The sequence below is a fragment of the Gymnoscopelus braueri genome (assembly GCF_963280865.1).
Source record: "Gymnoscopelus braueri genome assembly, chromosome: 5".
Classification (NCBI taxonomy): domain Eukaryota; kingdom Metazoa; phylum Chordata; class Actinopteri; order Myctophiformes; family Myctophidae; genus Gymnoscopelus; species Gymnoscopelus braueri.
The window spans coordinates 55,671,734-55,743,822 of NC_137606.1; the positions used below are offsets into that span (position 1 = coordinate 55,671,734).

At 41.5% G+C, this 72,089-nt stretch overlaps 1 protein-coding gene across 1 annotated transcript; it reads left to right on the forward strand.

Annotated features, from left to right (window-relative positions):
• The first annotated feature begins 8,121 nt into the window (after positions 1 to 8,121).
• On the forward strand, positions 8,122 to 43,151 carry LOC308085683 (NACHT, LRR and PYD domains-containing protein 3-like). The gene is made up of 12 exons (XM_080428937.1): positions 8,122 to 8,150; positions 9,780 to 9,893; positions 10,925 to 11,038; positions 11,990 to 12,103; positions 13,269 to 13,382; positions 14,526 to 14,639; positions 29,906 to 30,141; positions 30,379 to 32,266; positions 34,650 to 34,814; positions 35,453 to 35,602; positions 38,191 to 38,243; positions 42,115 to 43,151. The coding sequence occupies exons 2-12, from the start codon at positions 9,826 to 9,828 to the stop codon at positions 42,657 to 42,659; spliced, it is 3,561 nt and encodes a 1,186-aa protein (XP_080285063.1). The 5' UTR covers positions 8,122 to 8,150; positions 9,780 to 9,825; the 3' UTR covers positions 42,660 to 43,151.
• Positions 43,152 to 72,089: the final 28,938 nt, after the last annotated feature.

The window sequence follows — 72,089 nt, forward strand, 5'->3', positions numbered from 1 at the left end:
GAACTGAAATACGGACCGCTCCGTACCTTTAAAATTGGAATATGGACCGGTTTGAAGTTGAACCTTTACAACTGAAATACGGACCGCTCCGTACCTCTCTGGAATACGGACCGGTTTGTTCCTTTACAACTGAAATACGGATCGGTTTGAACCTTTAAAATAACGACCTTTCAACAGAGACTAATAATAGCTCTTTCTCTGCGGCAAGAACTAAGCGGACAGAACCGGTTCTTGATGTGTTTCCATTGGCTACGGCTCTGTATCTGGGCCCTGGGTCTATATCTGGGCCCTGGCTCTGTATCTGGGCCCTGGGTGTATATCTGGGCCCTGGGTGTGTATCTAGGACCTGCTCAGGAGTTGTGTGTGTGTTTTGTTTTAATGACGTAGCCCGCTCCCCCTTCATGGGGTGGATGTGTTTATGATGGAAACGGAACCATAAAACCATCACAGAACGTCACGTGTTCTGTAAAGTTTCAGGTTCTGGGAGGTTCTGGGTGAACCCCCCTCGTAGCCGAAAAAGAGACTCAGTGAGCGGTTCGGCTGCGGTTTTGAACCGCCGTCTGGTCTGACTGACCAACCTGCTTCTCTTTACAATGCTCTCTCTCTCTCTCTCTCTCTCTCTCTCTCTCTCTCTCTCTCTCTCTCTCTCTCTCTCTCTCTCTCTCTCTCTCTCTTCCCCCCCATCTCGCCAAATTCCAACGCTATCTTTCTGACTCATCTTGTCCTCTGTCCTCCAGCGGTGTTACGGTGGAACTGGTGACCTGCAGAATTATGTGACCATCTCGTGGGACTTCACAAAACGCCAAACTCCGAACGTAAATCACTGACGTTTGTTTATTAACAGAGTTAATACCTATAGCGGTATTTCGGCCACCGTAGAGGGTTTATCGATTTACATTCGGACATCCATCCATCCGTCTTCAACCGCTTATCCGGAGTCGGTCGCGGGGGGAAACAGTTTCAGCTTCAGAGACTAGATGCCCAAACCACCTTAGCTGGCTCCTTTCCAAGTGAAGGAGCGGCGGCTCTACTCCGATTCTCTCGTGGGTGGCTGAACTTATCACCCTATCTCTACGTTTTTTTTGTCTTTATCCCGTGATTTTTTTAACCCTCATTTTTCACCCGGTGCCAATTCTCGAAGTGATCCTGGGCGCTACACTCCCCTCACCAGCCTTATCTCTAAGGGAGAGGCCGGCCACCCGTCATTCCGGCCACTTGTATTCAAAATCTTATTATTTCGGTCATGATCCACACTTCATGACCATTGATTGATTGATTGATTGATTGAATACTTTATACAATAATGCTAAAAGTATAACACAAAAAGCCCTGAGGGCTTGTTTCCATTGTGGTCCTATTGATTGATTGATTGATTGAATATCGTATTAGGCAGAAATGTTAAAAACAGCACAAGCTACAGTTGAAACACTTTGTCTAAAAAAGTCTTGTTTCCATTGAAGTCCTTGTATTCAATTCTTTAAAAAAATTAACGTAACGCCACAGATTTCGCAGTAACACCGCCAAGCTGGAGAACAGAGCAGGGGAGGAAGCAGAAATAGTATTGGAATTTGTCTCTCCCGTCTGTCCTCGTGCCATGTCTCTCTGTCTGTCTCTACGCCGACGACTCTTTTGTCCTTTTCTACGTCACAGTGAAGTGGATCTTTCACCACAGAGATCATGTCAATGCCAACGTTTTTGCAAACAAGCATCATCTGGTTATAATCGATCAACCTCGTCTCTTCTCTTAATTGGATTTGTATTGGTGGGCGTGGCACTGTAGGACTTTTATTTTTCAGCCAATCAGAATGATGTCACACAAGCTCAACAGGAAGTAACGGGGAGAAGAACCTCGACGATGTTCAGCGACGCCGTTTCATTGTTGTTTCATTGATAGTCAAGTGTTTTCTGGAATCCACACACAAAGCTTATTCTTTTTATTTTCGTCTCAACACAGCTGAATACGCATGTTTACCTTTAAGAATACCCCATCATTTCACCATTGTTTGTATAATTAGTTTTCGTTCTCAGTTATAACTTTGATTATGGCGATAATGATGACGAATGGAACAAATGTGAATGTTGTAATTTTGTAAAAAGGCTTTTCAGACGGGAAGCGGCACAACGCCTGCCTGCGTTCTGGCTTGGATCGTCGAGGTCGCGTTGCGCTCCTCGAGAGAATAGACAGAAATTGAAACGGATTAGAAACAAATGGCTCAAGAAAGACATTTCAACTCGTCGCGGGCGGGCGGGCCTGTCAGCAGGGAGTGTTGGTTGGGCGGGAGGGAGGAGCAGGACGGAGGCTCTACATCCTCCCGCTGGGGGCTCCTCACTGGCATTTGGGCCAGTATGGAAAAACAGTACGTTTTTAACACATTGATTGCCAAGATCGCATTGATGCGTTCTTTCATTTTTTGGGGGGAAATTCCACAACGGGCGACCTAACACGGCTTTGGAATGAGCGATCGTGTCTCAAAGAGTTAAAATGTGGATGTGACGTCGTTCCAAAAAAACGTCACTTCCACCCGCCGCAACGATGGGGTTTTCAGAAAAAACAGCTGTAACTCAGTTTATTTTTTTTTCCATTGAAAACCATCCGTTTTCAGCGGACCAATGCTCCAAAATGGCGGATCGCGGTTGGAAACTTGTTGTTCCCATGGATACACAGATCCTTCTGCCTGCTCGCAAGGACGTTTTCCGGGGGGGTTTTTTTTACTCGAAGTCGTTTCCACAACGTTTCAAAAATCATCGGATTTAGGTAATTATACGCTGGCAAGGGTTAAAGAAAACTATGTTTAATATCTTGGCAGTCAATGTGTTAAAACATTTATTAAATTGTATTTCTAGGCGCGTCAGTTGTTTCCCGTGTGAAAAGCCCTTACAGCCCATCTGGTGTAAAACAACAACAACAACTTTGTCTTTGTTTAAAATGGCCTTTAGAAGCTTCAGCGAGAGAATCTGAGGGTCTGCAATACAATGCTTCAACTCCTCCATAGGCTCTGCTGTACAGCAGGACACACTTTTCTTTTGCTGTAATCAGACACACTTTCATTTAGTTCTTTTTCTTTGCACTTTCTGGAGCGTTTTCTAACATCAAACCTGCTGTCTTAGAAATAACATGTAAGTCTTACTGCTGAAGGACAGAGTGGTAGGTAGGTAGGTAGGTAGGTAGGAGCATTTTGGGGGTCCTAGAGGGGACCCCCAAAATCGGGAAAAAAAAGTCTTATGAAATAATACTGTTGACGACTGGACTGACCAGTAATTACACTGGACCTTATGACGACCTTGCACAACAATATGAACTATTTTAACCCTCGTTTATTTTGTTTTAAACCAGAAGCTGCAGACAGCGTTTTCTTTGTAGTACGTACTATATGTGCATCCTAAAGTAATACGTCTGATGGCTGTAGTACGTACTATATGTGCATCCTACAGTAATACGTCTGATGGCTGTAGTACGTACTATATGTGCATCCTAAACAGTGTTGGAAAAGTTACTAAAACACAGTAATATATTACTTATTACATATTAATTGTTTTAAAAAGTAATATAGATACTTTACTTATTACTCCCTGCCAAAAGTAATTAGTTACTTTACTAGTTACTGGAAAAAATGTATAATATTACTTTAAGTTACATATTACTTTAGTTACTTTCCAACACTGTGTTGGAAAAGTCACTAAAACATTACTTTCCAACACTGTGTTGGAAAAGTTACTAAAACATAGTAATATATTACTTATTACATATTACTTGTTTAAAAAAGTAATATAGTTACTTTACTTATTACTCCCTGTCAAAAGTAATTAGTTACTTTACTAGTTACTGGAAAAAAAGTAATAATATTACTTTAAGTTACATATTACTTTAGTTACTTTCCAACACTGATCCTAAAGTAATACGTCTGATAGCTGCGCTGCGCCACAAACTCCTGTCTTCATTCTAAGAAGTTGGATTTGTTTTTGTTTTTGTTTCAGGAGACACAAAGCTGGCTTTTAAAAGTCGGTGTTCTTGGCGGTTTTTTTTTTGGATGGAGGACCTTTTGGGGTGTTTAACTAAATTGTTTTTTAATAACGACAGGTTTCCACGTCAAAGCCATTTCTAGAGGTATGATATGTTGAGACAGTTAGAGAGGACATGACGTCTTTCTACCGGTATATGAACTTAAAGTCATAATATAAAGTACTAATTTGGGTTAAACGTCTCATGTTTAATCGTTTTAACCAAAACCCAACAGTGAATGCCAAGGCATTTTGGACATCTCTACACTGTAAAAAAAACTACTTAGGGTCTACTAGGGTCTTAACCAAATCTCATCACTGAAATAGTGGTCCTGACTAAGCCATTATAGAGCACCGAAGTCTGACGTCACTGCCGCCAGAGGGCGCTGTTCCGCTGGTTCGTGGCTTTATTTTTTTGTTTTGAAATCCCCATTGGGGAATCTAAGATCACGTCATATAAGAACTGTGTTCCAAACATAAACGGCATTTCTGAATTAATTCTGCCTTAAAAGTTCTTAAGAACTACCATGTCCGGGTCTGAAATCACTGTCCCTACAGCAGCCGCGTTCATGGGAAATGTCTTTGGGTCGTTTGACTCGTTTCTAGCGTTTATTGAGTTACTCTTTGGGTAAATGTGTACATTTACACCTTCAGTCGATGCTTCATATCCATGTGAGTCAAATCGCCAGGGTGGTGTGTTTATGTTTGGAACACAGTTCTTATATGAGGCGATCTAAGATTCCCCTATGGGGATTTCAACACAAAAAATAAAGCCACGAACCAGCGGAACAGCGCCCTCTAGCGGCAGTGACGTCAGGACTTCAGTGCTTTCTACACCATCAGTCCCATATAATAATAACTCATATTTTTAATAGTACTTGTCTTCCAGCAGTTCTGCAATATTTTGAAAAAAAAGCAATTTTGTTTTGTTTTTTGTGTGTTGGATGTATGTACATTTTAGAAGCCTTTGTGTATCTTATATCAGAAAGTCAAAATGTTTTTATTTTTTATGAATTGTATATTTCCTGTCATCTGAAAGTCTTAGTCCTTGACCCACCGCTCATATATTTATGTACTAACAATTTATAACGTACTCTCCCCGATGATCACACAAGCAACAATGCAGTAAAATATACATTTTGATATCATTATTATTATTATTATTATTATAATTATAATTATTACCCTTATTATTACCCTTATTATTATAATTCCCTCCAGGTGTGCTCACTAATTAGAGTTGTGCTATATGAGATATTATTAACCCATTAAGACCGGGAACGCATTTGTGTGTCATTTTTAGATTATTTTGGCTATTACAAAATAGCAGATCTACAAGCTCTACTATGAGCTTTTTTTTTTTAAATCATGAAGATCTGTGACTCAATGCTTATTACTGATTCAAACATTTGAGTACAAAATATATTTAAAAAATGTGCACACATTTTCAAGATTTTTTTTTCTTTTTTGAAAAATAGCAGATCTACAAGCTCATAGCGCGGCACTCGGTGCCAAGCTATGAGCTTGTATATCTGCTATTTTTGAATAGCCAAATAAATCTTAAAATGACAGATGCATTCAGTGGGTTAAAATATTTCTCTGTTTTTTTATGACATTTTCCATGAAATGATGTTAGATTGCTCTCTAATAAACAGTGTTATGGAACTTAACGGAACGTCAGGACCTGTTGGGAGACACGGTAGACTTAAATATAAATGTAACGTTATTAACACAGGAAAGCAATGTGAATGATGAATATTCAGATCATATAGTAGCAATAAATGCCAGCCAAGGAGATGTACATTACTTTCCCCAATTGATTCATGGTGTCATTCTTTTCTTCTTCTTCTTCTGTTCTTGCTGTTCTTTTCCTGCCTTAATCAATAGTGATACGACAATTAGGGGTATTCAATTCATAAACACATAAAATAGCACCAAACAGTTCAAAATCATCATTGCACAAATACAGAGTAGGAAAAACAACGTATCACAAAAAAAAATAAAAAAATAATATATCGATATTTTTCGGCAGTATATCGATTAGTTATCGCAGGAGAAAGTATCGCGATATATCGCGATATCGATATATCGTCCCACCCCTAACGACAAACTGGGAGAGAAGGGGAGTGTCACGCAGCAACTGTTCCGGGAGGCCTGGGAATTGAACCGAAGACTCACTTGTCAGGCATATTAGAGTCTGTGTGGTACACACCCTAACCATTTGACCATCGGGTCACCCTTTTATTTACTTTAAATGCCAGAGTAATAGTGTAATAGTGTGACGCTACTGCCAGCGAAAACGAGCGATTTTACAGACCTTTTAAAAAATCATGGAATATTATCCGTGATCGCCGTCCGACTCCTCACGGAGATCGCGGGTCTGTCGTCATCATGCAGTGAAAGCATCATTCATATGGTAGCGAACAGCGCCTACTGGTGGGAAACCACTGGAAACACAAATCTGGTCGTTCTCGTCAGTGGCTTGGCAGAATAAGAGTTGAAGGAGCCCTTCACCCCATGTTTAACCTTATCTTTACTCACTGATGCTCATTATCAGACGGCACCATTTCTGTCTACTCACTCCCTCTGCGTTTCATTGGAGGGCTGTGGACGGTTCAGAAACCTGCCCACCAGTGACATCATCGGTAGGCAGGTTTGGTCATTTCAAACAAGTTTTTAAACTTTTATTCTAATCGTCTTACAATGAATGTAAATGTCTCAGGTCTTTATACTACGTCTGTTATTAACGTGTTCCAGAGAACCGTCCGACCTGCCGACTTCAAACTCGACGCTACTCGCCGAGCGCACGGCGTAGAGTCGATGGGATAGGAGGTGTTACATATCTATGTATTTAAGAAGGGGTCTGTTTATTATTATAGTATTTATTGCACAGTTTTCTGGTCGTCCCACTGACTCATGCATTCAACTCAGGTCCTGTGTGGGAGGAGACCTGGCTGGGAGGAGACCGTCCATCACAGGGGAACCAAGGGGGACACGTGGTGCCCTGAGCGTGCGCGCGCACATGCGTGCCCTGAGCACACGCGCACCAAAATGTACGTTTTTTTTAAACTTTTTCCCCTTTTATTTGGGTTTTTTCTAACTTTAATTCGGTATCAAAAGAACCTCTCCATTCAGAAATGGAAAACAAGAACCGTCGTCCTAAAACACCCTCGCCCCGGGTCTAATCCGGCGGCCTCGGACCGCGAACAAAAATGGGGCAGTGTGTTTTAGGACGAGCTTTCCGTTTTCCCACCCGTGAAAAACCTTCCGTCGGAGGTTTTCTATTTTTCTTCGTCCCCCCCCCCCCCATGGAACTGGATACGTCTGAACCCCCAAGAAACAGTATGACTGCAGATTACTGCTCACTCACTGGGTTACTTGCAGTGGTGTAAAGTAACTAAGTACTCTTGCTGAACTACTATACGTAAGTACAATTTTGAGATATTTATTTGACTTTACGGGAGCATTTCCGATTTTCAATACTTTCACTTTTACTCTCACATCTCAGAGGCAAACATCGTACTTTTTTACTCCATTACAATTACTTGAAAACTTTAGTTACTACTTACTTTGTAGATTGTGATTACCATTACAAAACTTGACCACTTCTGCCTTATATACATCTCTGCAATTTGAAAATAGCAGATTTACAAGCTCACAATGTGTTGCATCGTGACGCATTGTGAGCTTGTAGATCTGCTATTTTCAAAAGATTTTTTATACATTTGAAACTTGTGAAACAGGACATTCTGCAAAATGAGTACTTTCTACTTTTGGTACTTTAAATGCATTTTGATACCAATACTTTTGTACTTTTACTCAAGTAAATGTTTAATTCTGGACTTTTACTTGTAACAGAGTAGGCTTATTTCTACATTGCGATAGGCTATTGATACTTTTACTCAAGTTTTTACTCTGCAGCAAATCTAGAAAAGTGGTTGTGATTAAACAAACAGAGCACATAGGCTGCTGTAGTACCACACAGTAACCACTAGATGGCAGCATGAGACCAGGATTGTTCCATACTGTTGTAGGAAGTGATATTAAAGGTTCCTCCCTTTATAAGAAACAGTATGACTGTAAACACTCTGTGTTCAGCCTCCATTTTGACACAGACAGCAACGTAGAAGAACCAACACATACAGTTTAATGTAAGGTAAGTGTTTTAATAACATATACTAGTGTTATTCCCTCTATGATGTCAAAGTTAATGTAGAGTCATTATTCTCAAACTAAAACTAATCTAATCTGGTATTATAAACTTTAACCTCCTAGCTTCACTATTCTGGGGTGGACTTTCTGTGAAAATAGCAGATCGACAAGCTCACAACGTGTTGCAGCGTGACACGTTGTGTGCTTGTAGATCTGTGAGGCCTTGGACTGTTTAAAGGAAGTTAAAGATGTTAATCATTGTTGTGTGAAATCATAAGAGATTGTCCTAAATGTTTATAAAGTCCTTATAAACTCCTTGACAGTTAGTTTTTACTTTAGTAGCAAATATACCACAATGTAAAAATACCTGGATTAAAAATTGTACTTGAGTAAAAGTACAAATGTATTGGCATCAAATTATACTTAAATATACAGTGCTAAAGTAAAAGTACTAAGATCTTTCAAAATGTGTCAAGCCCTTTTTTGAAAACAGCAGATCTACAAGCTCGAGAGAGAGAGAGAGAGAGAGAGAGAGAGAGAGAGAGAGAGAGAGAGAGAGAGAGAGAGAGAGAGAGAGAGAGAGAGAGAGAGAGAGAGAGAACTTGCTTCGCCGCTCTCTGGTTTTACGGTAGCGCTGTCGCCTCACAGCTAGAAGGTCCTGGGTTCGATTCCCGCCGGGGACGCTATGGGTGCTGGGGGTGTGTCTTCTCCTCCGCGCCCAGGTGGGGTTGGCGAAAGGGCCTACTCTGTGTGGAGTTTGCATGTTCTCCCCGTGTCTCCTAGGGTAGTTAATACCCTCACAAAAACATGTAGTAATCCTGGTCACTATACTGCCTCCCCCTGGTCAGCCGGGGCGCCTGATGGAGGGGAAGGGAACTCGTTGGAATAACGTGTTCCTTCCACGCGCTACGTCCAACCAGGGAAACTCCCCCTGTCAGGTGAAAAGAAGGTCAGTTGGCTCTCATGCATTGAAGGAGGCATGAGCTCGGCCCTGGCCTCCCTTGGCTGGTGGGGGGAGTGTAGTGCCCAGGATCACTTAGCAAATTGGCACCGTGTGAAAAAAAAATGGTTACAAAATCAAGGGATAAAAAAAAAAAAAAAGAAAAAAAAAAATAGCAGATCTACAAGCTCAAAATACCTTGCATCACAATGCTTTGTGAGCTTGTATCTGCTATTTTCTTTTAAATGTCACACCTATAATTAGGGATGCACGATTATATCGGTAAAGTATGGAAATCGTAAAATGCCATATCGGTATCGAACCGATCTAAAAATAAACCCGATTATTTTCACCCATACTGATGACCCAATAATAATGTACTTACTTCTTGCAGAGCAGCCTGCCTGCCTGTCTCTGTCTCTTTAAGAGAGTCAGCTGTGGCCCCTCCCTCCACCCTCCTTCACACACACTATGCCTACCGTCTCTCACAGACAGAGCAGCAGGCTGCAGCATCGGTGGAGAGAGAGAGAAGCATAATAGCATATAGTAGTCTATTTACAATGCATCAACACAACTAGTCTATTATAAAAGAATGATGTGCTATTGTCAACCCTACAGTAATGTATCAACACACATCATGGTCAGTGTATGATAATTGAATCAACTTTTTTCTTAATTATGATTCCAGAAGTGTTTACCACAGACCAGAGTCTCCAACACCCAGCTGTGTGTCTATGCAGAGTGACCGGTCTAAAGGAGGAAATCCTAACTTCAGTAATGATCCTGGACCTCCAGACACAAAGTAAGATCACTGATCTCTGTGAACTTCATCTGGAAAGACACAAAGAATGTCTTGTATCTGCTCACAGATGTAAACAGTAGTAGAGTATCTCACTGTCAGCTGTAGTGATCTTTGATTCAGTCATTCTTAGGTTTTCTTGGACATAGAGTAGACCTAAACTGTACTCAAGAAAAATAATTATTACTTTAAAATAATAATTACTTAAGTAGAAGTAAAAGTATCTAGTGAAAATACTACTCAAGTAATGACTTCCTTTATTCAAACCTGATTTATTGTGTAATATAAACTCTATATACTTTCCCCTCTACACCAAATCGCTTTGCCAAAAATAGCCGATCTACAAGCTCACAATGTGTCATGGCGTGAGCTTGTAGATCTGTTACTTTTGCTGAATGTTCACCCAGATGTTATTAAATAATCAGAATATAATAGAAGCCACTGTTTTTGCATCAATTAAACATTTGAAACCTGCCTACCGATGATGTCACTGGTAGGCACGTTTCTGAACTGTCCACAGCCCTGTTATACAGAAATGGCGTCATCTTATAATGATCATTAGTGAGGACCAGTTATATGAAGAGACACTACAGTGTAGTGTCTCAGTAAACTATAGGATCATAGAATACAGAGAGACAGTGTAGTGTCTCAGTAAACTATAGGATCATATAGAATACAGAGAGACAGTGTAGTGTCTCAGTAAACTATAGGATCATAGCATACAGAGACAGTGTAGTGTCTCAGTAAACGATAGGATCATAGAATACAGAGACAGTGTAGTGTCTCAGTAAACTATAGGATCATAGAATACAGAGAGACAGTGTAGTGTGTCAGTAAACTATAGGATCATAGAATACAGAGACAGTGTAGTGTCTCAGTAAACTATAGGATCATAGAATACAGAGACTGTGTAGTGTCTCAGTAAACTATAGGTGTTGCAGTCCAGTCCGTCAATAGAGACTGATGGATTCCACATGGATTGTAATGACTGAATATAAATAAAGTAAATAATGTTCATCCTCTCTTTCTATCAGGGTTGATCATCAGAGATCTGGGTCTCCTGTACCCAGCTGTGTCTCCATGAAGAGTGACTGGTCCATGGACAGACCTATTAACTTCAAAGATGAACAGTACTCTACTGATCACAGGTCAGAATGTAAAACCCACAGAAAACAACACATGATTTACTTGTTATCAAACTCTACTGAGCACAGATCATGAGGTATATAATGTTCTGTCTCTTAATACTTTAGTTTTGTAGTATGAACAGGTTATGATGGTTTTAATAGAGTTTATTTTCAGTTATTAATAAACTCATCACACTGTCCAAAGTACATGAGATAGATTTATTTTTGATTCAAGGTTTATAGACTGATTCATTGAAAGATAACTAATATACTTTTAGCCTATTATTCTCTCTAATGTTGTCTCAATGTGACCTCAAAGGTCATAGTTCAAGTTTAGACAGAAGTGAAATATGTGAGAAGTTGTGAGAGACAATATGTTGACTATTTGACCAATGACAACATCCTTCAATATTTTAAACATAAATCCACAGAATACATTATCTGTGTATGTTAACTTTGATAATTATGAGTCCGGCTCCACTAGATGCAACTGTGTAATAATGAACTGCATGCATTGTGGTGCACCAAAGTAGCAAAATCAGCAGAGCAGATCTACAAGCTCACAATACCTTGCATCACCATGCTATATGAGCTAGTAGATCTGCAATTTTCTTTTAAAATGTCACACCTATTGACAGGTTAAAAGTGGTGGTGTCTGTCTCTAGGTTATATACATATTTAACTAATACAAAGAGCAAATCAAGCAAGATAGATACTGTATTGACAAACACACAGATGTATCTTTATTATATTAAGTCCTCCTGTGAGAGTGTTTATGTTACCACTGCTCAGTGTGTCTGGTGCCAGATGCATTCTGGGAAGTAGGCTATCAGCAGAAAGCCCACTAGTTGCACCTAGTCTATTATAACATAATAATAATGTTCTATTGTCAACCCTACAGTAATGTATCAACACACATCATGGTCAGTGTATGATAATTGAATACATTTTTTTTAAAAATTATGATTCCAGAAGTGTTTACCACAGACCAGAGTCTCCAACACCCAGCTGTGTGTCTATGCAGAGTGACCGGTCTAAAGGAGGAAATCCTAACTTCAGTAATGATCCTGGACCTCCAGACACAAAGTAAGATCACTGATCTCTGTGAACTTCATCTGGAAAGACACAAAGAATGTCTTGTATCTGCTCACAGATGTAAACAGTAGTAGAGTATCTCACTGTCAGCTGTAGTGATCTTTGATTCAGTCATTCTTAGGTTTTCTTGGACATAGAGTAGACCTAAACTGTACTCAAGAAAAATAATTATTACTTTAAAATAATAATTACTTAAGTAGAAGTAAAAGTATCTAGTGAAAATACTACTCAAGTAATGACTTCCTTTATTCAAACCTGATTTATTGTGTAATATAAACTCTATATACTTTCCCCTCTACACTAAATCGCTTTGCCAAAAATAGCCGATCTACAAGCTCACAATGTGTCATGGCGTGAGCTTGTAGATCTGTTACTTTTGCTGAATGTTCACCCAGATGTTATTAAATAATCAGAATATAATAGAAGCCACTGTTTTTGCATCAATTAAACATTTGAAACCTGCCTACCGATGATGTCACTGGTAGGCACGTTTCTGAACTGTCCACAGCCCTGTTATACAGAAATGGCGTCATCTTATAATGATCATTAGTGAGGACCAGTTATATGAAGAGACACTACGGTGTAGTGTCTCAGTAAACTATAGGATCATAGAATACAGAGAGACAGTATAGTGTCTCAGTAAACTATAGGATCAAAGAATACAGAGAGACAGTGTAGTGTCTCAGTAAACTATAGGATCATAGAATACAGAGAGACAGTGTAGTGTCTCAGTAAACTATAGGATCATAGATTACAGAGACAGTGTAGTGTCTCAGTAAACTATAGGATCATAGCATACAGAGACAGTGTAGTGTCTCAGTAAACGATAGGATCATAGAATACAGAGACAGTGTAGTGTCTCAGTAAACTATAGGATCATAGAATACAGAGAGACAGTGTAGTGTGTCAGTAAACTATAGGATCATAGAATACAGAGACAGTGTAGTGTCTCAGTAAACTATAGGATCATAGAATACAGAGAGACAGTGTAGTGTCTCAGTAAACTATAGGATCATAGAATACAGAGACTGTGTAGTGTCTCAGTAAACTATATGTGTTGCAGTCCAGTCCATCAATAGAGACTGATGGATTCCACATGGATTGTAATGACTGAATATAAATAAAGTAAATAATGTTCATCCTCTCTTTCTATCAGGGTTGATCATCAGAGATCAGGGTCTCCTGTACCCAGCTGTGTCTCCATGAAGAGTGACTGGTCCATGGACAGACCTATTAACTTCAAAGATGAACAGCACTCTACTGATCACAGGTCAGAATGTAAAACACACAGAAAACAACACATGATTTACTTGTTATCAAACTCTACTGAGCACAGATCATGAGGTATATAATGTTCTGTCTCTTAATACTTTAGTTTTGTAGTATGAACAGATTATGATGGTTTTAATAGAGTTTATTTTCAGTTATTAATAAACTCATCACACTGTCCAAAGTACATGAGATAGATTTATTTTTGATTCAAGGTTTATAGACTGATTCATTGAAAGATAACTAATATACTTTTAGCCTATTATTCTCTCTAATGTTGTCTCAATGTGACCTCAAAGGTCATAGTTCAAGTTTAGACAGAAGTGAAATATGTGAGAAGTTGTGAGAGACAATATGTTGACTTTTTGACCAATGACAACATCCTTCAATATTTTAAACATAAATCCACAGAATACATTGTCTGTGTCTGTTAACTTTGATAATTATGAGTCCGGCTCCACTAGATGCAACTGTGTAATAATGAACTGCATGCATTGTGGTGCACCAAAGTAGCAAAATCAGCAGAGCAGATCTACAAGCTCACAATACCTTGCATCACCGTGCTATATGAGCTAGTAGATCTGCAATTTTCTTTTAAAATGTCACACCTATTGACAGGTTAAAAGTGGTGGTGTCTGTCTCTAGGTTATATACATATTTAACTAATACAAAGAGCAAATCAAGCAAGATAGATACTGTATTGACAAACACACAGATGTGTCTTTTATTATATTAAGTCCTCCTGTGAGAGTGTTTATGTCCACCACTGCTCAGTGTGTCTGGTGCCAGATGCATTCTGGGAAGTAGGCTATCAGCAGAAAGCCCACTAGTTGCACTTAGTCTATTATAACATAATAATGATGTTCTATTGTCAACCCTACAGTAATGTATCAACACACCTAGTCTATTATAAAATAATAATGATGTTCTATTGTCAACCCTACAGTAATGTATCAACACACCTAGTCTATTATACAAATAATAATTATGTTCTATTGTCAACCCTACAGTAATGTATCAACACACCTAGTCTATTATAACATAATAATGATGTTCTATTGTCAACCCTACAGTAATGTATCAACACACATCATGGTCAGTGTATGATAATTGAATACATTTTTTTTTTAAATTATGATTCCAGAAGTGTTTACCACAGACCAGAGTCTCCAACACCCAGCTGTGTGTCTATGCAGAGTGACCGGTCTAAAGGAGGAAATCCTAACTTCAGTAATGATCCTGGACCTCCAGACACAAAGTAAGATCACTGATCTCTGTGAACTTCATCTGGAAAGACACAAAGAATGTCTTGTATCTGCTCACAGATGTAAACAGTAGTAGAGTATCTCACTGTCAGCTGTAGTGATCTTTGATTCAGTCATTCTTAGGTTTTCTTGGACATAGAGTAGACCTAAACTGTACTCAAGAAAAATAATTGTTACTTTAAAATAATAATTACTTAAGTAGAAGTAAAAGTATCAAGTGAAAATACTACTCAAGTAATGACTTCCTTTATTCAAACCTGATTTATTGTGTAATATAAACTCTATATACTTTCCCCTCTACACCAAATCGCTTTGCCAAAAATAGCCGATCTACAAGCTCACAATGTGTCATGGCGTGAGCTTGTAGATCTGTTACTTTTGTTGAATGTTCACCCAGATGTTATTAAATAATCAGAATATAATAGAAGCCACTGTTTTTGCAACAATTAAACATTTGAAACCTGCCTAACGATGATATCACTGGTAGGCACGTTTCTGAACTCTCCACAGCCCTGATATACAGAAATGGCGTCATCTTATAATGATCATTAGTGAGGACCAGTTATATGAAGAGACACTACAGTGTAGTGTCTCAGTAAACTATAGGATCATAGAATACAGAGAGACAGTGTAGTGTCTCAGTAAACTATAGGATCATAGAATACAGAGAGACAGTGTAGTGTCTCAGTAAATATAGGATCATAGAATACAGAGAGACAGTGTAGTGTCTCAGTAAACTATAGGATCATAGAATACAGAGAGACAGTGTAGTGTCTCAGTAAACTATAGGATCATAGAATACAGAGACAGTGTAGTGTCTCAGTAAACTATAGGATCATAAAATACAGAGACAGTGTAGTATCTCAGTAAACTATAGGATCATATAGAATACAGAGACAGTGTAGTGTCTCAGTAAACTATAGGATCATAGAATACAGAGACAGTGTAGTGTCTAAGTAAACTATAGGATCATAGCATACATAGAGACAGTGTAGTGTGTCAGTAAACTATAGGATCATAGAATACATAGAGACAGTGTAGTGTCTCAGTAAACTATAGGATCATAGAATACAGAGAGACAGTGTAGTGTCTCAGTAAACTATAGGATCATAAAATACAGAGACAGTGTAGTATCTGAGTAAACTATAGGATCATATAGAATACAGAGAGACAGTGTAGTGTCTCAGTAAACTATAGGATCATAGAATACAGAGAGACAGTGTAGTATCTCAGTAAACTATAGGATCATAGAATACAGAGACAGTGTAGTGTCTCAGTAAACTATAGGATAATATAGAATACAGAGAGACAGTGTAGTATCTCAGTAAACTATAGGATCATAAAATACAGAGACAGTGTAGTATCTGAGTAAACTATAGGATCATATAGAATACAGAGAGACAGTGTAGTGTCTCAGTAAACTATAGGATCATAGAATACAGAGACAGTGTAGTGTCTCAGTAAACTATAGGATCATAGAATACAGAGAGACAGTGTAGTGTCTCAGTAAACTATAGGATCATAGAATACAGAGACAGTGTAGTGTCTCAGTAAACTATAGGATAATAGAATACAGAGAGACAGTGTAGTGTTTCAGTAAACTATAGGATAATAGAATACAGAGACAGTGTAGTGTCTCAGTAAACTATAGGATCATATAGAATACAGAGACAGTGTAGTGTCTCAGTAAACTATAGGATCATAGAATACAGAGACAGTGCAGTGTCTCAGTAAACTATAGGATCATAGAATACAGAGAGACAGTGTAGTGTCTCAGTAAACTATAGGATCATAGAATACAGAGAGACAGTGTAGTGTCTCAGTAAATATAGGATCATAGAATACAGAGAGACAGTGTAGTGTCTCAGTAAACTATAGGATCATAGAATACAGAGAGACAGTGTAGTGTCTCAGTAAACTATAGGATCATAGAATACAGAGACAGTGTAGTGTCTCAGTAAACTATAGGATCATAGAATACAGAGACAGTGTAGTGTCTCAGTAAACTATAGGATCATAGCATACAGAGACAGTGTAGTGTCTCAGTAAACTATAGGATCATAGAATACTGAGACAGTGTAGTGTCTCAGTAAACTATAGGATCATAGAATACAGAGAGACAGTGTAGTGTCTCAGTAAACTATAGGATCATAGAATACAGAGACAGTGTAGTGTCTCAGTAAACTATAGGATCATAGAATGCAGAGACAATAGTGTCTCAGTAAACTATAGGATCATAGAATACAGAGAGACAGTGTAGTGTCTCAGTAAACTATAGGATCATAGAATACAGAGACAGTGTAGTGTCTCAGTAAACTATAGGATCATAGAATACAGAGAGACAGTGTAGTGTCTCAGTAAACTATAGGATCATAGAATACAGAGAGACAGTGTTGTGTCTCAGTAAACTATTGGATCATAGAATACAGCGAGACAGTGTAGTGTCTCAGTAAACTATATAATCATAGAATACAGAGAGACAGTGTAGTGTCTCAGTAAACTATAGGATCATAGAATACAGAGAGACAGTGTAGTCTCTCATTGAACTATAGGATCATAGAATAATGTCTCAGTTAACTATAGGATCATAGAATGCAGAGAGACAGTGTAGTGTCTCAGTAAACTATAGGATCATAGAATACACAGAGACAGTGTAGTGTCTCAGTAAACTATAGGATCATAGAATACAGAGACAGTGTAGTGTCTCAGTAAACTATAGGATCATAGAATACAGAGAGACGGTGTAGTGTCTCAGTAAACTATAGGATCATAGAATACAGAGAGACAGTGTAGTGTCTCAGTAAACTATAGAATCATAGAATACAGAGAGACGGTGTAGTGTCTCAGTAAACTATAGGATCATAGAATACAGAGAGACAGTGTAGTATCTCAGTAAACTATAGGTGTTCGGATCTTTCAAATCTTAAGCCCTCCGAATAGGCTGACAGGAATCACACGTCTTTGTCACAACTCGTGTTTGTCTTTTGTAGTTTTATTTTTAACCAAAATCCACAGATGACCACTGTACGCAGTACACAGGTCAGACCACAGGTTATAAACCTGGAAATATAGAAAATAAACAGCATTACCATATATTCATAGCATATATGATGCACAAATAAGCAGCATGTAGTGGAACACAGTATGCAGTAGGCTCAACACAGTAGGACCGAAATAAGCACAAATGACTGAATGGTTACCAACGCGTAACGGTTACCAACGCGTCCCCCAGCTACCATTAAGTTACAGTGTCCAATTTACAAGACACAAAATACACCAACACACAACTCTTCAATGTACTAATTGGGTAGCATTTGATGACATTAACCACAGTAAGGTTCATAAAGTTTGTTGATGAGACATTTACATTGTTGGTTCAGTCACGGCGACGACGTTAGCATTAGCCGCATGCTAACGATCACTCGGCCGTTAGCTTAGCTACACGCTAACGGCTCATATTAAGTTGGTTTGGCTAATAATCATTAAACCCAACTAACGTCAACCCAGAAATGGATGTAAACATTCACATACATGCTTTAGACATTATTATCAGATTGCATTATGAACCAGCAGCAACAGAATACAAGTAGCAGGCTATGCTAGCAGCTAATACTGTCAACAACATACCAACTGGCTGTGTGATCCTGTCGCAGGCAGATTAGGAATGAACGTCTCCACCATTGTGAAGACGATTAGTAGCATCTGCACATGCGCACAAGTATACCAGTCTCACTTAACCACAACATTACTGTTACAATTATTTTAAAGACATAGAAACATGTATAAATGTATGAACTATATCAATGAAATGTAAATATAATGTAAACATATGAAATGTATTTTTACAAGTCACATTTTTTAGATGCATTAATACTTTTACAATACTTTCACCAATACTTTTAACTTAGTGACCTAAAAGTCTTGACACCTCCCACTTAACCGACTGATCATTATCCAAGGAGGTTACAATAAACACAACTGTCACTTAGTGAGCATTTCAAACTTAAAGTCCAACCTTTGTAGGCATTACAAAATAAAGTGCTTTTCAAACGAAAGTGTCTTTCACAGTTTAATGCGGAACATCATGCGTGCAAAACTAACTCAGGAGGTAGGTCCCACCACCAGACCTCCTACTGAGTGTAGGTGTGCCCTTGAACCACTCAGTTGCCTCCCTGGGTTACCCGCTAACTAAACAAAGTTCACTTAGAGTCACAGAGTCTTTTGGGTACCCATGGTAAGGACTTTTCTCACCTCCTGTTGATCTTCAACTGGAATCAGAACGACCAGCCGCCGCACATCTCTGCAAAGACGTGATGACGATTCGGCCGAGTCTGAACTGTCCTCTCAGGGCGTTCTGGTCTGCGATCCAGACCACGTCTCCAACCTTGACACTCCTCTCTGCTCGGTGCCACTTGTGTCGGATGAACAAGTTCGGGCCCGCCAGCTCGCTCAACTTCGACCAGAACTTGTCCACTCCAGCCTGCACAGCTCTCAGCCTGCGCCAAGGATGAGTTTCCACGTCGATCCCGTGCATGTCTCCTCCTTGTCTGGTGCGCCCAAGGATAAGGGAGTTAGGAGTCAGGTACTCCACTGAGTCCTCTTGCTCCTGCGCCTTGGCGTCGATAGGTCGCTCGCTGCCGAGTAGAGAAGGGTCTGGAACTCCCCCCAGGTGTAGCAGCCGGTGGTTCCGCTGAGGCTGTTGAGTGCTCTTTTGATGAGTTTAACAGCTGCCTCTGCTGCTCCGTTCCTGTGGGGCGAGTCCGCAGGATGGAAGTCCCACTGCCACTCAGTGCCATTTCTGGCGGCAGTGTTCTCAACTGATGCCTTCTGTACACAGGCTAGATGCCTGTGCAGCTCTCTCAGGAGACAGGCTTGGCGCCCACGAAGTTTGAACCTCTGTCCGACCATAACTTCCTGGGATGCCCCCTTAACACTCGCATGACTGAAGTTTCATTCTCCTCCACCAAGCCTGAAAAAATATCATTTTGATCCCCTAATCAGGCTATCCTATTGGCCACTGTCTCCCCTCTCTGCTCCAGACTAGTTCACACTTTCTCCCCCAAACAGTGGGGGGTTCCATTGTCTTCTAAAAAGCTGAGAGTTGAAAATGGGTTGCCAAATTTTGAGAGAGAAATAAGCAGGCAGGTCTATGAAAGTGTTACTGCATGCGTTGTGCACACTCACACACACCCCCTTTTAAAGTTGCAGCCGCGCACGCACACACACACAGAGTCACACCACCGTCAAATGAATGGCAGGAGGATTTAGATTTCAGAGCGAAACTTTACAAAATAAAACGGTAAAATGCTTTGCACGGGGCTCGGGAGAAAGAGAAGAGGTGATATGGACACATTTTCGCTACATCGATGTGGAGAACAAAACACAATGCTTGATTTTATCCTAAGGCAAGCAATGTGGGAAAAACACAACAACTTGAAGAGACACAAGCGTTCACCACAAAGAGATCGAGTTATAAGTTAACAAAAGGTTTGGTGGTGGTTGTTTACACGTAATTAAACGTGGTGTTGCGTGTCGGCTTAATGTTCCAACAAAAACACTAATCCGACCCCAAAGTGCCCAAACTAATGCTGACGAACTTACATTAGCTTCTTAGCATGTAGCGATCAACTTACACCTGGTGTTTGCACTTTCTCCATTTACAGCCCGTACATCTACACAAACGTTCAGATTTCAAATATAAAGTGCTTGCCTCATGGCCAGGGATGTTACAATTATATTCGGGTAACCCATAAGTACCCATATTTTCCGTATTGTCCAATAAAAAACATTTTAATCCGATCGGTGGCCATTTTCTCCGTATTTTCTCCATGCTTTCAACTACGTGACCCTATCGGTTGGGAGGTGTAATTGCACTCTGATACACTATAACTCTATGAGAAAATGACCGCCAATCGGATTAAAATGCTTTTTATTGAACAATACAGAAGTTACGGTTACTTATACCCACCCGAAGTCAATTGTAACATCCGTGGCCACGGAATAAAAACTTTATATTTGAAATCCGAACGTTTATGTAGATGTACGGGCTGTAAATGGAGAAAGTGCAAAAAACAGGTTGAAGTTTCGTCATGACTGTCATAATATGACCGTCATGTGATGCTGCTTTAAATTTAGTAGCAGCAAGCGAACTATAGTAACTTGTAAACAACCCAGTGACAAACCTATATTATTATTCATAATAATAATATTCACATTATTGTCTGAGCGTAAAGCTCTCATTCTATCAGCTGTCCACGTCGCTGACAAACACGTCTCCTCTCCTCCTCCCTCAGTGCAACAAGTGAACACAATGCTATGTTCCACAAATGTGCTCAATCCTGCGCAAAATATCTGATCTTCAAGCATAAAACAGTTGCTGCGTGACAAGCTGTATGCTTGTAGATCCTATCTTTTTCCACCGCTTTGCAGTGAAAGGGAAAGTGGAAAATGGGTCGCCAAATTTTGCGAGAGAAATAAGCAGGTCTATGAAAATGTTACTGCATACTGCATGCCGAGGCTAATTTGCAACACCAGTCCCTGGTTAGACCTTTCTATATAAATATATACCTAATAAAAATGCATGAAGCTCTAATCTGAACAAGTATGAAAAGATATTTATATCTGAAAAGTAACTAGTAACTAAAGTTTTCAAATAATTGTAGTGAAGTAAAAGTATAAGATTTGCCTCTGAGCTGTAGTGGAGTAGAAAAGTATTACCATTATAATGTAATTATATATATAATTATAATATTAATAATAATAGAAAGACGTGAAAAACAAGCCCAAAGTCGCTTATAATAAGCAGACATGGCAACACAGACTCGCATAGACTCGCTTCGCAGCTCGTCTACGGGCCGCTCTGCGGGGGGTCTAGAGGTGTCAACTGCTCTTGCCTGGGGGAGAGAGGGGGAGAGCGGTCAATTTAGCCGAAATATAACGGTTGGGATGGTATATATGGTATATATTTCATATTTATAATACGTTTCAGAAGAAAAAAAAAACGGAGATGATTTGAAACAAATATCTAGGAAAAGTCATGAAAGGGGAACTTTCTCAGAGCTTCATGAGAGAAGATAATCCACTTTAAATTCTCAAAATCGGTCATATTGATAGCTTAGTCATGCAAGTGTTAAAGCAGTGAATCGGGTGTAGGCCTGAAGAAAGCTCTCGGAAGACTGGTCATCGACGAGGTCAGCGTGGACGGCCCTGGAAGCCATGCAGCAATACACGTCTCCCCAGACCTTTTTCTTGGTTCTTTTCTTCACGGCGTCCCTCACCTCGAATGGGCCGAAAAGGTCCAGTGTTGTATATTCAAAAGGGTTTGCTCTGCTGGTACGCTCCAGAGGTAGGTTGCTCATCACTTGACGGCATAGTCTGGCTCTTTGCTTCTTGCAAGAGATGCACTTGTTGACCACCTTCTTGACGGTCCTCCGACCTTGTACCACCCAGGCCTTTCTTCTTGTGCGCAGCAGTGTGGCCGCAACGCCTTCATGATTTGCCTCGTGAGCTTCTCTAGCTAGCAAGGTTCCCAGCCATGACTGGAAAGGTATTAACGGTACAGCTGCTCCGTCTTCGTTCCAAGATTGGACTCTACCGCCGCAAAGCAAGAGTCCTGTCTTGTGATCTTTGGTCACAACTAGACGATTCAGGGTTGTGTCCTGAAAGTCCACGCCGTTTTGAGCCGCTAGGGCCAGGTCTTGGAAGGCCACAGTTCTCTCCTCTGCAGACAGCTTAGAGCTCCTTGCCTCCCACTTTGCTGACTCTGAGGCTTGGTATTTTGCATTCAGCCAGGAGTCCGCAGCTCGTCGAACCCAGGCGACAGTTTCACATAGTTTTGACATGCTACTGAACCGTTCGTGCTCGAAAAGGCTCACGAGAGCCACGCCCCAGGCTCTCGTGAGCCTGGGGCGTGGACGCGAGCCTGGGGGCGTGGACGCGAGCCTGGGGCGTGGACGCCCCAGGCTCTCGGTCCCTTCCAGCTGTCGAGTTCCTCTTTAGTGTTGCTGGGGCCTGAGAGCTTTTGTGACTGAGCCCTGGTGACTACAGCTGTGAATGCCTTTCTCTGCAGCCTTTTGACGTCATCAGCGACGGTAGTCACAATTTCGCTGGCCATCTTCACAGGCCACTCAGCTTCAGGCCATCTCAGGAACTCTGGGCCTCGTTGCCACTCTGACTCATCATCGAGCTCTTCGGGAGTTGCTCCCCTTGTGAGGATGTCTGATATGTTGAGGTAGCCGTCAACCCACCTCCAGTCTTCCACTGGTCCAGCCATTTGTATCTCTCCGATGCGGTTGGCAAAGAAGGTTTGGTAGCCGTAACTATCCTTCTGGATTGCTCCTAGAATTGTTTGGCTATCCACGAAGTGGACCCAGTGTGTGACTTCGATGCGGCAGTGCTTCTCAAAGTACTTCTTCAGACGGATTGCGAAGACAGCGCCGCATAACTCTGCCTTAATCACGTCCCCTTTCTGGTCGAGAGGAGTAAGTTTGGCTTTTGACTCAACCAACCTTACGACGACCCCGTCTTGCGTCTCCCAACGGAGGTAGAGCACGGCGCCGTAGGAAGCCTCACTCCCATCTGAGAACGTTACTCCAACTGGGCGGCCGATGGCTCCTGGAGGAGCCTGATCTGGCCGAGTCTTACATACTCCTCGAAGAGTCTTATGGACGCCTCCCGGAGTTTTGGCGAGAGTGGGTCATCCCAAGTGTCTTTAGTTGGATTTCCTAGTCCTACTTCTTGGTAGGACTCTCTCACAAGCATTACCCATTTCTGCTTTACGGGCGTGGCAAGCCCGATGGGGTCGTAGAACCCAGCGACCTGACTTAGCAGTATGCGACGGGACAAGGGGTTTGGAGTGTTACTTCTGACTTCCTCTTCGTGAAGATCAATTCCCGTCCTCATCTTGCCTCGCTTCTTCGAGAAATTGATGGACGTCATCACGCGAAGCTTGTCAGTCTCTGGTTCGTAGCCGACTCCAAGTGCTTTGTTTTCTTCGTCCAGCATCTGGTTAGGTAACACCAGAGTCTTGGGTGCAGAAACGGTTGTTGTACTGTTACTGGAGTCAGCCACAGTCCCAGACCTCCCACTTTGGCCTGTCAAGACCCACGGTTTAAGGGAGAAGCCTCCAGCCTTCAGGATCTTTTCGACTCCTTGGGTGATCTTCTCCAGAGTCATGAGGTCGTCGTGGGACGTCAATATATCATCGACGTAGCTGTCTTCTACCAGAACCCGGCGCTCTTCCACCATGGATGCACCATGGCGACCTGGGCGATACAACCTGCAGGTTTATCTCCGATGTTGACCCTGACGACGACGAAGACTTCAATTTCATCCTCTGGGTTGTCTCTCCAGAGGAATCGATGGAGTTGTACTTCTTCGTCCTTTAGCCAAACCGAGTTATACATCTTCTTAACGTCGCCTAGGGCGGCGTACAATCCAGTCCTGAATCTCAGAAGGACTCCTCTGATCAGATTGAGGACGTCTGGACCTTTGTGCAGGAGGTCATTCAAACTCACCCCCTGGAACTCTTGGCTACTGTTCCAAACGATTCTCACAGGGGTAGAGGATGAGTGAGGGTTTGTTGCAACGAGAGGACTTATGTACCACTTCGGTCCCTTCCAGCTGTCGAGTTCCTCTTTAGTGAGTTTAGCGGCAGCTCCCCTTGAGACCATATCGTGGATTTGCTCTCTGTACGCAGCCTTCCACACCGGCTCCCTCTCGAGACGTTTCTCCGTGTTCCGGAAGGTCGCTTCCACTGCACGTCGGTTGTCTGGCAGCGTCGCGGGGTCTCCTCTCCATGGATAAGCCGCGTCCCAGTGAGGGGATTCGCTGTGTTTGTCAGCTAGCACGTAGGTGAGGCATTCTTTAATCTTTTCAAGATCTCTTTCCTCTCCTAAGGTCATCTCTTTGCCTCCAGGCGGACATCTAACGCACTTGCAGCCTCCACATTGAGGATCACAAGCTGCGCCGACACTGTCCCACTTGAACCATTTGATGACTTCTTTGTTGGTAGCCGCAGTACTCCGTAGGATTGGTTCTCCGTCTTCCTCCTGGACTTCGCTTGGTCTAGCCGGACCCACGAGGATCTCTCTGTACGCCTTTGAAGCTGTTCTCATCGACCGTGCGAAGTGAGTGTCAGACCTATGCACTGCTAGGTCCACTACCTCAAAGAGGTCAGGATGAGTTCCACCGACTGTCTTCCCCAGGGGTCCATCCCAAAGGACGAGGTCTCCCTCCATTTTGGTTGGCTGTGGGACCAGGCGACCTTCCCTGTGACTGATCAGCAGGTCGATCTTCTCGGGGCGGACTAAGTCTTTAGCTGCAACGTCTGGGAAGAACTTTTGCAGTTGCTGCGGCGTGACTGCCTGGTTCACCTTTGCGATGCTTTCCAAGCCGTAACAGAGGAGTTTGTGCTCCGTCACTGTGCCTTTGGGAGTTCTTACTCTTAGCCTTAAGGTATACATACGTCTTGGTAGCTACTGTCTTCTCCATCCCTCCAACTCCTTGGACAATTAACTTGATGTTCTCGCCGTTTAGCTTGAGGCGCTCGGCGGCTTCCATCGAGATGTAATTGGTATCTGAAGCGAGGTCAATCAGAGTGCCGATTAGCTGGCCTGAGTTTGTCATTACCTCTAGTAGCATCATTACAACTGGGTACTCTTTTGGCTCACGGCTGGTGCTGGCGCACACTGTTGTTGAGATTTTGTTTGAGAAGGCTTCCTTGAACTCAGCTTTCAACTCAGGGGAGAGCTTGGCAAGGAGCTCCTCTTGTTTGTCGGTCAGTCCAATCCCCCTTTTATCCACTTTTGCATTGCTCTGCTCTCCGGTCTTCTGCTCACCACTCTTCTTTTCTTTTTTCTTAGTTGGTGGCATCGGACAGAGCAGGTAATTGTGGTCTGAGGACCCTCCTTTCCGACAGTCGTCCTTTGAGCAGAGAAACCTTTGGGTGCAACTGCCATCTTCACCATGAAGGCGCAAGCACTTGAAGCATGCTCCTGATTTCTTCAGTTGAGCCTTCTTGCTTGACAGGTTGAGCTTCTTGAAGACTTTGCAGGCAAACAGTTTCCCCGCATGCTCTTCGTCGGTTGAGAGCCTTTTTGGGTGTTTCCCGATGTGGCTTTAGTGAATGCCCTCTTCTCTTTATTCTTGTCGTTGGTTCGCTCAAGATAGTCCGCTGGGCTAGGCTGCAGCTGATCCAACTCCTCGAGAATGTCTTTTTGCCTTTTCAGGTACTGCAGTAGGCAATCGAAGTGGTTGCGTGGTGAAAAGCCGCTTAAAGGGTCTTTCTTGTGCGTTAGCCACTTTTCTTTCAGGGAATCAGGCAGCTTACTCTCAATTGACTGCGCCACCACTCTATTTTTCCCGGCATCTTCCTCCCCCAGGACTTGGAGATCACGGAGAGCTCTCTCCACGGCCTGAATCAGTTCGATTGTCTTTCTGGGTTGGTTTCCCTTGACGGGGGAAAGTCTGTGCACTTCTTTCGAGATAAGCAGCACTATCTTCGGTTTGTTACCGTACTTGTTATCCAGGAGCCTGAACACGTCGTTAGCGGAGCCACAGCTGGACAACACAAGGTCCCTTTTGACTTTCTCGTCTAAGCTGCCTAGAAGATGGAACTTTTTCACATTTTCCAACCCATATGGGTTTCCCAGCTGCTGCAGGTCCTCCCATTCAGCTTTCCAACGGTAATAGTCTCTCATGTTGCCGGAAAACATGGGCAGGCGTGCTCGCTCTAGAGTAATTTGGGGCTTGAAATTGTAAGCACCGGGGTACGCGCTGGAACCACTTTGCAGTGCGCTGTGGGTGCCGTGTGGTGTGCTCACGGCATTCTGATGTGCGCCAAAGCTGAGATTGGGGGCCACGCTGGGCATGCTAGGCTGGACGCCACCTACAGGGGTTTGAGTGACTACAGGGAATAACTGGTCAGGGTGAGTGGCAGGCATCGCTGCTAGCTCACTGGTTAGCTCTTTGTTTTGGTTCTCCTCTACCGCAACATGTGGCTTCACCTGTTCTCGCAGCTCCTCTTCGTTGTCAGACTGGTGCCAGCCTTGCCACGCCCATTTATCCCACAGTGTCTCCTGTTGCTTCCTCAGCTTCCTAGTACGGTCCCTTGACTCCGTTACCTTGGGTCTAGGAATCACGTCTATCCACTCATTCACTGCTTTGTTGAGCTCGCCGACATCTCGTTCCAGGTTTCTATTAACCAGTTCGCGCTCCCTCTTAGTCAACTGCTGGTGGTCGGTTGCCTCGGCCTTGTCCAATGCTGACTCAGCCTCTATGACGAGGGTGTTAATTGCCTCTTCAGCGAACCTAGCCCAGAAGTTCTTTAGGACGATGTGTTCGGTTTCATCAAACTTACGGTCGCACTCCGACGTTTTCTCGTCTACTTGCTCCGCCTTCTTTGTGGCCTCTTCATCGTCCACTTCTCGTAGGGCCATGCCATATTCAAACCCAGCATCTCTGACTCTAGTGTGCTCCATTTTGAGGTTCCTCCACTCAACTCTCAGTTCGCTTTCTCCCAGCGCATTAGCCCCGGAGATGAGATGGTTGGCTCTTTTAGTGAAAGCGGTTTGGGCTGCTGAACGCCTCTGCTATAGCTTCTCCAGCTCCTCCTCTGTTGCCATCTTGCTATTTTGTTGCGTTGACTGAAAATATATAATTTTAATGCCAACTGGGCTTGTCAGACTTTGTTTCCTCTTCTTGGCTTTAATTATTTGTATCTTCGGCTAGCAGGTTAGCAGATGAGCAAGCAGCAGTAATGATGGGCTGTTAGCTCAGGCAGATGGGTTAGAACAGTCCCTTTAATTATTTGTTTATATTGTCATTGTCCTTTCTTCAAGGTCATCCGGCGTCCTCTTCTTTGGATAGCCGGGCCTTGGTTTATAACTGTTCGGATCTTTCAAATCTTAAGCCCTCCGAATAGGCTGACTGGAATCACACGTCTTTGTCACAACTCGTGTTTGACTTTTGTAGTTTTATTTTTAACCAAAATCCACAGATGACCACTGTACGCAGTACACAGGTCAGACCACAGGTTATAAACCTGGAAATATAGAAAATAAACAGCATTACCATATATTCATAGCATATATGATGCACAAATAAGCAGCATGTAGTGGAACACAGTATGCAGTAGGCTCAACACAGTAGGACCGAAATAAGCACAAATGACTACATTACCCATGATGCATTCTGAACGGTTACCAACCTGTCCCCCAGCTACCATTAAGTTACAGTGTCCAATTTACAAGACACAAAATACACCAACACACAACTCTTCAATGTACTAATTGGGTAGCATTTGATGACATTAACCACAGTAAGGTTCATAAAGTTTGTTGATGAGACGTTTACATTGTTGGTTCAGTCACGGTGACGACGTTAGCATTAGCCGCATGCTAACGATCACTCGGCCGTTAGCTTAGCTACACGCTAACTGCTCATATTAAGTTGGTTTGGCTAATAATCATTAAACCCAACTAACGTCAACACAGAAATGGATGTAAACATTCACATACATGCTTTAGACATTATTATCAGATTGCATTATGAACCAGCAGCAACAGAATACAAGTAGCAGGCTATGCTAGCAGCTAATACTGTCAACAACATACCAACTGGCCGTGTGATTCCTGTCAGCCTATTCGGAGGGCTTAAGATTTGAAAGATCCGAACAATAGGATCATAGAATACAGAGAGACAGTGTAGTGTCTCAGTAAACTATAGCAGGGGTCTTCAACGTTTTCAGGCCAAGGACCCCCTAGCTGAGAGAGAGATGAAGCAGGGACCCCTTCTATTTTGTATAATATTGTGTTTCAGATTATACTTTTTTCGTTTACTTGGTCTGCTCACAACGCCTCGCAGCGCTTGAAAAAGTTGTGAGCTTGTAGATCGGCTATTTTTGGCTAAAGTTCTCCTCAGAAAAAGGGATGCTAGGGTTCAAGTGGTTAAGGTAAAAAAAAAAAATTATATCACACAAAGATTTGGCGGACCCCCTGTAGTAACTCTGAGGACCCCCTAGGGGTCCCGGACCCCCTGTTGAAGACCCCTGAACTATAGGATCATAGCAAGCACCTCTCAGTGTCATGAAAAACCAAAAGTAGCAAAAATAGCAGATCTACAAGCTCACAATACCTTGCATCACAATGCTTTGTGAGCTTGTAGATCTGCTATTTTCTTTTCGATGTCAGAACTATAATTAGGGATGCACGATTATATCGGTAACGTATCGGAATTGGCCAATATCGGTCGTAAAACGTCATATCGGTATCAAACCAATCTCAAAATAAACCTGATTATTTTCACCAATATTGATGACCCAATGATAATGTACTGGCAGAGCAGCCTGTCTGCCTGTCTCTGTCTCTTTAAGAGAGTCAGCTGTGGCCCCTCCCTCCTCCTTCACACAGACAGACAGAGCAGCCTGTCCTCCTGTCTCTATCTCTTTAAGAGAGTCAGCTTTGGCCCCTCCCTCCTCCTTCACACAGACAGACAGAGCAGCCTGTCTGCCTGTCTCCGTCTCTTTAAGAGAGTCAGCTGTGGCGCCTCCCTCCCCCTCCCCGTCTCTCACAGACAGAGCATCAGGCTGCAGTGTGTAGGTGAACAGAGAGAGAAGCGTATAGTAGTCAAACAGCAAACACACTCTTAACGTCCATAGTTTATACCCAGAACTCAGGTATTAGGTATGCGGCCAAGTGCAAGCCTGGCTCAGTGACTAGGACACCCCTGCCATGCAGAGTACATGGTGCATTTATATAGCGCTTTTATCCAAAGCGCTTTACATAGATGTTGCATTACATTCACACATTCACACACACATTCATACACTGATGGATGATTTAGTTGTTATCAAACTCTACTGAGCACAGATAATGAGGTATATACATGGTCTTGCTCTTAATACTTAGTTAGTTTTGTAGTATGAACAGGTTATGATGGTATTAATAGTGTTGTTTTTCAGTTATAATAAACTCATCACACTGTCCAAAGTACATGAAATAGATATATTTTTATTCAAGGTTGTCAGACTGATAAAGACATATAGATAGTTAGACAGACAGACAGACAGACAGACAGTATGTCTAGGAGGTTTTAGTAGTTTATCAGCTTTTTTTTCCAAAATATACAGGCCAAATAAGAATCATGAATATATAATTCAACAGTGTGGACACTATTATTGTAAACCAACACCAAGCAGTATAGACATACCCTTACATCCACCAGGAATATAGTCATAATAAATCATTCTTCATGTCCACAGAGACAGGAAGAGGAGGAGTTGTGTTGTGACAGAGCAGGCGTCCAGGTGTTCAGTGTGTGAGGAGGTTCTGACAGATCCAGTCTCTACCAGCTGTGGACACCGGTTCTGCAGACAGTGCATCACCTCATACTGGGACCAGTCTGCTCCAACAGAACACCATGACTGTCCCCAGTGTGGAAAGACATCCAGAACCACACCTGGACTGAAGACACTCAGACAAACCAGCAGTGGACAAAGTAAGACTGGACATACTTATAATTATACAATTATATTTCATGTTAATGTTTAAATTTCATTAAAGAAAAACATCTGTCAACTCTTGAAAAAAACTGAATTCTCAAAATAAAAATTTCTTGGCTGTATTGTTTCCTAATGGAGGATTTAACACATTAACAATGTGTGTCCACAGCTGTAAGAATGTAAGGTTATAAAGTAAGCTGAATGTTTAAAATGTCTTCATTGTCTTCTCATAGCAGATGTCAGTCAGCAGGAGCATTTAAAGGATTATAAGATCAGTTTGAACAGTCTTGATCGTGTGACAGAACACATCACTGAAGAGACAGGAACCTCCCTCACTGACATCTACACAGAGCTCTACGTCACAGTGGGAGAGAGTGAAGGGGTTAATAACCAACATGAGGTGTGGCAGATAGAGACACTTTCCAACAAGAAGACCCTCCATGACAAACCAATCAACTGCTGTGACATCTTTAAACCCCTCCTCCTTGGCAGAGAGACACCCATCAGAAGAGTTCTGACCAAAGGCATCGCTGGCATTGGAAAAACATTCTCTGTGCGTAAGTTCACTCTGGACTGGGCAAAGGGTTTGGAAAATCAAGATGTCATTCTCCTGGTTCCCTTCTCATTCCGGGAGCTGAACTTGGTCAGAGATGAGCAGCACAGTCTTCTCACACTGATCCATGTTTTCCATCCAACATTAAAGAAGGTCACAGCAGAGCAGCTCGCTGTCTGGAAGGTTGGCTTCATCTTTGATGGTCTAGATGAAAGCAGGTTTTCATTCAACTTCGACAACAATGACATCATTTCTGATGTCACAGTGACATCATCAGTGGACATGTTGTTGACAAACCTAATCAAGCAGAATCTGCTCCCATTGGCTGTCATCTGGATAACTACCAGACCTGCTGCAGCCAATCAGATCCCTCCTGCATGTGTTGACATGGTGACAGAGGTACGAGGGTTCACAGACCCCCAGAAGGAGGAGTTCTTCATGAAGAAATCCAGTGATGAGAAGCTGGCCAGCAGAATCATCTCACACATGAAGACATCAAAGAGCATCCACATCATGTGTCACATCCCAGTCTTCTGTTGTATCACTGCTACCGTTCTGGAGGACATGTTGAAGACAGACGAGACAGGACAGCTGCCCAAGACCCTGACTCAGATGTACAGCCACTTCCTGTGGGTCCAGACAAAGAGGAAGAAGCAGAAGTATGATGAGACACACAAAGAAAAGAAAAAGAATAGAAACAAAAGAGAGAGAAGCAGAGAAAAGAGAACAAAGGCAAATAAACGGCTGTTCATGGAGATGGACAGGGAAGTCCTTCTGAAGCTGGGCAGGCTGGCGTTTGAACATCTGCAGAAAAGTAGCATCATGTTCTACCAAGAAGACCTGGAAGAGTGTGGTCTTGATGTGAAAGAAGCCTCGCTGTACTCAGGAGTGTGCACAGAGATCTTCAAGAGAGAGAGTGTGCTCTTCCAGAAAACAGTCTACAGCTTTGTTCATCTGAGCATCCAGGAGTTTCTCGCTGCAGTCTACCTGTTCCACTGTTTCACACAGAAGAACATGGAGGTCCTGAAGACATTCCTGGAAGACGATGATAGTGATGATGATGATGATGATGATTACAACAGTGACATTTCCCTCTCTGACTTCCTGAAGGCTGCTATGGAAAAATCCCTGCAGAGTAAAAGTGGACACCTGGACCTGTTTGTCCGCTTTCTTCATGGTCTCTCAATGGAGTCCAACAAGAGTCTGTTAGGAGGCCTGCTGGGTCAGACAGAGAACAGTCCAGAGGAGATCCAGAGAGCCATCAACAACCTGAAGGAGATGGGCACTGATGACAAAGACAACTACAACTTCTCTGCAGACAGATGTATCAACATCTTCCACTGTCTGATGGAGATGAACGACCCCTCAGTAAGTCAGGGGATCGAACAGTACCTGGAGTCAGAGAGCAGATCAGAGAAGAAACTCTCTCAGACCCAGTGTTCAGCCCTGGCCACCATGCTGCATATGTCAGAGAAGGTTCTGGAGGTGCTGGACCTGGACAAATACAACACAGACGTGTATGGTCGACAGAGGCTGATCCCAGCTGTGAGGAACTGCACAACAGCCAGGTTTAGTAGTCATGTGAATATCAACTGTTAGAGCAGCTTTCACTTATATACTACGTATTCATTCAAAATGAATACAAATACTAAACATGCACGCACACACAGACACACGCAAGCACATGCATACACACACACACAAACACAAACACACACACGCACGCATGCACGCAAGCAAGCACACACAAACACATAAGTAATAAGTATTATATAAAATAATATGTATTATATAAATTAATATGTATACCCCACCTGAATACCTTTTGTCCCTTGTGTACCTCAACGAAAGATTTGTGATGTTGAAATGTTTTAAAACATATTCCAAATCTGTCAAAAGTTTTTTTAAATAGCCATCTACAAGCTCACAATGCGTCGCATTGCGACGCATTGTGAGCTTGTAGATCGACTATTTTCAAAATGTAAATGGGGCTAAAAGGGGTTAATTTATGTTTTGTAATAATAATCAAAGTCTACAAAGTAACTATTAACTAGTTAACAAAGTTTTCAAATAATTGTATTGGAGTAAAAGTACAATATTTGCCTTTGAGATGTAGTGAAGTAAAAGTTCTGCCAACTGGAAATACTCCAGTAAAGTACAGATACCCCAAAATTGTAGTACTTGAGTACATGTACTTAGTTACTTTGCAATACTGCAACTGTGCACACGCCCTCCGTTTACCTCACTCTGTTCCTGCAAGCACGTGTGTGTGTGTGTGTGTGTGTGTGTGTGTGTGTGTGTGTGTGTGTGTGTGTGTGTGTGTGTGTGTGTGTGTGTGTGTGTGTGTGTGTGTGTGTGTGTGTGTGTGTGTGTATGTGCGTGCCCATGTATGCGTGCACACTCAGACACTCAGTGAGGTCAGTGACTTGCAGAATTCCTTTAGATTCTCTCATTGAAACAGGTGACAGTGATTGACATGCCAGTGTGTGTCATGGTGGCAGTGAAAGGTTGACGGGGGTAGCAACAGTCAAACCAAGGAGAGCATTAGTGAAGGTGTACAGAGGATGCTCTTTGAAATGAGCTTATGGTCATTACTTAGGTTTACTCACTTTAATCAGGAATTACCAAGTTACTTTATACATCAATGCAAGTTGCTTGCTGTACAGTGGTTCCCCCAGGGGGGTCCGCACATTATTGTGGGGGGTCCCCAGATGATTATCTTAATGTGCAACATTGATTTCTCACTCAACAGTAAACAAACCAACATACAGTATAAGTGTATACAGGGTATCTGCACATTTATAAAGTTTCAATGTAAGGAATTTTAAGACCTTTTTAATACCAAGTTGTTCAAATATTACAGAAGAAAGAGGCAAACATTGTGAAAATAGCCGATCTACAAGCTCACAACGCCTCGCAGTTTGAGGCGTTGTGAGCTTGTAGATCTGCTATTTTCACAGTATTTATCTGTGGAACCGAGTCAAACTAAATGTAAATCCTCAACTCCTACAATTCCAAGTGCTTGTCAGGGTGGGGGGTCCCCAGGTCAAATATGGGTGTTTTGTTTTTGGGGGGTCGCGGCCTGAAAAGTTTGTGAACCCTTGCTGTAGTTTACAGAGACAACTTTCCATCTGTCTTCCACTTCTCTGTTCTCTGGTTCCCTGTTCTTACTGACATCCTGTTAATGTCTGGAGAACTACATAGAAGATCTCTGAGTTAACCCATTATTATTATTATTATTATTATTATTATTATAATTATATTATTATTATTCCCATTATTATTATTATTATTATTCCCATTCAATCCGGGAACACATCTACTTTATGTCATTTTCTTTGGCTATTCAAAAATAGCAGATCTACAAGCTCATAGCGCGGCACCGAGTGCCGCGCTATGAGCTTGTAGATCTGCTATATTTTTTTATCGTGAAAATGTTTGCAAATCTTTGAATATATACAGTATTTTTTAAAGCGAACATTTGTAACTCAAATCTTTGCTTCTGGGGGATTCTACAAATGTCTTCTAAATCCTAACAGTTTTAAAAAAATACATATATGTTGCTCAGTGGTACTCAAACCTTTTTCATGTCAAGGACCCCCAAAATTATATGTATTTGGCCGCGGACCCCCATCTCAAAATATGTTGTTCCAGGGACCCCCCCAGAAGCAAAGATTTTAGTTACAAATGTTATATTATATTATACATTATTATTGTTATATGAAAATATATATTCAAAGATTTGCACACATTTTCAAGATTTTTCTAAAATAGCAGATCTACAAGCTCATAGCGTGGCACTCGTGCTATTTTTGAATAGCCAATGTATAAAATAATGGTTTAAGTGGTTACACAGATGTGTTCCCGGTCTTAATGGGTTAACTTCCTTGACAGTGAACTTGGCTGATCTGTTTTGATCATTTCTGATTTTACATTAATCTGTCATTACAGACTTGTTGACTGTAACCTCCAGAAGGAACACATTGAAGTTGTGGCTTCAGCTCTCAGTTCTGATCCATCCCATCTAAGACACCTGGACTTAAGTGGAAACGGGCTGGACATGGATCTGCTGTGTGATGCACTGAAGAATCCTCATTGTAGACTGGTGACTCTACGGTCAGATTCATTTACAATACTTATTTTCATCATTTATTTATTATGTGATTATACTATGAATATTGTGGTGATGCTTTATTTGTAGTGTGTGAATAAGGTTGATATCATAGTGACACTCTTTGACTAGAATAATGATACGTTACAGTGACTGCAGTATGTGTTACAATTGAGATACATTCACCCTTTCTTTCTTTCTTTCTTTCTTTCCTTCTTTCTTTCTTTCTTTTACTTTCTTTCTGTTACTTTAAGTACAGAACTGAGGGAATGTAATTAGTTACTTTACACCACTGTATTATCTTTTGCTCCAGCAGATGTCCTATCAGCTTCACTTGTCTTAAATTGTCCATCAATTGTCCTTTGTCCTGTTAGCTCTTCTGTATACAATAATGTATATAAACTCTGTCTCTCTGTTTGCTTGATCATCTGTTGTCAACCTGTTGCTGTCTGTTACCTGCATGTTGGAAGATTAAGTAAAGATAATTGTGTTTGTTACTCCTGTCTGCCTGCTCTTTCCAGCTCTTGTCGTTCTACTTTAAAACCCAGACAGTCCATCCAGACCAGGTCCTTTAATATGTGGCTGTAAGCAGGTTTTATTTATAGCAGACATTCAAACTTCTGGTGTTTTATTTTTCATTTAGACTGGTGAACTGCTGGTTGTCAGAGAGAAGCTGTGAAGCTCTGGCCTCAGCTATCCGCTCTAATCCTTCTCATTTGAGAGAATTAGACTTGAAATTCAACGTCCTGCCGGAATCTGTTCTGATGAACTTCTCTGGATTGGAAACTCTCAAGTGAGTAGACTTGGACTGTGTTCATGTTGGTTAGTGCAGCGATTCCCTTGTTTCATGTTCCAATGACTGGTAGGCCAGCAGGGGGTCTGTCTGTCTGTCTCTGTGTCCCTTTTATGTCCATATATGGAGTTCTGTGCAGTGGTGGAAAAAGTACTCACATGTTTTACTACAGCAAAAGTATAAATACTGCAATGTAGAAATACTCTGTTACAAGTAAAAGTTTGGTAATCAAAATGTACTTGAGTAAAAGTACACAAGTATTGATATCAAAATATACTTAAAGTACAAGAGTAAAAAGTAATCATTGTGCAGAATGTCCCATTTCACAAGTTTTCAAATTAAAAACAATCTTTTGAAAATAGCAGATCTACAAGCTCAAAATGCGTCGCATATCGAAGACGCAGTGTGAGCTTGTAGATCGGCTATTTTGAAATGGCCGAAATGTATATAGGGCTGAAGTGGTTAATGTTTGTTGTGGTAATAATAATCATAATATCTGATCTCTGAAGTAACGAGTAACTAAAGTTTTCAAATAATTGTAGTGGAGTAAAAGTACAATATTTGGATGCGAGATGTTGTGGAGTAGAAGTAAAAGTATTGGAAATTGGAAATACTCAAGTAAAGTACAAATACCTCAACATTGTACTAAAGTACAGTACTTAAGTAAATGAGTTACTTTCCACCACTGGTTCCGTGTGAGGCATGCCCAAATATGGAATCCAGGCTAGTCTTTTGACCTCATAGACCAGAATGTGGAGTGTCATCATAATTATAACACTCGATATATGGGGATTTGTGGATTTATCTGTATTGTTTGACAACATGACCTCCTTCTGACCAACTTCCCTCTTCCACAATTTGACCGGTCAGACGGTTCTCGAGTTATGCAGGACACGCACGCACGCACGCACGCACGCACGCACGCACGCACGCACGCACGCACGCACGCACGCACGCACGCACGCACGCGCACACATTCCTCTCGTTTATAGATAGATTTCAATTTTAATCCAACCTACAACAATACATCTCTTGTGCTGAATGAAGTTATAAGTCAGATAGTGGATGACACTAAAGTCACAGAACTCTCACCTCCTGTCAATAATGATGGAAGCAGACAGACATTTCAATGACAGAGAGACACATCATATAAGTTACTGTATATTCAACACTGCCAACAAATGTTTTGGAAATCAACCAATTATGTGTGTGTAGATCAAATAAAACTAGATGCTAACTGTTTATTATTTAGTTTCAAATAACATTTGAGAAGCAAAGCTAAACACGAGATATAATTTGCATATTATTGACCCAACAGTTTTGGAAGTACATCGTATGTGAATGTGTAAACTGTAATAGAATAGTGTTACTGTCGCAGAAACCTTGTATCTCCATATTTAATTTATTTCAGCTTTTTTCACAAATGAATGCTATTGCTCATTTGTCACTTAAGCCCTAATACAGTGGTTCGTGCTATGAGCTTGTAGAGCTGCTATTTTTTAATAGCCAAAGTATAACATATTTATAAAGGGGTTAAAATGATTGGCTTTATTAACTAATTTTGCTGGGGACCCCCTGGTATCCCCCCAAGGACCCCTGGGGGTCCCCGTACCCCACTTTGAGAACCAATGCCCTAATGTATTCTTCACTTTATGACTGTCCTGTAAAAGCATTGAAAATGCCTGATGTACAAGGCAAGCTCACAACGCGTTCCATCACCTATTTGCAAACTTAAAATAATAACTACATTGGATCCATTGGAACTCAGGTTATTCTTTCCATTTCCTGAAAAGTCACCATTTGTGCTAAATCCATCATATTTACTCATACATATTTACTATAATCATGTTAAGAGTTCATTAATGTGCACTGTCTGTGCCAAATAAGATCATAACGTTTAAACTTAATCATTCTCAGCTCAAAATATGGTTAGGAAAGTAATTCATGATTTCAATTGATATATGTAGTTAATATTTACACTACAAATGAATAATGGTAGATTTATGGCAGATACTTTTAATTGAACCGTACAATTGTATTTAAGGTATATTCTAGCATAATACATGTAAGCTGTAGTTTGGCATCAATTTAAACTATTTAGAGGAGTCAGTACCCTAGTATCCCTCTTCTAGGTGTGTCATGACATGTGAACACTCTGAGAAAATTGACAACCATTCAGTGAGAATAGCAGATCTACAAGATCAAATGGTAGATCTACAAGTGCAAATAGCAGACCTACAAGCTCAAATAGCAGATCTAACTGAAGAAGACAGAAAATCCCCTCTCACTCATTTCATGACAGTTGCTCATCCAGCACATACTGCTGCAGTTCCATTTGAGTGTCCTCAATTTAGCATTGTATGACCACAGCCTGCTGGTCAGTACCATGGGAAGAAATAACATTTCTCTATAAAAATAAAAATAAAACAAATCTTTCTAACTCCTCTCCTCCAAGCCAGGTGACAGTGAGTTTGTCCAGACGGGCTGCCTGGTGAAGATAATGGTAGCAGAAACACTGTAGTGTCAGGTAGTGGAGACGTTGTGTTAGACAGTCAGACATTGATGCATTGTTGTTCTACTTCCTACAGTGTGAAACATGGAGGACATGAACACTGGACCAATCCTCAACTCCTTAAAAGATGTGAGTGTCTTTCTGTCTGTCTGTCTGTCTGTCTGTCTGTCTGTCTGTCTGTCTGTCTGTCTGTCTGTCTGTCTGTCTGTGTGTGTTTGCGTGTGCGTGTTTATAGTGTGTGTTTGTGTGTGTGTGTGTGTTTATGTGTGTGTGTGTGTGTGTGTGTGTGTGTGTGTGTGTGTGTGTGTGTGTGTGTGTGTGTGTGTGTGTGTGTGTGTGTGTGTGTGTGTGTGTGTTTATAGTGTGTTATATAGTGATGTAAGCTTTTAACCAAAAAATATCTCTTACCCTACCTTCATACACTTGACCTTTGGCTCTGTACTTTGTCTGCTCTTTTTACCCTCTGCAAACCAAACCTCTTCTTCGAAAAAAGTGACGCGTTTAGACAGCTTTTCAGTGAATGTTCCCCCCAGAATAGGTATACTAGGGTTCAAGTGGATAATGTATAAATTAAATTAAAGTTTCTATCACACAAAGATTTAGCGTTCCCCTTGTAGTAACTCTGAGGACCCCCTTGTAGTAACTCTGAGGACCCCCTTGTAGTAACTCTGAGGACCCCCTTGTAGTAACTCTGAGGACCCCCTTGTAGTAACTCTGAGGACCCCCTTGTAGTAACTCTGAGGACCCCCTTGTAGTAACTCTGAGGACCCCCTTGTAGTAACTCTGAGGACCCCCTTGGGGTCCTGGACCCCCTGTTGAAGACCCCTGCTCTATTGGCTACTAGTAAAATGGACCTGAATTGCAACTGTACGCTTTTTTTACTCTACGCCAAATCTCTTTGACAAAAATAGTCAATCTACAAGCTCAGAACGTTGTTGACGTGTTGTGAGCTTGTAGATCAGCTATTTTTGGCGAACGTTCCCCCACAGAATAGGTATACTAGGGTTCAAGTGGTATTTTTTGAGGGAGTTGTGTTTTCAAACATATTTGAAAATAGAATACCTTTATATATTTATGGGGGGGGGGGGGGGGGGGGGCATATGATGCATTCAATGAGCATCATATGGCACTTTTCTCAATGTAATACAATATTTTGAACATGATGTGAAATGATGGAATATTGATCTAGTCTTTGATAAATGTTTGAATTGTCTTTAGATGTGTCTCACTAGAGACTAGAGACTGAATTATTTAAAAAGTATGTTCTAAATCTTCTAGTGATCTTCTAGTGAACACTACACAACTCTAGACTAAAGTCTTGTAGTGCAGAGCAGTGGTTCCCAGACTGGGGGTCAGGACGGTCCCCAAATCATTGTGGGGTCCCCAGATGATTATCTTAATGTGCAACATTGTTTTCTCACTCAACAGTAAACAAACCAACATATAATATAAGTGTATACAGGGTATCTGCACATTTATAAAGTTACAATTTTGGTCTGCCCTCAGCCTTTCACTTCCGGTGGTGCGACTATGTTTTTATTCCCACTAACAATATTTCTACACGGAACACTAACACCACTTCTCCCAGAGAACATGGATGGTTTTGGTTATAAGCCCACTTGTTTCTATGATGAAAGAGCAAGTTACAAATGTGAATATCTTTCTGTGGTTTTGTCTGCTCCGAGGACGCTATTGTTAAATGAGTTTAGGTTTGTTTCTAGTGGGGAAGGATCGGCACACACATAAATCCCGCCCACTACATTTGATTGGGTAAAGCGCTGCCTGCTTCCTGATCTGAAGGCACGCCCAATTGTAGGCCAGTGCGTACGCGATATGACGAACCCCCCCCCGACAGATTCAAACGCAGAGCAGAATCTGTTCTTGAGAGATTAATAGATTGGTTATTTGTGGAACCGAGTCAAACTAAATATAATGCCTCAACTCTTACAATTCCAAGTGCTTGTCAGGGTGGGGGTCCTTAGTTTAAATAAGATTATTTTGGGGGTCCGCTGTTTAAATATGATTATTTTGGGGGTCTGCAGTTTAAATATGATTATTTTAGGGGTCCACAGTTTAAATATGATTATTTTGGGGGTCCCCAGTTCATATTTGATTATTTTGGGGGTCCGCAGTTTAAATATGATTATGTTGGGGGTCCCCAGTTCAAATATGAATATTTTGGGGGTCCCCAGTTCAAATATGAATAAATTTGGGGGTCTGCAGTTTAAATATGATTATTTTTGGGGTCCCCAGTTCAAATATGAATACATTTGGGGGTCTGCAGTTTAAATATGAATACTTTGGGGGTCCGCAGTCTAAATATGATTATTTTGGGGGTCCGCAGTTTAAATATGATTATTTTGGGGGTCCGCAGTTTAAATATGATTATTTTTAGTGTGAGAGTGTGTCAGACTTTAGTCTTTCAAACAGTCTTGTAGTGTAATGTCTTACACCTGCTGGCTTTCAAACCATTTCACGGTCACAGTCAAGTCCTAATAAAATAAGTATGTGTCGCGGTGCGCTCCTGTCACTCAGTCGTTACTCAATCGTTTGATGTAAGGTGGTGTTTTTGTGATTCTCACAAGTCTGGACCGGGTTGGACACTCATTACTGGAGTACAATGACGTAAACGTCACCTAATTGTGAGCTTTTAGATCGGTTATTTGTGGAACCGAGTCAAACTAAATGTAATGCCTATACAATTTCAAGTGCTTGTCAGGTTTGGGTCCCCTGTTAAAATATGATTATTTTGGGGGGTCCCCAGTTCAAATATGATTATTTTGAGGGGGTCTCCTAGCTTTTCAAATATGGTCATTTTGGGGGGGGGGGGGGTCCCCTAGCTGTTAATATGATTATTTTGGGGGGGGGGGGGGTCCCCTAGCTGTTCAAATATGAAAACTGTGTGAACCCATGGTGTAAGAGAGGCTTAATCTATTAAGACCGGGAACACATCTGTGTCATTTTAAAATGTCTTTGGCTATTCAAAAATAGCAGATCTACAAGCTCATAACGCGGCACTCGGTGCCACGCTATGAGCTTGTAGATCTGCTATTTTTGCTAATCTTTGCTTCTGGGGGTCCCTGGAACAACATATTTTAAGAAGGGGGTCCGCGGCCCAATATATATCATTGTGGGGGTCCTTGACATGAAAAGGTTGTGTTCCAGGGACCCCCAGAAGCAAAGATTTGAGTTAAACATGTAGTTTAAACACATCTATATATTCAAAGATTTGCACTCATTTTCAGATAAAAAAGAAATGCAGATCTACAAGCTCATAGCGGGGCACTCGGTGCAGCGCTATGAGCTTGTAGATCTGCTATGTTTTGAATAGCTAAAGTATAAAATAATGGTTATAGATAAACATCTAAAATGACACAGATGTTTTCCCGGTCTTAAAGGGTTAAAGGGATAGTTCACCCAAAACATAAGTTATTTTCTATGGATTAGTCACCACATGGAGACTTGAATTCATGGATCCGTTTTAGTTTTAGTCTCATTCCTAAGACAATAATATGATGACGAGCAGTGGGTTCCGGTAGGAGACACAAAGAGACTCCTTTGTGTCTCCTACTGGGTGACTAATCGATAGACAAAAAGTCATTTTGGGGGAACTATCCCTTTAATGGAGGCATGTATTGTTTATGTTGGTTTGTTGTCTCATATTGTCAGGAAGAAACCTCCTATCTCCTTATTTATACTTTATAGTTTTTTTTTGTGGAAATTAATACTTACTTCGTCATACTACAATTTCACACAAACGTAGCAAAAGTAGCAGATCTACAAGCCCACAAGGCGCTGCGTTGCAGAGCGTTGTGAGCTTGTAGATCTGCTATTTATTTTTTTGTGTGTGGGTTTTATGGATATTAAACCAATGAAATGTCTGTCTGTCTCTGTCTCTGTCTCTGTCTCTGTCTCTCTCTCTCTCTCTCTCTCTCTCTCTCTCTCTCTCTCTCTCTCTCTCTCTCTCTCTCTCTCTCTCTCTCTCTCTCTCTCATATCAGATCTCCATCCTCTCACTCTGGACCCAAACACAGCAAACAGGAAGCTCTGTCTGTCTGAGGACAACAGGAAGGTGACAGAGGGGGAGGAGCTTCAGTCGTACCCTGATCATCCTGACAGATTTGATGATGAACCACAGGTTCTGTGTACAGAGGGTCTGACTGGACGCTGTTACTGGGAGGTAGAGTGGAGTGGACAGGTTAGTATAGGAGTGACTTACAGAGGCATCAGCAGGAGAGGAGAAGGTAGTCTGCTTGGAAACAATGATAAGTCTTGGTGTCTGCACTGTCTTGGAGACGATTACACTGTCATTCACAATCGTAGGGGCACTGACGTCCCTGTCAGTCCCTCTGGCTCTAACAGAGTATCAGTGTATCTAGACCACCCTGCAGGGACTGTGTCTTTCTATCAAGGGTCCTCTGACTCACTGACACACATTTACTCCTTCCAGTCCACATTCACTGAACCTCTCTACCCTGGGTTTAGTCTTTATGACCCCCTCTCCTCCTCCTCCTCCTCCTCAGTGTGTCTCTGTGACGACAGATAATGTCTCTGATGAGTTGACTGAACCAATAGGGTTAAGATGGGTGTGTGTGTGTGTGTGTGTGTGTGTGTGTGTGTGTGTGTGTGTGTGTGTGTGTGTGTGTGTGTGTGTGTGTGTGTGTGTGTGTGTGTGTGTGTGTGTGTGTGTGTGTGTGTGTGTGTGTGTGTGCGCGTGCGTGCAGTGGTGGAAACAATTAAGGAACATAGGTTTCCACCTGACAGAGACCACCTGCTGCATGCAGTGGTGTAAAGTAACTAAGTACATTTACTCAAGTACTGTATTGCATAAATATGCAATGTTGAGGTATTTTTTACTTTTTTTTTACTGGAGTATTTCCAATGTTCAGTACTTTTACTTCTACTCCACTACATCTCAAAGGCAAATATTATACTTTTTACTCCACTACAATTATTTGAAAACTTTAGTTACTAGTTACTTTGTAGATGTTGATTATTATTACAAAACATACATTAACCACTTCAGTCCTATATACATTTCGGCCATTTGAAAATAGCAGATCTACAAGCTCACAATGCGACACATTGTGAGCTTGTAGATCTGCTATTTTCAAAAGATTGTTATACATAAACTTGAAATGGGACATTCTGCATCTACTTTCTACTTTTGGTACTTTAAGTACATTTTGATACCAATACTTTTGTATTTCTACTCAAGTAAATTTTTAATCCCGGACTTTTACTTGTAACGGAGTATTCATACATTGCAGTATTGATACTTTTGCTTAAGTAAAACATTTGAGTACTTTTTCCACCACTGGCTGCATGCGGCTAGCCACAGTAAAGTATGGAATGTGTGCGTGTGTGTGCGTGTGCGTGTGCGTGTGTGTGTGTGTGTGTGTGTGTGTGTGTGTGTGTGTGTGTGTGTGTGTGTGTGTGTGTGCGCACACGCAAGAACAACCAACCAGAGTCAGAGACAGCCTAATGTGAGTGTACAGTATCACAGTGATACTACTATCCAACATGAGGCTAGTCAGTTTAATGAGACCAGAGGACATATTCACGGGGTTCAGGAGGAGAGCGCACACAGTGCTACCCCCTACTGGGGGTACTGGGGTAATGCACAGTGCTACCCCAGTAGAGAAAGGAAAGCTTAAAGGATATTTAAAAGAGTATCATTACAAAGCTAAATCTGAGGAAGAAAATGAGGATGTAGATTATTTCTACAGGGTTGCTCATGGTGTACCAAGAACCCACACAGAGGCTATGGGCTCCAAACAGTCAAAACGTAGGCGAAGCACAACAGGTTATTGGTTTAGCTTAAGAAAGAGTGTTCCTGTTATATCCTGGAAAAGTAAGAGGCAGCCCACAGTGGTGCCATCTACTGGTGAAGCTGAGTATATGGCACTGGCAGCTACCACACAAGAGAGCATGTTCCTTGTACAACTATTAAAATAAATGGATAGAGGTAGCCAGCATTCACCAGTTAAGATATATGAGGACAACCAGGGAGCTATCGCTCTTTCCAAAGACCCAGTTAGCTGACAAAGAAGCAAGCATGTAGACATCAAATACCATGGTGTTAGATCTGCACAAGCCGATGGCAAGATAGCAATAGAATACTGCCGTACGACATAAATGGTTGCTGATGTCTTAACCAAGCCTCTGACAAAGGCTAAGTTTGAAAAATGAACATATTATTTGTTTGGAGAGTCATGTGATTTGCCAGGTCCAATTAAAACACCTGAGGGGAAAAGAGAGAAAGAAAAAGTGTAAGATGTGTTGTTCTAGGGAGCTATGAACATGTGTTTGAGTGGAGGTGTTGAGTATTGGACATAATTATGCAAAGCATGTTATTGTTCTTTGGCTGTTCAAAAATGGCAGATCTGCGCTATGAGCTTGTTGATCTGCTATTTTTGAAAAAGAGGTCGTGAAAATGTGTGCAAATCTTTGAATATATAATATGTATTTACATTTTTAACTCATATCTTTGCTTCTGTGGATCCCTGGAACCAAATATTTTCAGATGGGTGTCCGCGGCCAAATACATAATTTTTGGGGTCCTTGACATGAAAAAGTTTGAGAAACACTGATATATACATATAGCATGCGTTTTTTTAACATGGTCGCTTTAAAAAAATATATATATTCAAAGATTTTTCAAAAATAGCAGATCTACAAGCTCATAGCGCGGCACTCGGCACTCAATTCTATGTAAATGAGTTAAAATGTATTTCATGTACAATATTGATCTATAAATGTACTTTGCAAATGTCTAGCATGCAAAACCAGCTACATACATTATATTCAATGCTCTGTAAGCATTTCTGAAACAATAACAACAGAAAATAAATGAATATTGATAATATATGGTAAGTGTCCTTGTATTTATTTCTATGGAGTTTGGGTGAGTTTGTCAAGATGCACTGAGGTACAGACGATAAGCAATTTTATTATTATTATTATTATTATTATTATTATTATTATTATTATTATTATTATTATTATTATTATTATTATTATCTTGTTTATTTTATTGTATTTACAGTCACCACACAACACACAAACCTGAGACTGTTTGATCCTACACAATGATATTCTGAGGTATTAGCTTTTTAATGATTGATTTCTGTGTCAGTTCATTAGCAGTGATAAAGAGTTCCATGTTTTCATTGTTCTACATCAGTGGTTCTCACAGTGCGGCCCAGGGACCCTCAGGGTTCCTTGAAGGGGTTCTAAATGGACCCTTACAGGTCTGTAACTCTGAGAGTGTACAAATGGAACCAAATGGACCCTTACAGGTCTGTAACTCTGAGAGTGTACACATGGAACCAAATGGACCCTTACAGGTCTGTAACTCTGAGAGTGTACACATGGAACCAAATGGACCCTTACAGGTCTGTAACTCTGAGAGTGTACAAATGGAACCAAATGGACCCTTACAGGTCTGTAACTCTGAGAGTGTACACATGGAACCAAATGGACCCTTACAGGTCTGTTACTCTGAGAGTGTACACATGGAACCAAATGGACCCTTACAGGTCTGTAACTCTGAGAGTGTACAAATGGAACCACATGGACCCTTACAGGTCTGTAACTCTGAGAGTGTACAAATGGAACCAAATGGACCCTTACAGGTCTGTAACTCTGAGAGTGTACAAATAGGACCCTTATGGGTCAACCTAAAGGACCCTTATGGGTCTTTAACTCTAATGTAAATCTGGTGGTCCGCTAAATTGTACTTTGCTGTTGTTTATCATGGCTCCTATTTGTTTTGAATTCATCAAGTATTCTCTGGATAGTTTTATAAACACAATACAGGTTCAGTTAGTCAGGCTGTACATGTTTGTAAAGCCTCGTTTATATTTTTGTTTCCATTAACTAAGAGGTTTCTTTCCATTATAGTTGTAATTTTGTTAGATTCAGTTAAAGGACTTCACCCATTTTCTACCAACTTCATATAATTGGTCCTCACTAATGCTTATGTTAATATTGCACTTTTTTTTTTATTTGGTCCTGTGTCTCAGAGGAGGGCTGTGGACAGTTCATAAACCCCTACCAGTGACATCATTGTTAGGCAGGGTTTTTTATTATTTATTCTTTTGTTTCTCTTGTTTTATTAACGCGAGAACAAAGGCTTCCATTATAGCATATTATGCTAATTTTCCAGGAATAGAAATCCCGGCGTTTCTCTGAGCTTGGATTCTCCATGGATGATGTCTGATGATTCAATGTGGGGCTCAGGTGGCTCAGTGGTAAAGAGGTTGTAGGATGGAATCCACCGTGTGGTGCACACCTACGCCATAGGACTAAAGGCTCTACTTCCTCCCGGTGGGGGCTCCTCACTGTCAGGTGAGTTAGTAAGATACTAGCCTCGATCTCTAGGCTTTTATTTTTTAGTTTTGCTAAAAAATAAAAGCCTGGACCAACCAGTTGATGTTCCTGGAATAGGAAGTGTTTCATTTCCCCAACCAACCAGAGTGCAGTGGGCGTCGCTCCAGATGTTGTGACGTCAGGGCTCTCAATGCTACACATTGGGGAGGAGGAGGGGCGCAGGGCGGGGGCTGACGGACAGATCGGCGAACCAATAGGATCCGGCGGAATTTTTCTAAATGCAGATTTTGAACCCGCCCGTCTAGACATGATATCAGACACGCTAGAGCAGTATCTAGAGGTTATAGGCGATATCTAATAGGATACAACAGCAGTGACAACACACAGAGATGTGTGTGGAGAGGAATTCATTGGCATAACGACTGTTACGACTCTCCTTGTCTAGGGCAAGGATCACAACACAATTGAAGGAGAAACAACGGCACACACACACGCACGCACGCACGCACGCACGCACGCACGCACGCACGCACACACACACACACACACACACACACACACACACACACACACACACACACACACACACACACACACACACACACACACACACACACACATGTTGTTGAATCATGCTCAATTCCTTGTCTGGAGTTGTCTACATGTGTTAGAAAGGCTCCAAGCATAGTATTATTTACCTATCATGTGCCACCTTAAGAACTGTGTTCAGAGTAATCTCTACCTGCCACCTTAAAAGGGCGCAATGCATTGTGGGTCCTTCATTCATTCCAGTAGTAGCAGCAGAGAGAGAGAGGTGAATCCATTCTAGTTCACCTGCTACAAACTACCTTCTTCATTTGTACAGCACTGCAGTGCCTGTGTGCGTCTTTGACTACTGTAAGTCCATTGTTTAGTTCAGTAATGTCTGTTGTATTCATTTACCATGATTATTAGAGTTACTGCCTTTCTGTATGTTTATTTCTCTCCATGGCTGGTTTGATTGACAGTGATTGATCACTCCTTCCCTTTCATGTCAGTGTGTTACAGTGTGTGCCTTAAGCACACCTTCATTATATCTATGTATCTGTAATGTCACGTAACATGTGAGTGCATTTAGGACTCATGTGTTCATTCATGAACTGTTTGGTGCTAATATATATGTTTTATGAATTGAATACAAAGGACCTCAATGGAAACGAGACCGCAAGGACTTTTTTGGACGGACCTTTTAGACAAAGTGTTTTTAACTTGTACATTTCTGCCTAATAAAATATTCAATCAATTCAATCAATCCGTCTGACCGCGTCACTGTTATTAACTTTGCAGGGGCCCCTACAAAGTGCAATGTGCACTCACACTGCATGTGACTTCAGAGGGAGGGATCCAAAAAGTAAGTGCAAAACAACAACAATTAGATGTTCTAATGTCCACGTGCAACAGAGTTAGAAATATCCTTTTATTCATTTCTAAAAAGTCGATACGCTTGCCTTTCAATGTATTGTATAGTGTAATTCTAAAGCCACCTGGTGGATGAACAGCGCAGCTGCGTGCAGTGTCCCTTTTTTGCGCACCGTAGTTTGCTTCAGCAGAGGAAGTGATTCCATGCTGCAGGACAGGTAGGTGCATGAGAGCTCTGTTACAATCAATACATATAATTTGGGGGTTTTATATGAATCATTTTCACTCTCTGTTACACAGATGTGTGTAGGCTACTGTATGCTGCTGCTGTGCTGTTTATGACCACTGTGTCTCATTTATGGTTCATACCAGGTAGGCTTTGTTGAACCAACGTGAGATTCACATATTGTTGTATAAAATGTCTTTATCTTCCATGGACTATTAGTATGTTGTTCTCCATTTTGTGTAGCCTTGTGTAATCTTGCAATGCTCTGTAAGTGTGTTGTTAATGATAAAATAAGCTCTCACTGGGTTAGGTGCTCTATGGAAAAATAAATACATGTATTAATTAATCACTATATTTAATCACATGTTTGTACTTTTTCCTGAGCAGAGGAAGTGACTCCATGCTGCAGATGTGTGTACTGCAGGGGTCTTCAACGTTTTCAGCCCAAGGACCCCCTCTCCGAGAGACAGATGAGGCAGGGACCCCCACTGTATATTGCATAAAATGGTGTTGCAGATTAAAGCTTTTCATGGATGTTGTATTCATGTTAATGTGTATTTTCAGACATTTAACCACTTAAACCGTCAATACTTGGTAAACTTTCACTCTGCACTTAGTCTGCTCTTTCCCCCCTCTCTTTGCTGAAAATAGCAGATCTACAAGCTCACAACGCCTCGCAGCGCGAGGCGTTGTGAGCTTGTAGATCGGCTATTTTCGGCTAAAGTTGTCCTTAGAATAGGGATGCTAGGGTTCAAGGTCAAACGTAAAAAACTAAGTTCCTATCACACAATGATTTGGTGGACCCCTTGTAGTACCTCTGAGGACCCCCTAGGGGTCCCGGACCCCCTGTTGAAGACCCCTGGTGTACTGTATGCTGATGACTGTGTCTCATTTATGTACCTCTACCAGGAGTCCCAAAGTAAAGACAACCTGAGTGAGAGCAAGTCCTGTGTGTCCGTGTCATCACTTCTACACCATAGACACCTCCACCAAATACACACACACACACACACACACACACACACACACACACACACACACACACACACACACACACACACACACACACACACACACACACACACACACACACACACACACACACACACACACACATCACTTCTACACCATAGACACCATAGACACCTCCACCAAATACACAGACAGACACAACCCGTTACACATGCATTACAACAATGAGGGGCCATTTAGATACATGGGGGTAGATAACATAATGTCATTACTGTATGTTATCTACTCCCATGTATCTACATGGGGCCCCCTCATTCATACAATAGCATCATATATAACACTTGACTGTATGGTCCTTTAAGTATGTGTGCTTCTAGTGTAAGGCCTTACCTGGCTGGGACAAGTGACATTCCTTACATAAACATAAAGAACCCTAGTTTTAGAACATTTAAAGGGGCCCAACTCTTGCAAGAAACCAGGGCCTGCCCTATTTATTACAGATAAAGTATAATGAATAATGTATTATTAAAACATATATAATGATATATCAGCATTAAATAGGTCAGCACCCGATTTTATATACTGTGTGTGTGTGTGTGTGTGTGTGTGTGTGTGTGTGTGTGTGTGTGTGTGTGTGTGTGTGTGTGTGTGTGTGTGTGTGTGTGTGTGTGTGTGTGTGTGTGTGTGTGTGTGTGTGTGTGTGTGTGTGTGTGTGTGTGTGTATATGTCACAGTACGTTTGGAGAACCAGTACGATTGAAGACAGAGCGCTCGTTTTTAGGCACAGGGCTCCTTCGGGGCGAGGCGGGGCTTTTCGAGACAGGGTTTATTAGCGAGGCTCCCGAGGAGGAGAAGGAGAACGCGGAGAGGCGGGGCTTTGATGCGCCGACGCGGACCTGTCTTTTGTTGTTCCCCCCCACATAGCAACCAGGAAGCTACGCTAGGGGAACCATAATATCTATGAGGGGAACGCTGAACACGTGATCACACGCACACGCTTGTCCATGACGGAGGCGCGCTGACTTAGAGCTTGAGGCCGAGGAAGCGCGAGTGCCCGCGCTGACCGGCCGATGCTCTACTAGTCGACTCAGCGCCGTTTGAGTTGTAAACCGATAGGGACAGAATAGTTCTTTTCATGGATCACTGTGTGTGTGTGTGTGTGTGTGTGTGTGTGTGTGTGTGTGTGTGTGTGTGTGTGTGTGTGTGTGTGTGTGTGTGTGTGTGTGTGTGTGTGTGACTGTGTGTGTTTGTGGCCATATATGTTTGTGCACAAGCCTGGCTTGTGGCTCCCTCTAGTGCTGGGTGGGTGGTAAAAACGAGCGCGCTTTCTTCAATCATACTGGTTCTCCAATCATACTGTAACATATATATATATATATTAGGGCTGGGACTCGATTAAAAACATTAATCTAATTAATTAGATTGTAATTAATGAATCGCAATTAATCGCATTTTAATCTCATATCAATATTTGACCTGAGAACAGTGAAAAGCAATTTTTTCAAATGGATTTTGGCATACGTCTTTAAGTACATGTAACCATGTGAAAATAGGAAGGCATTGTGAGCTTGTAGATCTGCTATTTTCCACCACTGGAGGCTGGTAGAGTGTGTTGTTGTTACTGATGTTTTATAGTAGTTTAATTAATTAATAAAAATCGCACACATGTGACCCGCACCGCATCGTGGAACCCCCCCCCCCCCCCCACAGCACACCGCCGCCCCCTCCCCCTAAACGGGACAAACGCGCGCGTGGGGCATCCATTACAGATTCTGATTTGCCCAGCCAACATTATCAAGCAGGCATCATGTTTTCATGCACTGTGGTGGCTGCAGTTAACTTTGTTGTTGCGCACCAACGTCGTTTGGTGCGCTGGTAATATTGGTCTGTCTGAAACTCGTCCAGTGAGAAACGTTCCGCGGTGCGATTAAAATGCGTAACATTTTTTACCACGATAATTTTTCTGTCATTAATTGATAGAAATTAACGCGATAAAGTCCCGGCCCTAATATATATATAATTGTATTTATTTTTTGATGCTTTGAAGCAGTGGTTCTCAACCTTTTCACGCGTGACCCCCCAAAAAAAATCATATTTAAACTGGGGACCCCCTAAAATAATCATCATTTTGAACTGGGACCCCCTAAAATAATCATCATTTTGAACTGGGACCCCCCACCCTGACAAGCACTTGGAATATAGGAGTTGAGGCATTACATTTTGTTTGACTCGGTTCCACTCATAAATGTTTTGAAAATAGCAGATCTACAAGCTCACAACGCCTCACGTTGCATAATCTGAGTTCCCAGAAGTTTTCGCCTGCTCTGGCGAGGAACTTCTGGGCCAGAGCCCTGGTATTTGTGGGCGGGATGTATCTTACGCTCAGAATCTGAGCGGACACGCCTCTTACCGGTCTGACTCGTCTAAAAAGTCCGACGAGAGGCAAACAGCAGTACACAACAATGGCGGCCGCAATTTCTCAAGGGGAAATTGCTTCCCGTCGATCCTATTTAGATAGAACACCCACTGCATGTGGATCACGCCCCCTTTTCTTCATTGGCTGTTGATTTGAATCACAACGCAGTGGCCGCGCCCCTGCTGTCCAAGCTCCGACGCAATGCCTCCCAGACTACACGTTGCAAGGCATTGTGAGCTTGTAGATCTGCTAAGTTCACATTGTTTGCTTCTTATATTATTTGATGATTTGGCTAATGTTTGACCGTTTTTTTATAGAAAGGTTTTTCATTACTTTTGATTCAAATAGTATTTTCCCCCTTTCATTTAGGTATTAAAAAGGTTTTAAAAGTCCTTAAATTGTCACTTCACTGTCATCTGGGCCTGGGAACTCCCCAACATCATGTTGGGTCCCGATCCACAGGTTGAGAACCATGTGCTTTGAGAGCATGGCCATAGACATATATGGGCATGGCTTCCTGCTCTGACACTCTCTCTGCGCATCTAAACCAATCACAGTGACTGGGGGGCGGGACATAGAGGACATTCTCTATGTGACGGCTCTGTTTGGGATTCCCTTATGCGAGTTTCTAAACCAATCACAGCGACTGGGGGGCGGGACATAGAGGACATTCTCTATGTGACGTCTCTGTTTGGGATTCCCTTATGCGGCCATCTAAACCAATCACAGCGACTGGGGGGCGGGACATAGAGGACATTCTCTATGTGACGTCTCTGTTTGGGATTCCCTTATGCGGCCATCTAAACCAATCACAGCGACTGGGGGGCGGGACATAGAGGACATTCTCTATGTGACATCTCTGTTTGTGATTCCCTTACACGGCCATCTCAACCAATCACAGCGACTTTGAGACGTGTAAACACGGAATCGCGGTGAGACACAGGATACATAATGACACAGGCTTGTCTAAATAACCAAATTAAAGCACAAATACGGCTAGAAATACGGCTAGAACTTGTGACTGTGACAGTCACAAGTGTCGGGGGGGGCATGACAGTCACAGTGAGAATGGTTTGTTGACATTAGAACAACAGTCCAAACAACAAAGTGAACAAACTGACGACATTGATTTTATAATCATTCATTCCATGTGTGTGATAATGTACTAATCCTTACCAGAATATAAATGAAGTTATTCTACAACACAAACAACAACAACTTTAAAACGCTCTGAATGAAGTTGAAGCAACAAGCTGCTTGAGGTTGTAACTCCTGGTAGGCTGCAGTTACCCCATACAACCACCAGGTGTCATCAGAAAACCATTTCATAGACTGACTTTCAGACAGCTGAAGAAAAACAAACTTGAATATTTAATTGTATGATATACTATATTTAATAAAAACCCTTTGTTTTGCTGTTTTCAAATATTTATTTTCACAGAATCAAATGTGTTATGGTCTTCATGATTCACCAGGAGCCTGGATGGCTTGGTTCCAGACTAATGTATATACATATGTAAATCTCTATGTGAAAAACGAATAGGCTCTGGACTCGTTCTAATGAAGTGTGTGTTAATAGGCAGGTACAGACTGCAGGACCTTTAAGTGGTCGGGGGGTCATCTGATCGTTAAGCATTACACACTGCAGGAGTTTATTTCTTGAAATCGGCTGTCATATATCGTTGTGGTTTTCACACTATAGATTGATCCCCGACCAGGGATTACACACTGTAGGATAGTTCACTAGGATGCTATCTCCAGAGTCAGACCCAATACATACATTTGTGTTTATTCCAATTCATTTTAATCGACGTATCCTGTGATATGCCCCTCGATCTCCCTCTCTCTCTCCCTCTCCCTCTCTCTCTCTCTCTCACTCTCTCTCACTCTCTCGCACGTCAAGTGCGCAGAAGCAGTCAGTGACAGAGTTGCCATGTCCGCTTATTATAAGCGAATTTCGGATTGTTTTTCTGTAAAGTTGCTTGAAAGTGTAGTTGCTTTTTTGGCCTTGTTTCCTAATGTTGTTTGAACCAGTTGTTCTCAAAAATGATCTGCGTGGATTTGGAAAATATTTAAATCCCCCCCCGCTATCTACAACGTGAGCTTGTAGATCGTCTATTTTCAAGTATCCAATGTATTTGTATATAGGTTTCATGCATAGTCGCTTGTTTTCACAAACCTGGTTGCTTATTTCTCTCGCAAAATCTGGCAACACTCACAGACAAACACACACACACACACACACACACACACACACATACATACAGATCGCTCGCTCTCTGTGTGTCTCTCTCTCTCTCTCTATCTCTGTGCAATAGTCTCAAATAAACAGCCCCCTTTGAGCACGCTCGCTCACTCTCATTCTGTTTTATAAAAATGTTTAACTTAATACAGGACTGGACAGTAACTATGCGGGAGATCTGTTTGTTGTGGACCTTCCATAGCCACGGTGGCTGTAATGTGCTCTCATTGGCTGTGGCGCTGATCTCCTCGCAGACCCCTTTCATACTGTATGATACTGTGAGATGTCTAGTCGGCAACATAGCTGAATATCTAACATGGTAGTTATCTGAAAACGGTCGGAAAGCCGTCGCAGAGCGGATAATCGCGGCCATATCGTCTCGCGGAGCCTTTCACACACATGCTCGCCGATCAAAGGCCGATCTGTGTCAGATCGGGAGGTTTTGTCGGCGAGCGCCAAAAAATTTCGGCGACAGCAATATCGGACCAAATCTCCTGCAGTGTGTACCTGCCCTTAATCTTTGGTCATGTAGTCTGGGGAAGGTGCTACAGCATCATTACCATATATGGAAATACTTTATATATTATATTATGTATTAAACTATAGCTGAAGACATTAGTGTTACAGTGTATAGTTATAGTATATGTTTCTAAATACAAATGCTTCCTTATCTTTTACACATAATTATTCTATTTCCCCAAAATATGAACTAATCTTTAACTGTTGCTGAATGAATGAATATTTAATTTATATACTGTAGCTCAGCACAAGATCACTGGTTCTCAACATGTGGGACTGGACCCCAAGGGGGGTCCTCACATGAGGGGGGGGGTCCCCAGATGGCAGTAAAGTGACAATGTAAAGACTTTTAAGACCTTTTTAATACAGGGTCTACCCTCTTCAGGGAATTACTTGATATCTCTAGGTACAGAAAACGTTCAGTTGGCTATTAAACACACACACACACACACACACACACACACACACACACACACACACACACACACACACACACACACACACACACACAAGACATAGACACAAGACAAGAGGTTACAGCTGTTGATTGCCTGTGTGGTCAAATGCACAGGCTCAACGAGCCGTCGTTAACCTGCTAATGTCACACAGCTGGTTGACAACATGCACATGTGTGTTGAAAACACATCCACCAAGAGATCACTGCGATCTCCAAGCACGTTGGAGAACACTCTAAAATGGTGGATTTTAGTTTAGCTGGTCAATATAAGATGACAACAGCAACAAAGGTTAGTAGTAGACCTGTATGTTTGCACACTTTAGTTACTAGTTACTTTTACTTACATTGCAGTATTGATATTTTTACTTAAGTAAAATAATTAAGTACTTTAAGAGCTCTTTATGCAACTATGCATGCATTGTATGAGTGGTTTTAGGCTTTCAGGCTTTCATGAAATCTCTCACTCCATGAATAGTTTGATCTTAACAAAGATTGACGTGCCTGCAGAGTCGTTTCACTTGTGTCTCACCATACCATACTCAGGTGTTGATGGCCAGGTGCTTGTGTCCACAATGGTGAGGTCGTTCAGCAGTTCATCATTGTCATTGAATTCTCAGATGCCACATTATCACATGAAAAAGGCTATTTGAAGTCCACATTCTTGCTGCCCCCAGCCCCTCCTCCTGCATATCAGATGCACTTCCTGGTGGTTGGACGGTATACTAGTACGTACAGTATATAATGTAACAACACAGTAGAACACACCACTGCCCTAATCCACCAAATCAAATAATAGTGAGGTTCACTATGTTAAAAAATGTTATTTCGTTAAAACATTTTGGAGATTTGGAAAACTATACATTTTTGGAATCTTCAGAGCATGGGGAATCCAAAAATCTATGTTGCCATTTGCACAGACACCTGCAAAGCCGCCATTCCTGACATTCAAAATGGCCGACATAAAATACACAATTTGTGCTATCTTGGCTTCTAGACAACCTAGAAACGTAATTAAACATGCTAATCCTATGTGTGTTGGGTTAATGAATCCAATAAAGACCTCAACATTGTTCTCAGGATTAAATAAAATCAACAAACAAAGGTAAATGAAAACCATAGTGTTTATATTGGTGACATACAGTAACTGTATCACATACAATACATTCAACTGAAGTTATGGGTATATCAGATTGAGTTACCAGATTTAACTATACACAGGATCTACTAGATCTGTATCATCCAAGAATATTCTTTCACAGCTCTTCATCACTGTACAGAGAGTCGTTTTCAGCATTACAGTCTGTGTCGTTTTTGCAGTCACTTCAACACAAACAAAGTTCTGTGCTAGCCAAGTTGTGTCTCCTGCATGAACATTTCTGGGATGTGCAATGGGTTTTGCGTTTGACATTTGACCAACTCTACAATGTCCTGTGGTGCAGGTGGAACCTTTGTGGTGGTAGGTGGTATGTCACCATGGCTATTTTGATAATAGCCATGTTTGAGTGGGTCGAAAGGTCGCTGCCACATCACAGTGTCTTGGCACCACACCCTACTTTGAACACGGCCACGTTCAATGTGCTCCTCAAGGGCACCAACTGTAGGAGGCAACTTGCTGCTTCTCGTATAAGGCCATGTCGAAGGTTTTCACTGTTGGGTGTTCTTCACCAACGACCAAACTCCTCAACTGGGATGCTTGCAAAACCATCGTCAGCATTGTAGTCCACTCATGTGCAACTTCTGGCAACAGTGGTAGTGCACCAACTTGGGTCAAGGATTGGCCAGATGATACAAGTTATTTGAATCCAGCCCAACCACGAATTTTGCTCTGTTCTCCATTTTTTCACTTGACAGGGCAGACGCTATGATCCAGCCTAGGGTGGTTAGCTGATAAGACTCAGCAACCCCTGTGGTGTTGACCTCAAATTGTTGTGCTCTCTTGACCAATCCCGGTTTTGGTTTGCTACATGGCTTGATTGGTACATGATATGGGGCAACTGATAGATTATTTGCCTCTTTAAGTTCCAGACTGGGTGCGATGACTTCCCCTGGAGCATTGGCCTTCTGATATACTGCTGTGATTGTCCCACGTGTGGTTCCTTTCCCATCAGCTGTGTCCTCGACAAAGTCAGTATTGTCAACAGCAAAGAACACAAAGGTTCCTTTTTTGAGGAAGGGAGGGACGTACAGGCCATCAAACTGTCTTGTGTTTTCCACAACAGCATTAGCTATAGCTGTTTCCAAAAGCAGTGACCTACCGTATGGTACACAATAGTTATGTGAATGAAGGAGGTCTATACGTTTCTTGTTCCTGGTGTGGTGATGAATGGTAAGTGCCAAATCCAGAACTTGTGGATTTTCTCGGGCATGTTGTATCCGGAATGTGTCTTGTCACCTGCATGGGTTGGTGTTGCACCTGCCTTTTGGTTTTGAAAGCATACATGATGTTCTGGTTTAAGGTGAGTGCAGATTGATCCATTGTCCTGGACCTCATCTCTGTTTGCAACTCCTCTTCGGGTCCTACCAAAATCCAACGTATAAGGCTGTATAAACTCTGGTGGAACATCTTCTGCTGTGCTCAGTACGTTAACCATGTCTGACTGTTTCCTTTTATGTGCGTATTAGCTTAGCTGTCTTGAATAACATCTCCATGCTGTCCAATTCACTTGCATGGTCTTGTAGCATAGACATGTGGACCATATGTTCTTCACAGGCTTCACGGCAATACGGTTTTGTTCTGTCTTTCTGCCTCACAGACTTCACACTTGGTAACTCTTGAGTAATATGACTCTTCAGCCATTGTCTTGTCAGCGTTGGTGTGTGCTTCTGTGCCGCCTCACTACCCCCAAGCATGGAGATGTATGTTCTCTCCACGGGTAGATATGCTTTGTTTTGAGTTTGTATGTCAATGAGATTGATCAACTCCATCAAGCATGACACCTGCATGGGTAGGTCTGCTGCTGTGGATTAGGCTTTGTCACTGGTATGATCCCTGATGACATGAAACACATGTTTTGTCCAGCACTGCTTGTGATACATAACATCTATTGCATGGGCATCACTTGGTGATATTGCCGTGCTTAATCTCCTCATCAACACTGGATCTTGGGAAATGTCTACTGCTTGCCTGACTGCCTTCCCAGAGTTCTCGGTCCGAACTGTGAAGAGAGCTTGACCATTGATTGACCATGATTGACAGAAGAAGCACTGGTCTTTTGACAAAGGGTTTGTCGCAGATCTTGTGAATGGCATTGATGTATCAGCTTTGTGTATCAGCTTCCATTTCTGTGCTTGATCTTCTATAGCCAGGTTTCTTAATGGCAAACTGTCCTGAGGACATTGAATGCTTGAAGCGGTCTCTGGCTCGCTGCAACTTTGTCGGGTGTGTGGCAGAAGAATAGCAGCTTCGATGCCATGTTGTTTTCTTCTCAAGCAGCATTTCTTTGGTACATCCTTGGAGACGCATTTGAATTGAAACAAATTGTCCATCATGTAGTCTTGCTCGTTCAGTCACCACATCAAGTACTTTCTGGTAAGATTCGGTCTTGGGATTCAGAACGTATTCCCCTTTGCTACTGTCAGACTTCTGACAGAAGATGCATAGTTTCCAGTCAACAGGATCCCCTGGGTTCTTGTCATGACTTTCATCAGATACTAGGAGCATATTATTATCATTATTTCCCAGACCACCAAATGGGGGCGCCACTGTAAGATCTTGAGCACAATTTATTTGGTATTCATTTGATTCCTTGACACAGAAAACATAGGATTAGCATGTTTAATTAAGTTTCTAGGTTGTGTAGAAGCCAAGATAGCACAAATTATGTATTTTATGTCGGCCATTTTGAACGTCCGGAATGGCAGCTTTGCAGGTGTCTGTGCAAATGGCAACATAGATTGTTGGATTCCCCATGCTCTGAAGATTCCAAAAATGTATAGTTGTACTAAGTCTCCAATTTTTTTTAAACAAAAGTACATAGTGAACCTGACTATAATCTGTTTTCCCATAAGAAACATAGCAAGACCTGACCTGTGCCCTATCATCTTCTCAATAAACCTTGTAGATTTACCTCTTATTCTCTATTTTGCCTGTCCTTTAAGCCAATGGGGAGACGGGCCGTCCTCCCATGCTATGGGATCATACGCCCTCCCCTGTCTCTCTTCTCCCCCTCTTTCATTCACTCTGCTGCGACTGACGAGTGTGTATCACCGCCCGGCCGTCAGCGCTGCTTAATGTCGCTCGTTCATTCATTTGCTCCAGGTGTGTAAGCTCAGAAACTCATTTATGTGGGCATTGGGCAACAGTCTAACCTCCACGACCGTTTTGGTTGACAAGGACAGCAGTAGTTGAGCCCTGTTTGGTTGCTACTGGGCATGCTAATGAGTGCTAAGTGTTAACAACAAATGTATGCTAACACACATGTCGTATATGATGAGGCATAAACTGCGTTTAGCAGGCTTGTAGTTGTAATGAAATGGAGGAGAAGAAGAGAGACGTCAAGGTTTCCAAGTTCCATGTTCATTTATTCAGCATTCAACAGCATCATAACAACAGAGTTCTATGGGGAAAACACTTTTAGTATGGGGGACTCCCGTATCCGCACGGCTGGTGTCAGCGTCCACGCCGCAGCCACCTCTAGAGTATTTTCTTTCTCCGTATATGTGTCTCTCTCTCCGTGTGTGTGTGTGTGTCTCTCTCTGTCTCTGTGTGTATGTGTCGCTCTTGTCTCTCTCTCTCTCTCTCTCTCTCTCTCTCTCTCTCTCTCTCTCTCTCTCTCTCTCTCTCTCTCTCTCTCTCTCTCTCTCTCTCTCTCTCGCTCCCTCTGTCCGTGTGTCTCTCTCCCCCCCACACACACACATCTGCAAGGCAACAACACGCGAGGCGTTGCTCCTCCCTCTCTCTCTCTCCCTCTCCTTCTCTCTCTCTCTCTCTCTCTCTCTCTCCCCCCTCTCTCTCTCCCTCCCTCCCTGTCTCTCTCCCTCTCTGTCTGTCGCTCTCTAGTAGTCTTGTCTCTTAATGTCCCATGCGCAGAAGAGTATGTCTGTCCCCCCGCCCTACCCCCACCCCACACACACACACACACACACACACACACACACACACACACACACACACACACACACACACACACACACACACACACACACAGACACAGACACACACACACACACAGACACACAGCTTTTTGGTGTGCAGTCTCTTCTGTGGGCTGTGTTGTGAAGTCTGTTTTCTGTGAGGCATAATGACTGTGGTGGTGCTCACATTTCGTCACAGATGATTGGCTGTTAAAACGGACCATCTGGAAGTAAATCGCGAGCTGAAATCTATAGCACTTTATGATTATTAGAAAAGGAGACACATGTGAAGGTGGAAAAGAAAGTAGAAGTACTTATATACTTCTGCATGAGTGATTTGTGTATCAAGTTGGGAGAGAAGTGGAACCAGTGCTTTGGCCGTGAGTTGTTCCTAAAAGGTTCAGGTTCCAAAGGCGCGTCGGTCTCTGATTGAGTTGTGAAGATGTATGACCTTTATCTGCTTGACCCAGTACAGTAACACATGGTCATCTACGTCAGCATGTTGATATCCTGATACGATGACCGTCACCTTTATCAGAGAGACTGACGTCTGTGCACCATGATACAAGATGAGGAGCCTCCACCGGGAGGACGTAGAGCCTCCATCCTACCCCCCCCCACACCGCGGTGGTGAGCAGATACATTCACCACTGCTCCACCTCCGCCTCCCTCCACAGTGGTTCAGCTCTGCTGTGGTGTGTCAGGGGTTAATTGTATTAATGTTCAGACGTGTCAGCGCAGAGAGCAGCTTCCTGTTTCCATCCAGCACAGGGGTGGGCAACTGGCGGCCCCGGGGGCCACATGCGGCCCCCACCTTCACTTAATGCGGCCCGCAGGTTAATATCAGAATAGTGATATATTATTGATTTCAGCTGTTATGATTCCAAACATGCAAATATGACCCGCTTTAATTACTTCAGTCTATATTAGTAGCTTAATGACTACTATTAAATATATATTTTGTATGTCCAATGTATTTGTGTTTAAGTTCAAAAAGTTAACATACGTATAACTGAATGCATTTGAAATGAAATAAACATTTTACTTTTCTAGTATTCTTCTATTATACGGCCGATTTCTTCGCCAAAAATAACCGATCTACAAGCCCACAGAGCGTCACGGTGCGACGTGTTGTGAGCTTGTAGATCGTCTATTTTCTGGCCAATGTTCACCTCATAATATGGATGCCGGGGTTGAAGTGGTTAATAAATGTGTAATAAATGTATTACTGTGGATAAATGTGTTGAACCCTCATGTCTCTGTTCTGAGGGTGAACATTGGGTGAAAATAGCAGCAACACAGAGAATTGTGAGATCTGCTGCTAGATCCACCATTTTGTTTTTTTATTTCAAAGATACGTCGTGTAGAATGAAAAGAAAATGGTGGCCTATTGTACACCACTGGTCAGGGTTTAAGTGGTTAAATAAATACATAAATAATATCTGTCATAATTGAATCAATACATGAATATCAAAGGGAAAAGGACATCAATTAAATATTTATTACAATTTATTTACATATGTCTTGGTCCAAGCTGACTGTATGTTATGGTTTCACTGCTGCTTTTTACACACACACACACACACGCACACGCACACACACACACACACACACACACACACACACACACACACACACACACACACACACACACACACACACACACACACACACACACACACACACACACACACACACACATGCACACAAAGCTAGTGAGAGAGACAGACAGATCACGCTGGCTCCGCGCAGCAAGCAACACTCCTCCCCTTTGCCCCATAAACTTAACTCAACTTAATTTGCCATGTATGACAACTGTGAAAAGTTGATCTAAGGAAACGCTGTTCACTCTGCTGTCACTACAGCATGGAACAGTGGCTTCTTATAAAGCCAGTCAAAGATGTGGAACAGCACACACACACACACACACACACACACACACACACACACACACACACACACACACACACACACACACACACACACACACACACACACACACACCTCAAGGCTGTGGCACCGGCCTGCATTTGTATGGGGAGACCTGAGAACAGACTCGGTGGTCCATGGAGTCATTTGTAAAACAAATACTAGAACCGCTGGTACGCAGAAACAAATGAGGGCGGGTGTGTTTTGGGGCGAGTCTTACCTTTACGCTTGTTGTTTACATTCTTCACCGTGAGCAGCACTGACTGCACGTTACTTTGACATAATGGTGACGGTGGAAACAGTTTGGAGAAAGAGGCCTATAGTCCTATATGAGATTTATATGAATACAACAGAAAGAGGAGAAAGAGGCCTATAGTCCTATATGAGATTTATATGAATACAACAGAGAGAAAGACACTAGCAAGTGCCTTGTAGAGGAAACGGGTGATACAATATGAGGAGCATTTCTCAAGGGGAAAACCCCACTTATATGAAAGGCCACGTTACTGTACTTAAGTACAATTTTGAGGTACTTTTACTTTAGTGGAGTATTTCAAATATTCAATACTTTTACTTCTACTCCACTACATTGTACTTTTATTCCACTATAATTATTTGAAAACTTTAGTTACTAGTGACTTTGTAGATTTTTATTATTATTACAAAACATACATTAACCACTTCAGCCCTATATATACATTTCGGCAATTTGAAAATTGCCGATCTACACATTTTCAAATGATTTTTATATATTTTGAAAACTTGAAATGGGACGTTCTGCATAATGAGTACTTTTTACTTTTGGTACTTTAAAGGGATACTTCACTTTCACATAAAATAAACATTAAAAAAAATGATTAAAAAAAAATGAAAGAAGTTATGGCAAAATAAAGGCCCCCTCACACATTAGTAGGACACTCTAATGCGTGAGGGGGCCATGAATTTTCCATTACTTTTTTCATTTATTTTTAATATATTTTTTAAATGTTTCCCCCCGCCGAGGGTGAAGTATCCCTTTAAGTACATTTTGATACCAATACTTTTGTATTTGTATTCAAGTTAATTTTGAATTCCGGACTTTTACTTGTAACGGAATATTTATACATTGCAGTATTGATACTTTTACTCAAGGTTTTTTTTTTTTTTTAGTACTTTTTCCACCACTGTCTGTTTGAAAGAGTCTGCGAGTGTTTGAGAGAGAGAGAGAGAGAGAGAGAGAGAGAGAGAGAGAGAGAGAGAGAGAGAGAGAGAGAGAGAGAGAGAGAGAGAGAGAGAGAGAGAGAGAGAGAGAGAGAGAGAGAGAGAGAGAGAGAGAGAGTCACTTCCTCTTTCTAGTGCTGCTCGTTGCACACTTCCCCTGCACACAGGAAGTGGTTACCATGGCAACCAGCTGCCAGAGTCTCAGCTCAACCAGTCTGCTTCATTATCTGGAAAATGTGCGTCTGTCTGTCTGTCTGTCTGTATGTATGTAAACTTAATAATTCTAGGATTAGGAAGGTGTATTCAATCAGAATACACAGGGTGCAATTTTTTTCTTTTTGGAAAGAAAACATGTATTTTATTTATTTTCAATTATTATCAACATGCAGGTCATCATATTCATATTCAAAAAACAATTTTACACAAAAGAAAAATACAATTATACAAGCTTAAGTAAATTCTCGCTATAAACCCCTTTGTTTCAGAGGACATATAGACACTAATAACACATATAATATAAATACTGCATAAATATAAACACTTAAATCATAGTCATAATGTGGACCAAGTGTAGCCTATAGTGATTAACAACAACTTGAACAACATATCTGTCTTTGATGCTATAGATTAGATCAGTGGTTCTCAAACCTTTTCATGTCATGGACCCCCAAACTGACACTTATTAGCCCGCGGACCCCCATTTGAAAAGATGTGCCAAGGCCCCCCATAAGAGGAGCTTTTTACGGCTCTAACAGTGATTTTAAACCATTTTAATTTCAAGGACCCCCAGTTTGACATGAATTAGGCTACGGACCCCCATTTAACGGCATTTCCATATCTTGGACCCCAATTTATATCGTAAAATCGATGTCCATTTGGTTCAATGTGTACACTCTCAGAGTTACAGACCTGTAAGGGTCCATTTGGTTCCTATCTACCATTTAGCTGAGGACCCCCTGGAACTCTTTCAAGGACCCCGGAGGACCCCACTTTGAGAACCAATGGATTAGATGTATGCCTATTTGACAGTGCAGAAACATAAATGCCTTGATGTAACATTAACGAGCGTCAACGAGCGCCACCTTGACACACAAACACACACACACACACACACACACACACACACACACACACACACACACACACACACACACAGTTTGTCTAATTTCTCTTTGTCTAATTTCTCTCCAAAAGCCCTTGAATATGATTACTGTGATTATGGTAAGCTCACATTTCATATAACACACACCATACAGTATAGGAACTTCTCTAACTTTCACTAGACAATAAAATAAATACAAAAAAACATGTTTTTTTTTCTTTTTTCGTCTGTTTGTGCGGGACGTGGGACATACGGTTCAATTTCGGGGGACGGGTGGGCACTCTACCTGACAAGCACTTGGAATGTAGGAGTTGAGGCATTATTTAGTTTGACTCGGTTCCACAGGAAAAAAATGTGAAAATAGCAGATCTACAAGCTCACAACGCCTCGCAATGCGAGGCGCTGAGAACTTGTAGATCTGCTATTTTCACAATGTTTGCCTCTTTCTGATATTATTTGACTATTTTGGCCAAAGGTTTGACCAGTTTTTATATTATAGTTTGTTGATTACTTCTGATGCAGCAATGGTCTTTTTATATTCTTTTTTTCATCTTTCTTTTTTTGTGAGGTATTAAAAAGGTCTTAAAAGTCCTTAAATGGTCACTTCACTGTCATCTGGGGACCCCCCAAAAAATCATGTGGGGACCCCCCCTGGGGGTCCCGACCCACATGTTGAGAAGCACTGCTCTAGATGATCTTTTAATGCCATTAAATGGGGGTCCGTAGCCCTAATGCATGTCACTGGGGGTCCTTGAAATCAAAATGGTTGAGAATCACTGCTAGAGCCGTAAAAAATCTTCTCTTATGGGGGTCCCTGGCATATATTGTCAAATGGGGGGTCCGCGGGGGCTAATAAGTGTCAATTTGGGGGTCCCTGACATGAAAAAGTTTGAGAACCACAGGTGTAGATGGTTTAGTGTTGATGACTGACAGCAGTCTGGGGGGATCAATTCACTCTGCAGGTTGAACATCCGGTCAGAAAACGGAAACGGAAATGGTGCGTCCATGTTAGGTGAACGTGTTCACCTGACACACCGGATTCAGTAGGCGGGGCTTTGGACCGGATGTGAATACGGGTTTAAAAAGGACGCAGGCGCACGACGCTCGTTTGCTTTGAATTGTTTGGTGTGCAGCGCGCCGCTGTGCTCTGTAGAAGGTAATTTATATCAACATGACACGTTTTTATCCACCAATATTTAACACTATTATTATTTAAGCTTTCAAGGTGTTCTAGGACTGTGAATTATGATGACACCAACATGGATAAATATGTGAAATATTGTGTTATATAACCGAGGGAGAAAATGCATCAAACTAGCCATTCTGACTTGAAATGAAATGTCTGACTTGAAATGAAATGTATAAATCTATAAAATACATCTATTATAGTCTTGATCCAAGGCTATCATCAAACAAACATTTGTTCCAAATGGTCACTAAACTAAAATTTCACTTAAAGTTTAAACCTTAAACCACACTCACTGTGAGGGGGTTTGTAGATCTAATCCCGCCATATATACGATCTATTTAAGCTTTGGATCAAGACGGTCAGGGATTTTATTGATGGTGATCGAGTCTGATGTTTGTTGGTAGTTTTAAACGGCTCATAAATCCCCATAAATGAACCCAATCCAACACATAAAGTGTTTAAGTCCAAAGACACGGATGTTACCCTTCCATACGGGTCTGTTGTGTTCCATAATATTATGTAGAGTTTAATAAATAAGTGTTTTAATCCCGTGTGTCGGAACGCCGTTCTATTTCCTCGTTTACATGGAGTGTAGTACCTGCGTTCACCTGCTGCAACAGCGCCACTTTACCAAATAGTTTGTGGTTCTGTGTTTAAGGCTCGTGCGTCTACATTTATGTATGCATTGTAAATATAAAGGGATTATCTTAAAGCCACAGATGTTATCCGTACATACGGGGTGTTAGTGTTCAGTTAATGTTCAGTATAGTTTAATAAAGAAGTGTTTTAATCCCGTCTGTGGATGAACGTCATTGTATTTCCTGGATTACATGGGGTGTAATACCGGCGTTCACCTGCTGCAACAGCGCCACTTACACCCATTGAATGATATATATATACAGCAGTTGTTCTCAAACTTTTTAATGTCAAGGACCCCCAAATTGACACTTATTGCCCGCGGGCCCCCATTTGAAAAGATAAGCCAGGGACCCCCATAAGAAGATTTTTTACGGCTCTAGCAGTGATTCTCAACCATTTTAATTTCAAGGACCCCCAGTTTGACCTGCATTAGGCTACGGACCCCCATTTAATGGCATTTCTATCTCTGGGACCCCAATTCATATTGTAAAATCAATGTTAATTTAACTCTGTGAGCGTACAAATGGAACCAAATGGACCTGTTAGGGTCCATTTGGTTCCATTTGTACACTCTTAGAGTTACAGATAAGGGTCCATTTGGTTCCTATCCATCATTTAGCAGGGGACCCCCTGGAACCCCCTCAAGTACCCCCGGGGGTCCCCGGACCCCACTTTGAGAACCAATGATATACAGTGATGTTCAGACAGACCAGATTGAAACATTTATTAATTGAATAATGTGGAATATTACTGAACATAAAGGGTCCGTATGGTGGGATAACATCTGTGGCTTTGGGATAAACACTTTATATCTAGAATGTATACATTTATGGATTTATGTTTGCTGTGGTGTAGAGTAACTAAGTATATGTACTCAAGTAGAATGTTTAGGTTTAGAATTTTTTACGTTACTGGAGTATTTTCAGTACTTTTACTTCTACTCCACTACATCTCAGAGGCAAATATTGTGCTTTACTCCACTACAATTATTTGAAAACTTTAGTTACTACCGTAGTTACTTTGCAGATATAAATTATTACATTATAAAACATACATTAACCACTTCAGCCCTATTTTATACCTAGGCTATTTGAGAATAGCAGCTCTACAAGCTCACAACGCGTCGCGAAGTGTCGTGATCGTAGATCTGCTATTTTCAAACATTTTAGTACTTTTACTTTTGGTACTTTTAGTACATTTTGATACCAATACTTTTGTACTTCTACTCAAGTAAATTTTTAATCCCGGACAATTACTTGTTACAGAGTAGTTCTACATTTTACTTAAGTAAAACATTTGAGTACTTTTCCCACCACTGTGTGAAAGCCTAAGGATAGAGATAACAGAGCTACGTTGTAACATAACACTCAGGCAGGAGAATAAGCAATCTAAAGTAAATATCCATATCAAAATCCATAACAAATCTATGAGTCTTGATCCAATGCTAAGATGAAACTATAATATGGTCTCTATCGGGAGGAAACCTCAGAATGTCACAAAACTGTTACTTTTTAGGATTCAAAAATGGCAAAAGTAGCAGATCTACAAGCTCAAAACATGTTGCTTTGTGCGTTTCAAGCTTGTAGATCTGCTACTGTTGATGCTTTTATGCGACGCTGTAGTATGATCAAATAGGACACGAGGTTCCTGCCCGACAACAACAAACGTATACTTGACACTATAGCATACATGGGTAACCGGCGGCCCGGGGGCCACATGCGGCCCCCACCCTCACTTAATGCGGCCTGCAGGATAATATCAGAATAGTGATATATTATTGATTTCAGCTGTTATGATTCCAAACATGCAAACAAGCTTTAATTACTTCAGTCTATATTATCAGTTTAAAGGAGTAGTTCACCCAAAACAATTCTTATTTTCTATCAACTACACACCCCATGAAGCCTTGAATTCATGGAGATTTTTTTGTTTTTGTCGCATTCCTAAGACAATAATTACCAACGGTCTATCCGGTAGGAGACACAAAGTCTCCTTTGAGTCTCCTACCGCATACATAAGGATCTTTATTATTATCATCAAATTATTGGCTTAGGAATGCGACAAAACCTAAGAAATCTCCATGAATTCAAGGCTTCATGGGGTGTGTAATTGATAGAAAATATTTTTTTGGGTGAACTACTCCTTTAAGGACTTTATGTCCAATGTATTTGTATTTAAGTTCATAAAGTTAACTTAAGTATAACTAAATGTATTTGAAATTAAATTAAGAAAATACTTTTCAGGATTCAAATTAAAAAATATCAACAAATTATTCAGGATTCCAATTCCAAAATAGCAGATCTACAAGCTCAAAATGCGTCGCGACGTGCTTTGAGCTTGTAGATCTGCTATTTTTGCTACTTTTGTGTGACATACTAGAATGACGAATTTCAATTACGGAAAAAGTTGAAAAATAAGGAGATAATTAAATGTATATTATAATAAAATAAGAGGGTCTGCCCGACAGCAACAATATGCAATGTGTCCCTCTGGAGTGAGTGTGTAAATATAGTGGCCCTCTACATCATCAAAGTTTCATCACCCCTGCACTATAGCCTACTTAAAAACTCCATTTTTTATTATTATACAATATTTTAAATGTAATGTTGGTGTATATCCGTGTCTTGCAGGTTAATCATGTGGTGACCTTCAGCAGAGTGGACTAAATCTACTTCATACAGTGAGTTAAAAACGCTGAGTCATGGCTTCTAGCTATGACTCAGCGTTTGACTCGCTGTATGAGTTCTTCAGTGAAGGTCCTGGATGGATGGAGTCATCAGGAGATAGCTGGTAATAGAGTGTCTGTAACTCAGGACAAGGGGCTTGAAGATGGAGCCGACGCAGCAACGAGCCCTGAGAGCTGAAACGTATAACGGTGCCAACGAACGCTCTCCGTCCGAGATACGAGGCGTACGGTGCTCGGGACGTGGTGCCATACAACCTACGCGGCTCTATTAATACCAGCTATCTTCAACCACGCGGCGGAAGACCCCACACGGTACGTACCTGGATCACACCTGGCCAGTATGAACTATAGGGCTGTGTCACCATTAAGACCGGGAACGCATCTGTGTCAAATGGCAGATATACAAGCTCATAGTGCCGCGCTATGAGCTTGTAGATCTGCTATTTTTTGGAAAAATCTTGAATTTGTCCAAATCATTGAATTTATATATTTTTTAACTAAAATCTTTGCTTCTGGAACAAAATATTTTGAGATGGGGGTCTGCGGGGGTCTGAGGATTTCTACATTTGTAGAATCCCCCCAGAAGCAAAGATTTGAGTTACAAATGTTCGCTTAAAAAAAAATATATATATATATATTCAAAGATTTGCAAAAAAAAATCACGATTTCTTTCGAATAAATTGCAGATCTACAAGCTCATAGCGCGGCTCTCTGTACCGCGCTACGAGCTTGTAGATCTGCAATGTTTGAATAGCCTAAAGAAGTCTAAAAATGACACGGATGTGTTCCCGGTCTTAAAGGGTTAATGATTTAATTGTGTTTGGCGTTGAACATTGGAACATGTGAATGCAATAATTCTTTCCGCGCTTTTAGGCTTCTTAAACACAAGTTGCACAACAGATATGACAAATAATAATATACATAATTTAATTACTCTTATACTTTCAAAAAACACATTAATAGTGGAATTAGCGGAGTGCAAATGGACGATCTACAAGCCCAACGTGACACGTTTTGTCTTTTGGAGCTGGTAGATCTGCTATTCCCACAATAAAAAATAAAAAACGTTTGAAAATATATGAACATGGTAACGATTATGACGATTGTGCAAAACATTGCGAGCATTATGTATGTCAATGTGACAGGTCTAGTAAAACCCTAGAGTCATATTGGAAATAAATTGGGCCTCTTCCTCACTTCCCTTCCCAGGTGTTACCAATGATGCTAATGAAGGCTCTGTTCCAAATGGACCCTTCCGGGTGTGTAACTCTGAGTGTACAGGTGGAAACACATTACAGTCCATTTGGTTCCATCTGTGAGTTATGGGGGTCCTTTGAGAACCACTGTGCTACACTAAATAGAACAGAGCCTTCATCAGTATCATTGGTAACACATGTGAAGGAAGTAAGGAAGGGGCCCAATCCTTGGCCAAATGGATATTAATTTTGGGGTTCTTGATATGAAAACTTTTGAGAGCCGCTGTCTTTAGTTGTTTCTGGAACTTGATGAAATGATAAAATGGTTTGCAAAATTTGCAAAATGGTGTTAAAGGGATAGTTCACCCCCAAAATGACTTATTTTTCCTATGTATTAGTCACCCCATGGGGACTTGAATTCATGGATATGTTTTAGTTTTTGTCATTCCTAAGACAATAATTTGATGACCGGCAGCGGTTCCGGTAGGAGACACAAAGAGTCTCTTTTGTGTCTCCTAGCGGAACCGCTGCCTACCGGTCCATAATTGAAGTCTCCATGGTGTGACTAATCGATAGAAAATAAGTGTTTTTGGGTGAACTATCCCTTTTAAGTAATGTAAAGTATACATGATGTGAACATGTACGGTACATCATTATCAGACCTAAATGTACCTTTAACTTACTGTTTTATGCCCATAGTGGCTGTAGGCGACAGGTTTTGTAGCAATTGTAGAAATATTAGGCCTCAATTGTCGAATGTTCAAGCGTCTTCAAATCTTGTACTTAAAGGGATATTTCACTTTTAAAAAAATGTGGGTCATTTTATCGTCTACTCAGGCTTTTGTGAGCCCCGCCCCCAGACCGTTTTTAAGTTGCTTGATTCAGTATTTAGACTTTTGATATTCATTTCATTTTCCTATACAAACCATTATAACTTCAAATTCAATTTTTTACATGTTAGATTCATCAAAAACACCCGTCCTTGGTTCTGGTGACTCACCCCGCCCTCCTAATACGTGAGGGGGGCGTGTGTTTTTTGATAACTTTTTTCATTTATTTTAAATATTGTTTTTGGAAAATGAAAAAATAAATAATGAAATAAAACATTTTAATAAAATAAATGAAAAGAATCTTAAAAACACGGCCCCCTCGCGTATTAGTAGGTCAGGTTGAGTCACCAGAACCAAGGACGGGTGTTTTTGATGAATCTAAAATCTGCCCTGTTTACGAAGCTTAAAAGCCAGCAATAATTTTTTATGTTCAATGCTAAACAAACACAATTTAAATCGTTAATCGCAATTATTTGTGACAATTACTCAAGTAAAATGCCATAATGGTGACACAGCCCTGTCAGAGACAAGCTTATGGCTCTACAGACCATCATGGCTTCCAAAATGTCACCCTGTAAGGCCTGCTCAACTCAACGTTTTTGTTTGCTTTTTTGTGTCTTCACAGAACATGAAGATGGTAGGAACACCTTGCTGCTGCTGCTTGCTGTGTGCAGTGAAGATGGCAGGAAGGTAGGAACCTTTTGATTGCAGCTGCTGCTTGTTAAGGGGGCTACATGCTACATGCTACCATACCATGTATTTGGTCATTTGCGTCGTCTATCGTTTCACGTCATTTGCATCGCGTCATTTGTGGGTAAAGCTTCATCACGTCGGTCCACATCACATAGGACCATGTGCCTTTATGTGATGTGGATTTATGTGATTTTATTTATTGTTTAACGTAATTTGCGTCAAAAGCTTTGGTCACATCGGTCCACATCACATACGACCATATGTGGTCGTAACTTCTCTTTTCCTCTATTCTTTGCTTTAATAAAGCAATAACACAATTATTTGTTTTTATTTACTTTTGTGTCTGAGTTATTTGATCGATTTCTTGTCTTAGAAAAACACTTTCTTATTTCGTTCTTCTTGCCTGTCTATTGCACTAGTTCTTAACTAGTGGTTTATGTGTGTACAAATGTATGTGATGTGGAGGTATGTGATTTATGTCTGGTATCATTATGGTAGCATGTAGCCTCATTAACACTGTGTTTACAGCCATCTATGCTGTAGGTCTGTGCAAACTAACAGAGAAAGCAAATGATGTCCTTTGTGTCATTTGCTTCCTTTCTTAGTGTTTTTTTATTTCATTTGCTGTTTGAGTCGTGGCTGCTGTTGAAGGTAAGTGATAGTAGTGACACGGTCTATCATTGGTTGTCGGGCAGAAACCTTGTATCTCCATATATGTATATATATATATGTGTGTGTGTGTGTGTGTGTGTGTGTATATATATATATATATATATATATATATATATATATATATATACACATATATATATATATATATTTTTTTTTTACTTGGTCATACTACAGTGTCACACACTAAAGCAGTACAAATAGCCG

Bases quoted from the DNA above. Each gene is read 5' to 3' on its own strand.
- LOC308085683 (XM_080428937.1), top strand. From the start codon at position 9,826: ATGCAGAGTGACCGGTCTAAAGGAGGAAATCCTAACTTCAGTAATGAT. The intron at 9,894-10,924 runs GTAAGATCACTG...TCTTTCTATCAG, and splicing joins CCTGGACCTCCAGACACAAA to GGTTGATCATCAGAGATCTG. The intron at 30,142-30,378 runs GTAAGACTGGAC...GTCTTCTCATAG, and splicing joins ACAAACCAGCAGTGGACAAA to CAGATGTCAGTCAGCAGGAG.